The sequence below is a fragment of the Sorghum bicolor genome, chromosome 5 (assembly GCF_000003195.3).
Source record: "Sorghum bicolor cultivar BTx623 chromosome 5, Sorghum_bicolor_NCBIv3, whole genome shotgun sequence".
Lineage (NCBI taxonomy): Eukaryota > Viridiplantae > Streptophyta > Magnoliopsida > Poales > Poaceae > Sorghum > Sorghum bicolor.
This window is the reverse complement of record NC_012874.2, coordinates 17,999,980-18,072,068: the sequence shown is the minus strand read 5'-3', so window position 1 is coordinate 18,072,068 and position 72,089 is coordinate 17,999,980. Positions and strand designations below refer to the sequence as shown.

The following is a 72,089-nucleotide window of genomic DNA, read 5'->3' as shown; positions in this document are numbered from 1 at the left end:
ATCAAGATGCCTCAGATCTTTCATTTCTCCAATTGACTCGGGTATTTTTTCTATATCAGATCCGTGAAGATTGAGGAAAATTAGATGCGAGAGCTTAGTGATACATTCTGGAAACTGTAGATCCCGGGTCCAAGGAGCATTAAGATATCTTAACTCCTTCAGTTGACCAATGGAATCCGGTAACTTGTGGCTGCAGCAGTCGCTTAAATCCAGTACTCTCAGGGACGTAGCAGGTGCAAATGCAGCACCGCGAAGTGCGGTGCCGCTACATTCAAGAAAATGCAATGCTTTTAGCTGAGCTTCCCTTGTCAACCACAGTGGCATCCTGCAATCTCGGAGCACCGCATATTGGTAATCCTTGTTCTTCCTCATAGTATTTTCTTGTTTGCTCTTATCCAAAAGTTTGTTGCCTAGAAGTGAAATTGCCAAGTCATGCACCAGATCATGCATTGTGAAAATTGTAGTTTTTTCGCTATACGCTTCAGCAGACTGCATCAACAAAAGTACATACTAGTGTCAGGTTTCTCAACTATACTTAATTAATTTTGTATAATATCGCTACACATACCAAATTAAAGGCCATGTGTACACGGGACCAATCCACAAAAAAATTCAGATCGAACCATTCTTTGGAAAAATTCATAAAAACACATGTCATCGAACTATCGAAGTCATATTACAAATATATAAGCGTTAAGGTGTTTAATTCAACCAAGAATTTCTGTAGGGAAGCCTCGCCTTCGTTTCTTACAATGCCTCTTAATATTGCTCCCTTCATTATCAAATATATAATATTTAGAACGAGCTATTAGTTAAACTGTAGCTTGTCTTAAACTTAATAAATATTTAGAAAATGATAGAATGTATTTTACTACCAACCGAAGGCTCTCCTATTGAAACGTCCATTTTAACCCACTAGGAGAAGATTAGATAAATTCTAGAAACTCCCAAAAATAAAAGCAAAACATATTGCAATACATTTGATAGAGTATTTTTTTCTATTAACAATAATAGCCATCCTATCTTATCTTTTCTTAATCTTCATATTACAATTTGAGGCTTCCAACAGTGTAATACTGTGTCAAAAATCTACTTACAGCATAACTTTCATGAGGAACGATCCCGCATCTGCATAGCAGTCATCTTATACTTTTATCCTAATTTCTTCTAAAAGAGTTAACTCAGAAGTTTCTATATTTGGAATGGTAATGTTTATATGCTGACATGAACCTATTTAGACAACCAAGATGAGACTGATTTCATCAAAACACAACATATGGGTCTAGGGGGCCAAAAATAGAACAATAATGGGCCAAGGATTACATTTTGTGTTTATGGTTAACACCCTGTATAACTTAGCACATTTATGGCACACAAATATCCAAGATTGCCCATCGGTACCATGCACATACCATGTCCCCTCCATCGACTAACATTATGCACTCGTGCTAGATAGTACTCCCTCCGGTCCATTTTATCTAGCACACATGCATATCAAGTTCAAACTTTAAAAATTTTGACCAATAACTAGGCTAATAATTTTTAACAATTATAATACAAACTTTATATGATTAGATTTGTAAGGAATTATACTATCCGGTGATTATAATTTTACAAGTATAAATAATATAATATAAAGCAAATGAATGGTCAAAGTGTAATCTAGGAGACTGTGTCATTCTAACTTGCGCCAGATAAAATGGACCGGAGGGAGTATTTATTATTAGCTTGCCCCAACTTACTTCGACGACGACAACAAGCCTTTCAGTCCCAAGCAAGTTGGAGTAGACTAGAGTTGAAACCCAACATGAGACCCTAGTCATGAACTTACTTAGACAACAAAGATAGGAATAACTAAACCAAAAACACATGGGCCTCAATTGCTAAAATCGAAAAAATTAATGTCTCAAGGTATTATAAAATGACCTAATCCTCACTACAATATTATTATGATAATGTTAGGTATCTAAGACTGGGGTTACCCAAGTCCCGTACTAAACACCTTTAACACGGAATTAACCCCCTGGCTCATTCTACCAATCAACCAGAGGCTCACGGGCTACACCTAGCATGTATGCTTGCACGTCCCGCCGGATAGCAAGGCCCAAGATGACTGTCGACGGTTCTTAACGCACATTTCTACCACCAACATTTGAACAATATAAAAGAAATATGACCACCAAAACTTAGAATTAGGGTTTATAACTAACATTTCCATAAGTTTTGGCATAAATATGTTTTGCAGGGACAAATACAGAAATCCACTAAAATGCGCTTTCAGAAGGTGTATTTAGGCAAAACAACCATCAAGCCCAACCAAATTCAGAACTGGGCTGAGATACTAACGTGACAAGGGTCCAGGTCCACCAAGGAGCCCACCTGGCCCGCCTCTCGAGCCCACATTCATCTGGCGGTATCATTAATGCAGGGGAGGTGGTTGCATGTGGTGCTTACCTAAAATACATCATCAACCGACCTGTTTCAAGCTATAAAATGAGCCCCCCTCCTCACATTCAACAAATCATCATACACAACACAAGAGAGCAAGAAGAGAAGACGAGCTTCATTCCTATCTAGGCTTAGCTAGAACTAGAATAAGGAGTGAGTGAGCTAAGAGTTAGAGGAGTACCGAAGTGTCGGCTGGACGGAGTGTCGGGGGTGTGACGTGGAGTGCCTAGACTCTGATCTTAATACAAATTAGGAACTAAGGCGAAGACCATAGGAGATCTACCTTTCACATAGTGCAAGATGTGCTTGACCAACATGAGATAAGTTTCACGAGGATCATACATGAAGAGAAAACATATTCTATCATATAAGCCAAGACAAGGCAAATGTGTGGTACTATAAGTGTCGGTGAGACTCTTGCACTTAGTAGGCTCTAGGATGGGGGGTGTCATCTGTAGTATAGGTGCCAACATATTGGAGTAAGACCATGGCATACCATTGTTGTGATTGGAACAAGCCCTTAGAGGAGCAAGTGATTGAGATGCTAAAGAAGTGGTGTAGATCCCCAAGGTTGGTCATGGCGAAGTCAAAGTGGATAAGCAAGGTGGTGCACTATATAGTTGTGTCATCAAGGAGGTGTTGAGGGTAATGTTGTTGGCATATAACAACAAAGAGACAACTTGTCTCCATCTTTGTATACAATCAGAGATTTGTTGGATGTTGACTAGAGTAATCCAAGCTAGAGAAGGAACATAGCAAATTAGTAATACCATGCCTAAGGAGCTTGCTTCAAACCATATAGAGATACCATGCCTAACATTTTTTCAAATTTTAACCATGTGTGCAAGTATGAAACAATTGCCAAAAATACCTAGTATATTCTTTTCTTAAAAAAGGAATTGTGTTCCACACTTAGTATATTCCCGTGAAATTTTATATTTACCATCAACTTATGTAAATATAGGCTATGCATGAATATGTATAAATTCATGTGATGAACCATATGGCAATATAAATTTTATTTTCATTTGGATGGCCAAAATATTGGCTCTTGACCAACACTTCTTTTATTAATCTGGAACATGGTAAGTTTTGACATTGTGTGTTTGTTCTAGTGCACGATTACCATGCTTTGTAATATGTCAATTGCTTTTAAATTGATTGAAGGGGAAGACCGAAAATTCCAAATGTAGTATTGGTATGCAGAAATAACACACCTTGGGCGACTCTTGAAGGAAAGATAGTCCTTGGAGCTGCATAATATACTTCTTGCAGAGATCCATAACTGAGAGTAATTCCGTTGGCTTTATGAAACCTAAAGAAATCCATTGGTAAACTAGGTCATTTTTAACTATCCGGTGACCTTTTGGGAAGATTGCACAATAGGTAAAGCATGGCTTCAAACATGGATCCATATAGCTATAACTTAACATCAAAGATGCAAGAACATGATTTGGCAAAGAGATATCCTTTGAAATATGTTCTTTCCATATATCATTGTGTTTTACTTTCATCCATTGGTCAAAATTCATGCCCCGCAAAGTGAATCCTAGAGATTGAGCTGCTAAAGCCACACCAGCACATTTATTAGCAATCTCCTGTCCTATACCTCTCAACTTTTCTTTGTCCTCTCTAGCTCCAAAACCACTTCTTTGTTTTATTATATCCCAGCACATATCATTCGTCAAGGGCAATATCTTGTATGGTTGAAGGTTTGTACATATTCTCTCTGCAACACTCTCACTTCGTGTTGTTACTAAAATAATTATGTTGCTATCATCATGATATAGCATATCCTTCAAGTCCATCAACTGGAACTGATTATCCTCCCAAAGGTCATCTAAAACAATCATAATCTTCTTACCAGGAAGTAGCTTTGTGAGGGAACTATGTACCACATGTCGTTCATTAGCCTGATTCTGTTTTTCAGATAGCTGTGAAATAATAGACTCACGAATTTTATTCAAGTCAAATCTATGTGACACATGGACCCATGCTTTAGAATAAGATTTGAACTTTGGATCATTATAAATCAATCTTGAAAAAGTTGTCTTGCCAATGCCTCCAATACCATGTATGGGAAGGATGGAAATCTTTTTTGATGAGCTCTCAAGTAAAGAAGTTATTATTTTCCCTTTTTCTTCTTCCCTCCCCACTATGAGTTCTACTACATCGGTTGATGTTTCTCGTGCATCAACAAGTTCTAGCTCAGTGCAACTTGGGCTCGACAATAGATCAGTATTCTGGTGTTGTATTGTGATATCCTTTGATTCCTTTCGCATCCCTATACTGTTATTCTGCACTGTCATTTCAGAAAAACTTATGCCCCAGCCTTTCTCGGGAAGCTGCAAAATTTCAATTAGTTTGTGAAGAAACCAGACAATTCGATTAGTAATAATATTTTTAAATCACTGAAACAATTTTCAAGGTGAACATATCTACTAACAATATATAAAAAATATATATTATGTAAAAGATTTTTTTGTGATTTATGAATCAATATCACTATTTATAGCCCATCTCAATAAACTAGTATGCAAAGTTCAGCTTTTCTGCTTGTGCACACAAAGTAAGTGATAAACCAATTTCAATATAACGGAAACCACTTCGTAAAAGAAATAGTGCAGTGGATTGTTTTTCTCTCAACGTGCAGAAGAGCTTCATATTTAACACATTGTTGATAGTTCAAATTTACACAATAAATCGTTTTATGTTAGTATAGTTTTTTCACCAAATACTTTAGTATCTAAAAATTTGTAGCTTTCAGTTGTAGAGAAAAGATAACATACACAAACAGTTGAGCATTCTCCCTATCTATCAATATGGTTCAAACAATGAATATCAGTTTTAGAAGCTCGAGAAACTGTATTAGGCTGTTGGATCATGGACTGATCAACACTTTTGAGAAGAAATTCTAAATATCCTAGGAGAACATAACAAAGTGAACTGATTACATGATTTCACATATAGTACACCAGTATATGCCTTTACAGATGATATTAATTACCTTTCCAATGCCAACATCAATCCCATTAAGCTTCTCAGTGATCTTCACTATGTCAGGCCTTTTCTGACTATCTTCATCCAAACAGTTCAATGCTATCTCAGTGCATGTCTCAACTTGGCGGCAGTATGCTTCAAGCAAGGAATCACTACTGCATTCTTCCTGCAACTTCTTCCTCCAGTTTTCACGGACCTGATAAATGAAATTGTCAAGTTAGCAGATACTATTTCAATATTAATATGATGTAGAATTAGATAGAAAGAATGGTCATGATATTAAGACGTTCATTTCTCACTTGATCAATAAACGCATCTGAAGACATGCTGTGTGAACATTCAGGGTAGCCCATGGGCCTTGACACTATCCTTTTTATTACAGCACCCAAGCTGAATATATCGAACTTTCCTGAGATTTCACGTCTGTCAATGTATTCTGGCGGCTGGTAACCACTGCACACATGCAATGAATTTGTAATCCACATAGTTTGTTGTGTTATAAAAGGGACTAGATAAGTTTACTAGAGGAATTTGACTTACAGCGTTCCATATGGACCGTGTGTGGTCCGTATTATGTCTTGACCAAAGATCCTGGACAGACCAAAATCCGCAATCTTTGGAACCATATCCTTATCTAGCAATATGTTGTCAGGTTTTAGGTCAAAATGGTAAATAGGTTCTTCTAGGTCCTTGTGCATATACTTTAGACCCTCACAAATCCCCTTAATTATTCTGAACCGCATGTGCCAGTCAAGCTTAACTTCACAATACTCATCTATAGTAGTAAACAAAAAAATCATTAATCAAATGCAATATACAAGACAATATTCTTTGGAGGCATACTGAAAATGGAGCTTGCAGCTGTACCAGAAAGATGTTTTTGAAGACTCCCATTGTGCAAGTATTCAAAGCAGAGCGCTGTATGTATCTCATCAACAAAAACCTTACTTCCATCCGGCATGATAAAAGGTTTTTTCATTGTTTCATAACAATAGCCAAGAATCTGTACAATGTTTTGATGGTTAAGCTTCATGAGGGTATGGAACTCATTTCGAAACTGCTTGTTGTCTAGGTCGGCACAACAAGGCTTCAACTTCTTCACAGCAACATCCTGTCCATTTTTAGTCACTCCCTGCCAAATGTATGTTGTCAGTATCTGGTACAAGTTGACTCCGTTGTATATTTCATAAAGCAGGAAATGCTTGGGTGTTTTGTTTGTTGTCACCACATCCTGAAGATGGTTGCTGTCCACGTTGATATAGTAATACCATTTAATTTCGAAACACTACACAGTTTTTGTTGGCCAGACATGATACTGTAGTTAACGAAAACTGAGCATGCCCTAATCTTACCTTGTAAACAACTCCAAATGCTCCTTCCCCAAGTATGCGCTCCTCTAAGAAGTCATCAGTAATTTCCCTTATGAATTGAAATGATAGATCCTCTGGCACCGTAGTTACATCCTGTAATTTCTGTTAGTACAAAATCATGAGTCATGACCCCTAGCTGAAAAGATTGAAAAGTATGCTATCTTTTATACATAGGGGGAAAAAGAGCAAAAAAAGATTATTTGTCCTAGTAACAAGACCACCTTACTTCATCTCCAACCGGTAAAATTTGTTACCCAAATCTTGTTGTTTGACAACTCCCAAAATAATATGGGGAGAAAAAAAAAGGTCTCATCTCCAACAGTTTGGCAAATTTCGTTTCCAAAAACCCGCTAATGAAACGAAGAGCCCCACAAAGTGAACGAAGAGCCCTGCTAAGCATTAGTAGAAAGACCGATGCCAAGCACGGAGTCCGCGGGCTTATTTGCACGCTAGATAAGGAGATATACCAAGTTAGAAAAGACGGAGAATTAGGATGCCAAATTGTTGGAGAGGGTTTTTTCTTATTTTGCTAAAAAAGTTATGGACAGGAAGTCATTTCCCAAACTGTTATAGATGCTTTATGAATCACATATTACAGGACAAAATATTAAAGCAAAGGCAGTGGGCAGAAGCACTGCAGACGCACGAGAGCAATGACAGATTGCAATGAACTGCTGCGCGGATCTGAGGAGATCCTAGATGGTACTGTAGACAGATCGAGCGCAGTAGCAGAGGCTGTAGATTAGACGAGAGAAATGTGCACTGGCTAGTAAGGCCCTGTTTAGTTCTCTACCAAAAATTTTTCATCCATCCCATCGAATCTTTAGACACATGCATGAAACATTAAATGTAGATAAAAAAATTAACTAATTACACGGTTTGGTTGAAAATCGCGAAATGAATCTTTTAAGCCTAGTTACTTCATTATTACCCTTAAGTGCTACAGTAACCCACATGTGCTAATGGCAGATTAATTATGCTTAATAGATTTGTCTTGTAGTTTCCTGACGAGCTATGTAATTTGTTTTAACCCCTCCCGACATCTTCCCGACACATCCGATGTGACACCCAAAAAATTTTCATCTCCAATCTAAACAGGGCCTAATGAACAAAGAGAGCCAAGAAATGGGGCGAGCTAGGCTCGGCAGAGAATCCGCTTGCTCGTGGGAATGAACAAAGAGAGCACACGTATTAAAGTATACCGTATAGCTGAAAGAAGGATCGGGTCGCCTCCGGCCGGAGAGGGGAGACGACGCGCGCCGCTTGCTCATTGCTTGCCCTGCCCCCTGTATGGGTATGGCCGTGTGCTCCGGAGGGGTCGAGAGCGTGGTTAACTAGAGACCGGCAAGCCTCTTATCTATGCGACGGCTCGCCGGCGTAGTGCTTGCTTTTGGATCTCGTCCTCCATGACCGGCATGGCACACCGGCAGTGCCACAATCAAGAATCGACACCGAACAGCCCGCAGGGGAGGGATGCGGGAGAGAAGTGCTGGGGGAGCGCCGGCTGACGTTGCGGTGGCCGGCGGCGTGGAGATTTTGGGAGTAGAGAGAGGAGTTGGGGAGACAAGACTCGTGGCAAAGTCAATGGTGAATTGGTGATGGCCGACGGGGATGTGGACTATAGTCGTGGAGACACGACATTGGGCCATTGGACCTTTGGGCCATGGTTAGTTTCTGGTATTTAATTTTGTAAAAAGTCCAAATTACTCTCCAAGTTTAGAATACGTCCGAATAAACATTTGCCTTTAACTATTGCTGTTAGGTTAGTTTACCTTAATAGGATTGATTTTTGTTTGATCATAAGTTATCTTAAAAAAATACTCCCTCCATCCCAAATTGTAAGTCATTCCAAAAATTTTAGAGAATTAAAACATCTTAAGTTTGACCAAATTTATATGGTAGGATAATAACATTTATTGTATTAACTAAGTATTATTAGGTTCTTCATTACTTATATTTTTATAGTATATCTATTTGGTGTCACAAAACTTTGTAATTTTTCTATAATTTTAGTTAAATTTGAGATGTTTTGACTCTTCAAGATTCTTAGAATTACAATTTAGGATGGATGGAGTATATCTCAAATCCACCTGATACGCCGAGCAGTAGCAATCCTCGTGGTTTAGATACATACCGACAATCTACAGTAGCTCGTTCGCTTGTCTTATCAGCCGTACTTTTTCTGTCAGGCAGCAGTATTTTCTCTCATAATAAATCAGTCAATAGAAATTTCAGCAATGACTTTTCATAGCAGCGAACAGGCTTGGTTCTCAGTGATGATTGATACACTAACTACCGTGACAAGCTAAAAAAGAATCATAGGTTTGTTTGACAAGCAATGTTTTTTTCTCATGGACATTGCTAAAGCTGTCACGAGGCTCTTGCAACTTTTACCTAATTTCATTAGCTTTAGTATGCGTGTAGACTTTATTGAACACGTCAATGCTCAAAAAATGCAATTTCTACCTATTATATTGAGATGAAATTTTTCTCATCCCTAGTGGTGGGTCGTCCTTTGTTACTCTAATAACACCTAGATCAATAACTTCTAGGTAGCAAGACATACGAGCATTCCAATAGGAGAAGTTCGTGCCGTAAAGCGTGAGCCCTATAGGGTTCCATCGAAATCTCTCTGAACCGTCAAAGCTACACCATTGTGGGCGAACGAAAAGTGGTACAACATGGTGTGGCTACACAAGTGTGGTTGGCTGTTGGCACATGCAAATGCAGTGTGTGGGGGAAGAGGATGGCTCGAGATGCTACAATAATAATATAAGTTCAGTAAGTCAAAAGTAAAGTCTTGTTTAGATCAAAAAGTTTTTAGATTTTGACATTGTGGCACTTTCGTTTTTATTTAACAAACATTGTTTAATCATGGAGGAACTAGACTTAAAAGATTCATCTCACAATTTACAGGCAAACTGTGCAATTAGTTTTTGTTTTCATCTATATTTAATGCTCCATGCATGTGTTGCAAGATTCGATATGACGGGAAATCTTAAAAAGTTTTTTATTTTTGGAGTGAACTAAATAAGGCCTAAAGAAACGACATGAGAACTTTAGACAAGTTTAGAGAGTTGAATGTGCAATTGAAAAGTACCAACTTGGGACAAGTTTAGGAAATCGAATTTTTGTAGTATATAAGTACCAAGATACCTAGGCCTTGTTTAGTTCCGAATTTTTTTTGGTTTTGGGGTGCTATAGCACTTTTGTTTTTATTTGAAAATTATTGTCCAATCATGTACTAACTAGACTGAAAAAAATTCATCTCATGCAATTAGTTTTTATTTTTATCTATATTTAATGCTCCATGCATGTGTCACAAGATTCGATATGACTAAAAAAAATTCATCTCGCGATTTAATGTTGAGTTCACACTAAAAACCAAAAACTTCTCAAGATTCACCGTCCCATCGAATCTTCTGGCACATGCATGAAGCATTAAATATAGATGAAAACAAAAACTAATTACACAGTTTATCTGTAAATCAGATGAATCTTTTAAGCCTAGTTGCTCTATTATTGAGCAATGTTTGTCAAATAAAAACAAAAATGCTACCGTGTCAGAATCTAAAAATTTTTGGATCTAAACAAGGCCTAAGTTTGAGGAGCACTAGTAAAATGTACTCCATTTTTTATTTTGATTGTTAAGTAAGACATTGGTACTGAGAAAAACATTTTTCTTTTGGCAACTTGTATGGTGAATCTGCACAGCGGGTTCACAATGACTAACGGCTCGATGGTTAAGCAAGACATTGGTACTAACAAACTTTTTTTTTTTTGCAAAGGTTCACAGTGATTCACGCTATGTCTTGGGCTTTGTTTAGATGCGATTTTTTTTTTTGAATTCGCTACTGTGGCATTTTCGTTTATTTGTGGTAAATATTGTCCAATCATAGACTAACTAGAGTCAAAAGATTTGACTTGCGATTTATAGGCAAACTGTGTAATTAGTTTTTGTTTTCGTCTATATTTAGTGCTTTGTGTATATGCTGTAAGATTCGATGTGACGAGAAATCTTGAAAACTTTTTAAATTTTGATGGAAGGCCTTGGTCTGGTCTGCATCCTGGATCCTGCGTTCATATTTCCGAGTTAAGATCTTTTAGTGCTGACTTTTATTTGTAATATTTTTAATACATATTTATTCAAAAATATTTGAATAGATTTTTGCAAAATTATTTATACAATATTTTATCTTAACCTCACTAAACTACCGCAAAAGTAACAGTTCTTTTAAAAAATATTTCTACAACTCTTAGTTGACCTGTCATATCAGGTAAGAGCAAGTTTATAATATTGCTGACTGTAAGTTTTTTTTAGCCTTCTCCCAGCCCATTCATACAATAGGTTTTTTTAGACTTCTCCTAGCCCACCCATACAATAGTTAGCTATTCATTATTAATACATGACCCATTTATATCTCTCATGAGTTTCTTGATTCTTGTGTCTAAGCTGGCTGTAAGCTTACAACCTATTTCTCGTCTCTCTCCTAGCCCACTCATACAATAGTTAGCTATTCATTATTAATACATGACCAACTTATATCTCTCACGAGTTTCTTGATTCTTGTATTCACTGGCTGTAAGCTTCTCGTCTCTCTCCTTTCTTCTCTCATCTATCTCTCATCTACCTCAGCATTAAGCCCACTATAGTACCTCAACATTTAGCAGGTTAACCCACTATAGTCTCTAACAGCGGCGATAGTTAAAGGAAATCAAAAACTTTTTCTATCTAATCTAATCTAAAATATAAATTGATTTGGTTTCGGGATCAGATGGTAAACAGTGTGAGTGCCCTGTTGTCGTAACAGGCTTATTTGGGGCAGGCACCCCTCTCGCAATAAAAAAACGCGAGCTTCTACCACTCATCATTTCCCTTTAACTGCCTGAAGGATCATGCTTCTGAACGGTGCCCCCGCTCACTCCTTTATACCACTGCCCTGCTCACCCGCCTCCGTTTCGCAGGCGATGTGGGACTAAAACGACTTTCAGCAGGTGATCAGCCGCTGATTGGGCTTTCAAAGTCTTAAATTTCCAACGATCCAGCTGGGCGGGGCTTTTTCGACTCACCTCGCCAAGGCTCCAGGATTCACACGGACGAGAGATGAATGTACTGGGCCACGCCTAGCCGGCAATATCGAATTGGGCCAAAATTGTTGAGATGTTTCGATTTTTTGGGCCACAACCAAGGCCATGGCCCTAGGCGGCTAGGCCTAAATCCACTCCTGCAGAGTATTATTTCCTCCAAGCATAGAAATGATTTCTTTAGCCAGCAAGCTTGGTAACCTGATTATATATTAAAAATTTACTGATTTAGTTCTAGTTCCTTTTGCATGTTGATGACAGTCCATCGGTGAATTCATGCACGCAATACAAAGAAATCATTTCACACTTTAGCATGTTATTATCATGGTTGTATGCCGTTTTTGTCGAGCGGTGTGATTTGCACAATCAATCGAATAGTCTCTTGATATTTATTTGTAGGGATAGAGATTTAGTGGAAAAAAATATTATCCTCTACTCCGCATTTCTCACTGGCGAATAATGAAGAGCAGGATACTTTAGGGAACGATACAGAGAAACGTAAGAATATGGAAAGATATAGAGAATGATTTATTTATTCAAAAGTGAATTTAAGAAAGGCTCAGATATCCTATCTATGTTATCTAGGTTATTTTTATATTTTTAAAGCAAAAATTAGAGTCCAACAAATATGCTATCTGGTTTGCTAAAATAACAAGTTTGTTATTCCTAAACTTTCGCTTGTCATACATAGCATGTCATCCTCATTAGCCATTCTATACAAAAGCTGTTATGGAACTCTATGCTTTGAGTGTGTTTTTTATTTTACACAGTAGCTAAATCTTGTAGTTTAGAATATAATTTTACCTAAATTCTTGGAGATGATCTAACATGTGTAAATTTTGCTACTTTCAGTAAACATTGTAATACATACCAAAATATCTGTAGATTTATAGTCAAGATCTGAGCATAAATCTAGGGAAAAAGACGTAATTGAATATTTGTTACAAGACACATTCTAATGTTGACACATTTTGTTAATTATTGGCCAGTGCCCTGTGGTACCCTATGGGGTTGCCCAACGGAAGTGCAATGCTCTATATTAAAACTTAAGATTAGGGATCACATACTTTGGATTCGTTCCTGATCCGTATGGTATGACCCAGACAAAACTATTGAAAAGGCGCCAAGCTTTATCAATTGCAAATTGCTTGACCTGGCACCTTGTTGGCACCATCCAACTCTGGCTTTACCCTGATCTCACTTCATGACAACAATTTCGTACTGCCCAAGAGCATCAAAGATTGTTTTTTCATCTTGTTACAGTCAGCTTTTAGCCATCGGGGAGCAAAGAGACATCCAGCTTCCAACTGGGTCAGCTTCCATGCTGTGTGCCCTGTCCGCGTATTAACAACCTACCAGTTCATTGCATTCTTTGTGCCATCCAATGCAGATAAGCCTCTGACTATTTTATTCCTGATGCCGATTCACTTTCTGTGCCATGTGCTGTTGCACACTGGTCGAGCGGAATTTCTTCAGAAATGTCTCTGCCGACAGGAACTGTCAGTTATCGAGCTAAACACAGCATTAAGGTGACATTATTGCAGAGAGAGCTTGCCATGTACAGTAATAGTTTTTGGACTAGTGAAATGCTGTTGAGCTTGGAAGAGTAATCCCTAGTCTATTTTGGCTGTCACTTGCACAAACCCCTCTGTGTTCCAAACTTCGAGGGATGCAGATTGATGATACATATGTAATGACAATAACCATACCATTAAAAGTATTATTTCTGCTCTTCATAAATAATAAAGAACTTATTGACCATCCAACACATTACACATCTTTATGAACAGCAAAACTGAAAAAAAATCTAAGCTACTTTTTTTTTCTATCTCCACCTTCTTTTGTAGATACATTTACTCAATTGGTGGACTGGTTGTGTTTGGTAGTCTTTGCCCGAGTACAATTGACTGAAATAGCCTGAGAGCCCGGTCTGGCTGTGCAAATGGCACCATGTGAGATGCACCTCGCACTGTGGCGAAGGTCAGAAAGTTGCCATACTGCGTCACCCAGCCTCCAACCTAGAATGCAAGTGACCAAAGATATTTCCATGGTCAGAAGAGTTCTCTTTGCATCAGAATCTTGTTTAATACGATTATCAGCAACAAGTTTGTCAAGCTGGACACAAACTGTGGTTATAGAACATGCAAAACTATACCTGGCCTCTGCGGAACCAAGTGCTGTAGGGGACTGTGACTTGTAACCCCATGTTGTGAGCTAGCTCTCGCACAAGGGTTCGGCTGCCCAACAAGGGCACAACAGAGTCTTGATCGCCGCTGTAGTGTCGAGTCATCGTGTCACAAGATATTGACATGAAGCAGAACTGTTTATGTAAAGTAAAGGAGAAGGAGAGTTGTTACATCACCTGAACACCCAGAGTGGTATCTTGTGCTCAACAATTCTTTGAAGTGTAGGCAAGATGTTGATGTTGCCATCGGTGTTGCTGTAGTTCAGGATACTGGCACATTATGCAAATGGCCCGTGTGAGTTTGCATTGAAAAGATGACCAACCTAATAATTTATACTCAATTTCTGATAACTGGGCTTCTCTCTACGTATCAAAAAAAAACCCCTCAACCGGGGCAGTTAAGACTGCCGCCGCAGCCTTCAAATTAAGAAGAAAGTGCCTTCTCACCCGGTGAGAAAACCCCCAAAACCCCAACCCCCATCCATACATTGTGGCCTTTCCGTTGCTCAAGTGAGAACTGGGCCGAGGGCCTAGTGCTTTGGTATGAGGGCGAGTGAGGGGATTTTTTGAACCCAAACTGAAATTCACTCCCACTGGATTAGAACTCAGCACCTGGGAGGTGCCTAGACCAACTGATCTAGCATCCTTTGGCGCTTCTGTCTACGTATCACAACTACTATTTATATGTTGTATGTATTTTCAACATTTTTGAAAGAAACACTCTTTAGAATTATATATACTGGGAGGATACATAGTTAATAACAAGTGCGAAAAAAACTCTTTTCTTGGAACTTTACTGTAAGAACGTACATAGTTGAAAACCAGTTCTTATAAAAGCATCTAAATTCTGAAGTGCTAGGACAAAAATTTAACTGGTAGCAATAGCACTGGCACACTTACTCGCTGCACATGCTCCAGTTATACTTCAAATGCGTCCTATTCGCATGCAGAGCCTGCTGCACCTCTGGTAGATTGAAATAGAAATACCTTTCATAGGACATGCAGACATCCACTCCAATACTGATTTTTGTGGCCTGCAATAAAAAGGAGGCAATCAAACGAGGAAACAAATGATTCTGTACATTACATTTTGCACCATGTGGAGCAAGCATACATATTGTCGCAACCGTAGCTCTTGCATCACAATTGATGGGTAGCAGACATCAAGAATAACATCATAGTTGTTCACATAGTCTCCAACTATACTGTTTGCTTCTGCAATGGCATCGTTGCATGACTTGCTCTCATTGTGGGGGTCGTTGAAGGTGTAGTCCTCAAAATCACAGCTGTGGCTGATCGCTAGAAATATTTCATCAGAGATCATGCCATGAGACCAGAAATACTCGTAGGTTGCAGGGACATCCCTATCAAGCTTGAGAAGCGGATTCCCGATCTGTTCAAGGCAATTTTGAGTTAAAACTTAGTAAGAATAATGAAGTTTAGGACATTGACTAAGTTATTCTCAATTACTTACAGCGACTCCCTTAATATTGAACTTGAAACCCTTTGATTTCTCGTTATGGGTGAGAAGTACATCAGTGAGTTGTGGTATATAATGCCCTGCATTGTTATTTATCAATAACATTCACCATACAAAACAAACAAACTATACTTAAACATGAGAATTCACACTTGAAATACTTTATTACCTGCATAACTCTCTCCAGTAAGAAATAAAGCTCTTGATCTGTACTCAGGAAACTTCACATACCATCCCAACAAAAATTGGTACATGTCATTAGCTGCATAGTTAAACTGACATACAGTGAGATCCAGAATTCCAGCTTAGTTCGCTATGTTTAATAAACTGTCAGCGCAACTAACCTGTCTGCACATCTCCAGTGTTGTAGTCTGATGAAGTGTTTGAATAAGACCATCCAACTCCAGCCGGTGATTCCACAAACAGAAGATTGGATGCTGCAAAATTGAAGGTAAAACAGCATGGATGAACAAACAAAACGTTAAGACCTGCACTTTCCATTCTCATTGAAGAATGGGATGGAAATATAACAACAGCCTAAAGGTCAACCTTTGTTCCATGATTTCTTGTTCAATCTGAGGCCTCGACCATCTCCTCGCGGATAGAATGGCCCTAGCTCTGTGAAAGCACCGCCTCCAATCGAAGAACAGCCAGGACCTGACAAATCAAATGGGCTGAGACTATAAGCAGGGAGAATATCTGCAGCAACTCTAAAATGCATTTCCTAGTCATTCATTAATTTCATGGTCATGTTGTAACCAGTAACAAATGTACTGTTCCTTGAAAGAAGTTCATTATTGTTATTCTTCTTTTCATCCACTGAGATGAAATCGAATTATGCCGGAAGCTTTCTTCCGGTGTGTCTTTTGCTGCATGGGGATCAAATGATTTGTCACTTCTTTTGACATCCATGGGACCACACCACACAGAACTCTAAACGGGCAAGGTCACATGGTGACATCCAAGGATAAAGATACCCTTGTACTTCCTTAGGCCCTGTTTAGTCTACCCAAAATTTTTTCATCCATCCCATCGAATTTTTGGACACATGCATGGAACATTAAATGTAGATAAAAAAATAAACTAATTACACAGTTTAGTTAAGAATCGCGAGACGAATCTTTTAAGCCTAGTTACTCCATGATTAGCCTTAAGTGCTACAGTAACCCACATATGCTAATGACAGATTAATTATGCTTAATAAATTTGTCTTGCAGTTTCCTGACGAGCTATGTAATTTGTTTTTTTATTAGTTTCTAAAAACCTCTCCCGACATCCTTCCGACACATTCGATGTGACACCCAAAAAATTTCCGTTCCCAATCTAAACAGGCTCTTAGTAAACAGGGAATCAAGATGCAAGTTAACAATGATAATTCCATGCTATTTTTTCTTGGTAGGTGTGGAACAGGTAACGAATAGGAGCTAGTCCTTTGTTTCCAGTCCAGGAAACACTACCTGGCACCCACCTGAACAAGGAAACATATGCTGGCGAGGGAATAAAAATATAGATTTTTTTCTTAAAGATGTACTATTATATTTTAAAAAAGACATATTCGCGGAAATTGATGATTAATTTCATTCAATCCCTGGTCCTGGCTACAGCAATCTAATAATTAATACGCCAATAAATTATAATTTTTTAAAAGGAACGTGTTGATGATGTGTCTAATGAAACAGTACAGCTACCAGATTCCAAGTGACAGAACATCAGACATGTTTTGTTTTTCTGCTAAAATTACCAAACGAAACTAGAAGACAGATAACAAGACGGCCGGCCCCAGACCCAGAGGCGAACTGGAATCCAATGGATCTGTTAAAGAAACAAAGTCCATCAAAATTCAAGGCACCGTGACAAAAGGGAGGGATTAAGATCCCTGCAGCATGAGTCAAATCGAGTGAAATTCAACAACAGTCAAACTAAACGATTCATTTCTGAATTTCGTCAAGGAAATTCAGATGCAAACGTGCAGGAGGACCGAGAAAAAAAAAGAGCCGCATTTCCCCGACAAAATCGTCGCTTCAGTTCAGACAGAGTAAAAAACAACAGCACACAAACTTTACTGTGTGTGAGAGAAGGCGAGTGGTAGCAACGAACCTCCGTTGAGCCAGAGCGTGAGCGGCTTGGCGGCGGCGTCCTGCTGCGCCTCGGCGAAGTAGTAGAAGAGGCTCCTGCCGGCCTTGACGTCGACGTCCACGTACCCGGCGAACTGCCTGAACGTGACCGGCGGCTGGCCCGGCAGCCGCGTGACCAAATCCTCGGCCGGGAACGCCCACGCGCCACCGCTACCGCCGCCAACAAGAAGCCAGCCCACCGCGGCCACCGCCAGCACCACGGCTCTCCAAGAAACCGCCGCCATTACCGGCCGCCGCTGCTGCAAGAGCTAACGGAACAGGGAGGGAGGACTGCAGGAGGCGGTGGCGCAGAAGCCAGCGGAGGAAGAAACAGTAGCGGCGTCCGGGGCACCCTATATATCGGGGGCGGCTAGCCTAGCATTTCCCAGGTCTGCTGGCAGGCGAAAAGACTGCGGGATTAGCTCGTGGGTTGTTACCAGTTCAGTTCGAGTTTGTTTTGTTTTGTTTCTCCCGGCAGTTTCTCTGGGCTCCTGATTTTCTGTAACAAAAGTGATTTTTTTACTCGTAGGTTTTTTCAAATTTTCGTCGAAAGGCACTGATGACTTGCCTTCAGTTTCGTCGGGAAATATGTAATGTAATGCAAATCAAAACATTGCGTGGATTAATTTATTTCTTAGTTTTCATTTCGTCGAGAACGTGTATGTGGATTTTTTAGGTAGGACCGTATGATTTACCATGAATTAATTGATATAATATTGTGCCAGTTGTCGCGTTTAAATACTTTCAATAAATAAATACGTAGATTGCTCTACGTAGTGTTTTTCGTTTAAGGAATGATAATAAGAATGTTACCGTCCTGCATCACAAGTTGAAATCGCCATGTTCCAACCATGGCAAGATATAAAATCTGACAAATTATTATTGTCCTTCTAGGTGGAGCATTATTTGCCAAAAAATAAAACCCCTAGGTGGAGCATTGGTTGACTGTTGACTTGGTACAGGATAGTCTCACGTGCACTAATTGGATTACTGCAAGTCACTCTTTGCAGCAGTATAGTTCCCGGACCTTGTTTGGTTGATCCTGAAAACTAAAAAGTTTTCAAGATTCTTCGTCAATCTTGTGGCACATGCATGAAACATTAAATATAGACGAAAACAAAAACTAATTACACAGTTTAGCTGTAAATCACGAGACAAATTTTTTGATCCTAATTAGTCCATAATTAGATAATATTTGTCACAAACAAACGAAAGTGCTAGAAAACTTTTCATTTTTTAGAACTAAACAAGTCCCTGGTCATGGCCTGCAATCTTCGGCATCTCTTTTTTTTTCAGCTCTCATTTCAATTCTGGTTCAAACATTTTACCACTACAGGAGTACTCCCTACTGTCAAGTCTCAGGTGTCACACTTTGGCATAAGAAAATGTTTTTAAGGTAGGCATTAGGGGCTTAGTGGTCTTACAAGTAGGGTTGCTCGTCTCAAAACGGGGCATTATCGCTCCTACTATTCCTACCTGAGACTGTGAATAGGTAGCCGTTGGAGGGAGTACCAGGAAGCGATAAGAAGCCAATTACTGCTGACTGCTGGCAGTGGAGTAGGAGTAGAGTCGGGTCAGAGGTCAGAGGCATTCAAGCCCGTGGTGCGTCAGCCGTCACGAAGGCTGCAATGGCATGGCATATGTGGCCGTCAGGCACAGCTCACCTCATTCAAGCCTCATCATGCCAGATGCGTCCAGTAGACCAATACTCCAGCAGCAGTATAGCTACCAGTCTAATAACTGTCGTTTAAATAACTTGTCAAAAAAAACTGTCGTTTAAATAACTTGTCAAAAAAAACTGTCGTTTAAATACATACAACATTTATATTTCTAAATAAATTCGTTAAAAAACTAGATTAAAAAATCTTTCTAATAATATTAATTATGTACCATAAATATTATTATTTTTTAATATATTTAATCAAAATTATTTCTTAAGAAGTGAGAACGATAATTATTTTAGGACGAAGTAAGTACTTTTTATTTAAAATTTTATAAAAAAAATAAAATAAATAAATCATTATTAAATTATCTCTATTGATAAATAAGTCATAGTAAAATAAACAATATCTCTACTCTAAAAAGAGTCACTAGGACCCATCTACCACTAGCGTGGTGAAGCTGACCACGTCATGCCTCCCTATAAAGTTTTGACGCTTAGCTAAAGTTAACTGCAAGCAAGTTGGGCTTACAAGATGTTTGGCCATTTTCTTTCAATTGCCTATGCCTAAATTTTAATGAAAACCATAATGCGCAGAAGACATTTTTTTCATATCCATCCTAAACTATAAAGATATTTGACTTTTTTGACACTAAGTTTAGCCACTCATCTTATTTAAAACTTTGTGCAAAATATCACTTCTTTTATCGTGGCTTGGTTTATTAATAAAAGTCCTTTAGAAATGGCTTAAATTTGACTATGTTTACATAATTTTTTTGAATAGGCCTTGTTTAGTTTCCAAAAAAATTCAAGATTCTCCGTCACATCGAATCTTGTGGCACATGTATGAAGTATTAAATTTAGATGAAAACAAAAACTAATTACACAGTTTGCCTGTAAATCGCGAGATGAATCTTTTGACCCTAATTAGTCTATGATTGGACAATATTTGCCACAAACAAACGAAAGTGCTACAGTACCCAAAATCCAAAATTTTTGCCAACTAAACAAGGCCTAAGACCTTGTTTAGTTCACCAAAAAAAACTTTTCAACATTCCGCGTCACATCGAATTTTATGGCACATGCATGAAACATTAAATATAGATGAAAACAAAAACTAATTGCACTGTTTGCCTATAAGTCGCGAGACGAATCTTTTAAACCTATTTACCTAATGATTAGATAATGTTTGTCAAATAAAAACGAAAGTGCTCTAGTATCAAAATCGAAAAATCTTTTGGATCTAAACAAGACCTAAGAGGAGTGGTCAAAGATCAAAAAAAGTGAAACATCTTATACTTTTGAATGGATAGAGTATAAAGGATAATTTGGATTTTAACACCCGTAGCAATGCATGAACATGATCCTAATTTATATGAAAAAAATTTAACAGCACTGGCAGCATCTGCTCTCTCCACTTCATCGATATTTTTAGTACTCACTCTGTCGCTTTATACTTCGTCGTAGAAAATATACCGTGTAAACTTTCTCAACTTTAACTACATTTATACAAAATGCTAACAATATTTGTAGCTCCAAATAAGTATTATAAAAATAGATTTAATAATATATCTAATTATACTAATTATATATTATAAATATTAATATTTTTTATATATTTAGTCAAAATTAATTACATTTCACTTTTTGAAAAACAAGAACAACAAATAAAAAGGAAGGAAGGGAGTACGTACTTAGCAATCAATCAATTAGGATGAAAGAGAACTTATTTGACGGAGGATGATATTTTAAAATCAGATAATATTCTCAAGGCAGTAAAAATTTCACCGGAATAGTACAGAAATTTCAAGGAAAAAAAACACAGAAGAAAAAAAGGGTCTAAATTCAATACCAAAAGATATCACATCTATCTAAAATGATGAAAGACTTAAGTTCAAATAAATTTATAAAAAATACTATCAACATTGTACGACTCCAAATAGTATACATGGAAATATATCTTATAATAAATTTAATGATACTTATATTAATAAGATAGTATTAGTCCATAAGATCCAAACGGATGGTCTATCTTTAGCTAAACCTCCAACTAATTGTTAGTCAACTAATTAGTAATAAAGCCCAGCTAATCGGGAATAATAGGGGCACCAATGTCTTTGTATGTAAATAGTACTATCTATTAGTTCTAGGATTCAAACGGCACAGTTCAGTCAGCCAATTATTAGCCAACTCCAACAGTTTGCTAATAGTTTATTTTGGGAGGTAGAGTGAGTCGAGCTAGCCTCGTGTTTTCCAAAATTACTCCCTTTGTCCCGTTTTACTTGTCGTCCTAGCACTGTTGTAAAGTGTCTACATTCACTATCCCATCCATGTATAGAGATACACACGCTGTCCAAGTCTAAAGCATCTTGTTGCAGAGGCGGAGCCACCTATATGGCGAGCTCGGGCGTCCGCCCTACCTCTCCTCCGAGTCCAGCGAATAGAGGGATTGAGGGAGTTCGTCTGGGCCGTCTATTGAACAAGGCCCACGCCCACCCATCGGCCATCGCACAGCCCAGAGGGCAGAGGCAGTGGGGCAAGCACCAAGCAGCATCCTGCATACGGCATCCGCCTCCGTGCGCTGCCTCCACGGCTCCACGCCGCCATCCGCCTCCGTGCGCCGCCTCCACGCCACCATCCGCGCCGCCATCCGCCCCCACCAGCTGCTGCACTGCCTCCGCGCCGCCATCCGCCTCCGTGCGCGCGCGGCGCGCCGCGCGGTCGTGCCTGTGCTCTGTGCCTTTGCCCCACGCGGCCACGCCCCCACCAGCTGCTGCTCGCCTGCTCGTGCTCTGCCCCACCGGCCGCCGCCGGCCGCCCTGCAGGTCTGCACTCGGCACGCGCCGCACGCCGACCGAACTGCGGCCTACGGCGACGGCGACTGCCCTACCTCATTTCTTTGGCTGGCTCCGCCACTGTCTTGTTGTATCAAGTTTAAGGCTACAACGTCCATTAAAATGGGACAGGAGTAGTCTTCAGAAAGTGTAGTATAACTCTCATATCCTTTCTTTTGTAAGATTTTGAGTTATCAATCATATCTTATGTATTTTATTCTAGCACTTCAATCGGCTACAGCTGCAACAGCTGTTGTGGAGAACAAATGTTCATTTATGATAGAATGTACTACATGCAGCAGGGCTGCATCCACAGCCCGAAAAAGAGCAACTGATCAACTAAGAAGAACAAATATTGATTTAGTTGTTAATATAAACTTAGTTGTATGCTAGATGCTAGAATAGTGTAGCACACCTTTGCACTTCACCACTTAGTGAGCTCATAGTGTATAAACATGATGTCAGACTACAGTTTACCTATGGTAGCGGCTTGCCCCATGAATTGATTATGATAGCTAGCAGGTGATGACAGCCAAGTGCTAGGATAGACAACAGAATGCTTGTATTTGGTGGAAAGAACCTACTCCCTCTGTCCCAAAAATTTTGCGATTGTAAGACCTGAGGGACATACCATGCACCATGACAAATTACCTAAATACCCCACAATTGCTCTGAGATATTGAACCAGAGTTCAGTTCCATAATTATTGCACCCGTTATAGTACTAAGAAATGTAGCTAGTGTTACATGTATCACCACACATAGATTGTGATAACTTGGCCAGAAGACTCTAGAGACAAAGAAAAAAACAAAGAAAGCTTCCCTTGACACTAGTATATGGCTTGGAATGATCCACGCGGAGTCCAAAATTTGAACCATCTCCAGGTGATTTCCTGCCTATGCCACCCCACGTCCCCTCATATAAGCTCTCCCTCATATAACAGCAACACCATTCAAAATCACCCATCAACCTCCCCTCCATCAGCCTAAACGCCATTTTCATCATCAGCCATGCCAAAGATCTCAATATTCTTCCTGATCAACATGGAGAGCTCTTACTTGATCTCATTGAAGCACCTGCACATGAGAAAGATGAAATCACTCATCTCTAGGAAGATCAACTTTATGAAGATGAAGCCCAACTTCCACATCAACATGAAGAGCTCTTACCTAATCTCAGTGAAAAATCTGCATATCAACAAGAAGACGATCTGCAGGGATGGAGCTCGATCTGAGCGTGGATTTAGGGTCAGGATGGGGAAGGATGTTTGAGGTGGTGTGGGAGTGCTCGACGGTGGAGGATACGATGGGGGAATCTTGGATGGGGGAGATGAAACGAGTGGGGCATCCGCGTGAGGTTTAGCTATTGGTCCTTTTTTTCCTTTTTCTTTTTGCATTCGAGAGACGTAATCCTTACATGAGAAAGAGAAGATGGTGTACAAGGTCTTATGTGGGTCCCACTCGATGTGACCGCCTATAATTGCAAAATTTGTAGGGTAAATTTGAACTCTATAACTTGAAAATGTAATGGATTTGTTTTTTTCCAAATCAAACTATCCTGACTTGACTGATGTTTCTAGAAAATAAAATTAACATTTACTACATCAAAGAGATAGTTTTTTATAAAAATATATTTCATATTATATGCTTCTATAAAATTAATTAGACTTAAAATAATTTTAAAAAAATCTGGTAGTAGTATTCGTTTCTGTGGACTTTCGGTTCTTGGGACTCATGCAACAAGGTCATTCCAAATCTAGTGAGGACCTTTAATTTATTTTTCTCTCTTTTGTACTGTATAAAGCTAAAGATCATATAAAAGTTCTTTCATACCAATTATGGTACTCTTTCTATCTAGAGGACCAGCTCTGACGTGAAGAATTTTGTGCTTTTAGTTTGTTCTATCTATTTTGTGTGCTTGAGTGCTGTGGACCTTGTGGTCCGGTTATTCTTTGGTAGCCTTCGACAGATCGCCCATCTTTTTTAGCATGGGCCGCATAGAATGGTTAGAACCTAGTCACAAAAAAATTGGTTAGAACCTACTTCCTTTGCTTTAAAATATAATGTATCTTCTAAAATATAAGATATTTTAGCGCTTTGAAATGAATCAGTTTTAATTTCTAAAAAACACCTGTATGTAGTACCAAATTAGCTCAGCTAAATCTACCATTCAATATATTCTATAGAATATTTTTTGGCTTGATCTCTTAAAAATGGCACTAGATATTTTTATGAATTTAGTCAAATTCAAAGACATTTAACTTATAACAAACCTAAAACACCACACATATGGAACAACGGAAGTAGAATACAACATATAATCAGATTTCTCCCTTTGTTTTATACCGTGCATGCTATACCTAATGGACATCCAGATCTGATGTAGGTTTTAGCTTGGATTAGAGTTATTCTCTCCATTTTAAATTATAAGATGGTTTGGCTTTTCTAGACACCTATTGCTATACACTTAGAAATACACTATGTGTAGATTGATAGCAAAAACAATCTTGAAAAGCAAACAAGCTCTTAGAATTTAGAATGGAGGCCATAGAACTTTTTTCTTAGAGTAAAATTTACGAACAACCTAATTGTATAAAAAATAAATAAATAAACAGCGGCCCCTGATCTTGCAAGGTGGTGCCACCTTGATCCCTAACTCTCAATTCTTGATTTATGGGCCCCTAAACTTGTAATAACGTGTAATCTAGGTCCCAAATACTTTTAAGTCCCAGAACTTGTATAGTGAGGTCATTTAGTTCTCTAAACTTACACATCAACACATAATTAGCATGATACATTAGCGTCATGTGCATTGATGTAGTTCAGAGACCTAGACGACACCACCATAACTCAAACATTAGACTCAAGCATTAGGAACCATATGACACTGTCATGTCATATAAGTTTAGGGACTATAAATCAAAATTCGAGGATTAGAAACCCAGATGACACCACCATACAAATTTAAATTTTACTCGTTCTTTTAATATAATATCCATCTCCTAGAGCATGACGTTTTGGATAATGACATCCCTCTTATAATTTCTGTACGTTGATGGAGACGCGATTTTTGAAAAAAAAAGAACATAAGATACATTTCCTAATTGGACGGGGAAGAGCATAAACATTGGAATCGCATCTTCCAAGGTCTTCCGATCGATGTCGACATGTGCGAACTGATAAGATGTGGTAATGTAGCTGGAGCGCAACCAGGGTCTTGTTTAGTTCAGAGGATCCGATAGACCAAAGGGCTCTGGGCTCTGCGTGTTTGGATTTGCTCGGTGGAAGCTCGGCGACAGGCAGATCCTGGTTGAAAAGGAATCAGAAAGAGCGTAAAGAACATGTCCATATGTATATCCAGATACATACGGGCTGTAGCTGTTCATTCCAATGACAAGCTGATGTTCTTCCGAGTTAGCTGACGCCTTACGGACCCTTTTTTTTCTGAAACAAAAAACAGCGCTGGGTTATCCAATTAGCCGTTATTCTCGATGCATGTTTCATAAAAATATCATGCACATTAAATAGGGTACCACATAAGTAAAATTGCTGACTTGACAGAGTTTCGTCAGATAAGAGAGGAGTTTCGTCCCTATAAAACTTATATGGCTTAGTTACCTAGTTTATAGTCTTGGTAACTGTGCCATGAAATTATATATTGAGACTGATTTTACGAAAATAAGATCGGCTACATTCAGTTTTGCTCGCTGCAGCTGCAAAGCACTAGGCTCTGAGCCTCTGAGGGCACTCACAGTGCAGACTCTATCGTAGAGTCTAAAGTTATTTATTACCTCGAACAATGTGGACTTGGAGTCTAAATAAGACTTGGAGTCTTATTTTTTCTACCTCTTTCTTCAATAAATAAGCTGTCACATCAGTAAAATATCATAAAAATATGTAATTAAGTGTCTTGGACTCTGTGATAGAGTCTTGCATTGTGAGGTCAGTCTCAATGCATGTTTCATGAAAGTGTCATGTACATTAAATAGGGTGCCATATAAGCAAAATTGCTGACTTGGCAGGGTCATTAAATGAAAGAGTTTCATCAGATGAGAGAGGAGTTTCATCCCCATGAAACTCCTGTAGCTCGGTTATCTAGTTTATAGTTTTGATAACTGTGTCGTGAAACTATGCATTGAGACCGGTCTGAGTGCCCTGATGCTCAGTCAATGTGTTGTTTGATGGTCACTAGGCTAATTGGGTCTTCCAATGCTGCGCTGAGGTGTTACGAGGCAGACAACGATAGACCTTGTACCTTGGAAACTGCTACTACAGTACAGTACGTACAGCACAGGATGTCGTAGCTATATTTTATCATAGGATGTCGGCACAGACAGCATCGGGCCTTTCCTTGTTCAGCGGAAAAACTTCTTGACAATAATGTAGCACTTTCGTTTTTATTTGACAAACTTTGTCCAATCATAGACTAACTAGGTTCAAAAGATCCATCTCACGGTTTACAGATAAACTGTACAATTAGTTTTTGTTTTCATATATATTTAATACTCCATGCATGTGCCGCAAGATTCGATGTGACGGAAAATTTTAAAAATTTTTATAAACTAAACAAGGCCTGCGTATCATATATGGGCACTCAAGTTGCAGTGCATGACTTATTTTAAGGCCTTGTTTAGTTCACAAAAATTTTCAAGATTTTCCGTCACATCGAATCTTTGGTCGCATGCATAGAGCATTAAATATAGACGAAAATAAAAACTAATTGCACAGTTTACCTGTAATTTGTGAGATGAATCTTTTGAGCCTAGTTACTCCGTGATTGGACAATGTTTATCAAATAAAAACGAAATGCTACAGTACCCAAAAACGAAAAATTTTGCGAACTAAACAAGGCCTAAGTTGATCTGGAGATTCTTTTTTTTTTCATAAACATAGACGACTAGGACTAGCCCAGCTTGAGCCTTGTTTACTTCCAAAATATTTTACAAAATATAAACAGTAACACTTTCCTTTGTATTTAATAAATATTATCCAATTATAGACTAACTAGGTTTAAAAAATTCGTCTCGTAAATTATAGATAAACTATATAATTAGTTATTTCTTTTATTTAATTTAATGCTCCATGCATGTGCTGCAAGATTCGATGTAACGGAGAATATAAAAATTTTTGCAAAATATTTTAGAAACTAAACAAGGCCCTGGAACTTGGAAGCTGAGGTACTTAGCCTTCTTTTCTTTTTTTGGTTGCTGTTAGATTCGGGCCTTTTTTTGCTAAAAGTTCTACCAAGCCCTTGTTTAGATCACCTAGAATTCAAAAACTTTTCAAAATTCTACGTCAAATCTTGTGACACATGTATGAAGCACTAAATATGGACGAAAACAAAAACGAATTGCATAATTTATCTGTAATTTACGAGACATTTTTTGAGCCTACTAAGTCTATAGTTGAATAATAATTCTCAAATACAAATAAAAGTGATACAGTAGCAAAATTCAAAAACTTTTCAGAACTAACCAAAACCAAAATATAGCAGTACACATGAACAGTGTGTATGTGGTGAGTGTGTGTGTGGGGTGGGGGGGTGGGGGTGTGAGGGAGTCTGAGATGAATCTATTCCCGTCAACAGCAACAGCTGAATCTACAGGATATGACACAGGAGGCCACAACACCTTCTGCGAGTTGTTCTTTACTATTACCAACACCATCTCGGCACAACAAATGTGAAACTGTAACGTTGATACCCGGATAAGGGGTATTACGACAGCATCTCTAGAATGAGAATACATGCACTAGTACATCGTATGTACCCCTGCTAAATGCTAACATTATCCAAGAGGGTGATGGTAATCTAGCACTTTCTATATACTAACAAGTTCGATAGTTTAATTACGATAAATGTAATAATATCAAGCCGCCGAACTAGTACTGTCTGCCAGCGAAGCTCTATGTACTCCCTCTTCCATGGATATAACAGCAATACAACATATTGTCAACAACCTTCAAATGTCCTCAGAATGAGCCACAAGGCAAGGTGAAACTCAGCAATCTACATGTTCGTTGATGTTACCTGGATAAGAAAGATTAATACATCAAGTGATACGAGGCAACAGGCATAACAGTAGGTGATGACTTGATAGTTATCCTACCAATTTATATACTTGGCACCATCTTTGATGTATATCCTACTCTGCAATTTTGTTATTCCGATTCCTGCAGAAGTGTACAAAGGCGCAATGAGATTTACAATCACAAATTAGCAAACAGGAAATGAACACAGCAAGGTGACACATACGCTTGGAATGAATGGATATCCTTGCGGAAGTTCTCTAGTTCCTCTGGGTTAAACCAGCTATCATCAAGCTAAGTCATGTCGATAAAACAAATTAGTTAAACATTTGAAAAGGCAGTAGAAGAAGAGGTACACAGGTGGAAACAGATGACACACCAGCTGGGTGAAATCCTCTTCCAATTTTTTGTTTTCAAGAACATCTGCCAGTTTTTTGTTTTTGTAGACAACCAGTGGATGAAATAAAGAACATAGATTCCACATTCATCCCCATTTTGCTGTGGCACCTGCAAAGTTGTTCAAGGGAGTACCATAAGAAATCTAAGATTTAGAAGCAATGATATGATGGGTAAGAAGATGCCAAAGGAATACCTTGGGAAACTCGAGGCGGATTTTGTTTATGAACTGCTTGCTTTCTTCCCGCTCCTCAGTCTTGTAAATGTCAGCAATGAATCTAGGATACCAGTACCAGAAATTAAATGCTAGTAAAATGAACATATTCTAAGCAAAATCTAGGGTGTAAAAAAAATGGCTGAGGTCATCTAAGCGAACACAAAAAAGTCAAAAACTATTTTGTGAAGGGTCAGATAATTGTGATATGATGCAGCAATGTTTGGATTTGATGTGGCTTAATCTGTGAGTTTGTTATCGTACTCAAATTTTATATATACAATTCAACATCGCCATGGAAGGCTCACTAGTTCAGTTTCAGAGGTATATCATTATGGAATAATCTGCATGAGACAACAGACAACAGGAAGACATGATACCTCTTGGTCTGTTTGTAGAAACAAAAGTGGCAAAACAAAAAGGATCCAAAAGAATAGCAAAGCTATTTTCAATATTTGAATCATGCTTCTTGAACAAACATAATGCTGCAGCCAGTAGGCATAACCACACCAAATCAAAATATCTACAATAATCTCAAAGAGATATTGCAATTATTATTTGGAAGTTCAAAAAGGGAGGATTAGAGGAGCATACTTTCTGATTGCTGATTGCAACCTTGTCGGATCTGTCGTATTGAGTGAGTCCAGCACTATCATCCGTGGCCCTTTCTTAAAATCCGAGCAGTTTGCATCATCAAAGTGGCATAAGACAAGGAGGCTCCAGTGTCCACTGCCATAAAAGAGAAGGGTGAAAATATGATACATACAATACCTGACAATTAATTAAGTGAATACACAATGTAATAATGACAGTAACTCACAAACAAACAATAGGAACGAAAACATATTGTCTTGAAAATATTCTCTTTGCCTTTATCCATTTAAGGACATTGGGTATATTACTCCCATGGTAATACATGTTAAACCATAAAGAATCCAAGTATGCATAAGCACTCTTCTTATCTTCATCAATGTGCTTCCAAAGATCCCTGTGCAAGAAGTTATTGCAGCAATGAGGATGCAAATTTCTTCAGAAGACCAACTAACAGGAAAAGTAGAAACAAACAGCACCACATACTCCATGTATAATTCAAAAATATCAGTATTCAGCTTGTCTTGATTTGTCTTGTTCCTCCTGCTAGTTGCATGGCTGGAGACTCTGCTCTGGGGGAGGTTATCATAAAAGGAAGGTAATACATTTTTGGATCTCCCAGATGTCTTCAATGTTGTTGTTCTCCTTGTTCGAGGACGCTTGCTTTGGCACTCTACAAATTGACAGAAATTACATCAGAACTAGAATAAAAGGAAAAAAAACGCGGGGGGGGGGGGGGGGGGGGGGGGGGTTTCCTCCGCGGAACCCCCCACCGTCTTCAACGTCCCTTTTGAGGTCCATGAACTCCTGGCCCTTGGCACGCCCGCGCCGAAGCATGGCTGCCCGCTCCCTGCTGGGGAAATGGCAATTGCCTTATCTAGGGGTTGGCCCCACGGATTTGGTTGGGGGCCCGCCAAGCAAGGCCAGGAGCGGAAGAAGGAGATCCAAAAATTTGGGGAGAAACGGGTTTTGCTTTTGCAGTTTGGTTTCGACTTCCTTCCCCCACCCCACCTGCCTTTTTTTTTTGTGCAAGGACAGGGGGAGAGGTGGTGATTCCACACGTGAACGAACCAGATGGCGGGCGCGTGGAGCAGGCCGTTTGATTTTTATCCGGGACTGTTTTCTTCCTCATTATATTTCTAGCCGCACCCTTCCCCTGGCTCCCTCTCAGCTCCCCTTAAGGCCTTAAGAGCTTTGTCATTTGAGGGAAACCTTAATAAACAATATGGAACCACAAGCAATAAATTTACACCCTTGAACTTCACTGTTACACCAAGTAAGGCCTAAAATTCCAAAAGAAAAGGGAATTGAAAAAGAAAAAAATACAGGGTTGATGACCAAATCTTGTAAGCTATTATACCAGTATAGAAAAGGAAGCGAACTATGAACTCAAACATAATGTTTTAACCCTTCATAGCTGTGAGGTCACGACAGCCTGAGGGTGCTTAGTCCTTGATGGTCTAATTGATTATGTGAATTTGTTGTCTGCGGCAAATTATGTGGTACATGTATAATAAAGCAGGCACATTTTGGAGTGCAAGATGCGTGGCACATGTAAGCAACACATTAAAATAGGAATTTAAATATTTGCTATCCTTCCAGTTGGCTTCTCTTCAGTTGCCAGTTTTAGAATGGCAATTATAAATTTGCCACCTGAACAGTGTCCGGATATATAAATTTACCATTTTTTGCGTCGTGGCAGTCCAGATCAACCTTCCACAGTGGATCGGGCATGGGAAAAGACATCCCTGCCCCTGCCTTGTTTATCCCCTGAACCCGGCCCCTTGAGCTATCTCGGCATGTTCATTCCCCATTGCTCCTCTTCCCTACTCCCCTCTCTCGACCTGGGGAGCTCCGCGGCGACCGCTCCGGCGACGCAATCCGGCAACAACAGTGGCTCCTGCTGGCTCGAACCCGATGGATCTGCAGTTCCCCAGGTGCTCCGACCGCTAGTGAGGTTAGTGAGGACATCCCCCCTTCTTTTGGGTTAGGGTTAGGTTTTGTCCTGCAATGTGCATATTTTGCTTGAACTAGTCCCATTTCTTTGCTGTTCCATCGTAGGTGGGTGATGTAGTTGGCGCTTGTGGCGGTTCTGTGACCATGGATCCCCACCCGGACGAGTGCCCCCTTAGTAAGTCCTCTTTCCATTCCAATTGGGGTACCAGAGCGGGGGTCGGGAAACTGTCTAATTGTGAAATATTTTTTGTCAACATTCATGCCAGGATCGAACCTGGCAATGCGTTTAGATTGTTTCTTAAGATTGCTAAGTAACAACTGATGTTGAATATGCCCTGGTAGAAATGGATGACCAAGACCATGAGCTATGGCTAGATAGGAGTGTTGGATATAGTATAGCTCAATTCCATGAGGACTTAGCTTCAAAGATTATATGGGGACCAAGCCAGACATTGTCAATCTAGGTTTTGGATAGTGAATCTGGCTCTGAATGGAAAATTAGAAGGGATGACCAATGACAGCAAATGATAGTGGACAAATGGGATGAAAGGATGGAACACATTGCTGTGGAGGTTACTACCAAAGCTAGACATGAGAACAGAGAGAGTTCAGTGGCATCCAAGGTTAGCAACACTGCTAATCCTGCTAGGTCTGGTGTTACCATTGCTTGGACTGCTGAAACTAATGCAGAAGGTATTGGTGATACATGCTCCTCTCCATCACAGGATGCAGATGAGCCAGTTCCAGTAGACTGGGCTACACTGACCATCATAGCAGAAGTAGCTGAGGATGGTGAGGCTAATGCAATAGTTGATGAGGAAGCAGTGTATGAGGCAATGGGTTTCAAAGCAGCTGATGAGAGGGCTGAGGAAGCTACTAGAGAAGAAATTCCCATTCCAGCCATGACTAGTAAGCTTCAAGGAGAGATGGATGAGGCTGCAATTCTTGTTGATGACATAGATGGTGCTGAGCCTCTTAATGACTCAGATAGAGATAATCCTAATATGTCAGTTGGCACACATTATCCTTGTATGTATGACTTTAGGTTGGCAGTGAAACAACATGCTATTGTGAATGAATTTGAGCTTGGGACTGAGAAGTCTGACAAAAACAGGTTCAGGGGATTCTGCAAAGCAGTAGGACACCCATGCTTTATCAGTGATCACAACCACAAGGCAGCCAAACATGAGTTCATTTGTGGACAATTATTACTCTGTGGAGAGATTCCAAGCTGCTTATGCAGGAATTGTCCCAAATATTACAGATAGAAATTAGTGGCCTGAAGTTGCATCTTCATCCACCAGTTGCAAAAAAGAGAGGCCCTAGAAGACAGAAGAAGCTAAGAACCAAACCAATAGCAGAAAGAAAGGGCAAGGCCACCAGACAAGCCTTATGTAAAGGCTGTGGTGAATATGGTCATAGGCAAGGTAGTTGGAGGTGCCAACTAACAGGAACTAAGAAAAGGTATAAACTAAGCCTTAATTTTGATTTCTTTCATGGCTACATTATGGCAACTTGACTTTGTTATTTTTACAGAAAACGAACTAACAAGAAAAGTGTGAAGGCTAGAAGGAAGAAGGCAAAGAAAGGGGAAGTAGCAGCTCCTGAACAAACCACTCCAAGGACAAGAGCAGTAGTAGCTAGGGAGGTAGCAATAAAGGCAAGGCTAGAAGCAGAGCAAGCTGAAGCCAAAGCAAGAGCAGCTCTAGAAGCTACTGAAACACCATCAAGGGCAACCAATAGAGAGCTGCCACCTGAACCTGTTCCTCTCTAGATTGAGCTGCCACGTGAACCACTTCCAAGAACTCCAACTGGTCCTAAAACTCAGAGGTATAAAATCATAGCTTTTGTTGTAGTCTATAATGTTGTGGAGACGTGGTGTCCCTAAGTTAGGCAATGTGTTTTCTCTAGGAGACTGACACTTGAAGTAGCTGAGGTACAAGTTTGTGCAGCCTGTTGCCAAGAAGATAACACCCAGGAAGAAGCAACTGGCCTCAAAGATCAGGAAAGACAACTAAATGTTGTGGACATGAAAAGAAGTTCCTTTTGTGTTGTTTTCTGGATGTTTGGCTAAGTTACTGATAAATGCCCCCTATTGTAATTTTGTTGGCCAAAACCTCTTAAATGGCCCTTTGTGTAAATATGTTGGCCGACCAAAACTGTTAAATGGCCCTAGGTGTAATGCTGTTTGGCACAATTGTTAACTTGTCCTAGCTTTGACAGCCAGTAAACCTTTAAATCAGTGGACTATTTAGCTAATGCTTTGCCTTTCGTATGGATGTTTCATATTTATTTGATTTGGCTGATTCAAACTCGATGTGGATGTTTCATCTTGTCAAGGTTTTCAAAATCTATAAACACATCTTGTCAAGGTATGCAATCCTTCCATTGATATTGTTGTTACATCACTACAAAGGGGCAACAAACAATGGTAGGGAATGAACGGGCCGAGATGGCTCAAGGGGCCGGGTTCAGGGAATAAACAAGGCAGGGGCAGGGATGTCTTTTCCCATGCCCAATCCACCGTGAAAGGCTGATCTGGACTGCCACGACGCAAAAATGGTAAATTTATAGGACCAGACATTGTTCAGGTGGCAAATTTATAATTGCCATTCTAAAACTAGCAACTGAAGAGGAGCCAACCGGAAGGATGGCAAATATTTAAATTTTCCCATTAAAACAACAGGAGCACCGATGCTCTACGCACTAAATGATTAACATATACAAGCAACAGATGACAAAACTGAACCATGCAACAAATGATTAGCACAATTTCACAAACTGAACCTCATATCTATGTCCAATCATGACAAGAACAAACACTGCTGAGAGGCACGGTACAGAAATGAACCTTTATAAAAAGATTATGCAAGCTTTATGCGCTTTATGGACTTCCATTTAGATCAAGAGAGGCTGTAAAAGGCAGCAAGCAGCACCACACATGCTTTGCACTAAACCCTCTCCTTCTAGGTCATTTTGGTGCTGTCACTTGACAGTAATGAATTTTAAAATCCAAGGCTAATGTGTTGTTCACCTAAGAGAAAACAAGACTAATGATCACATTTTAAACACGAGAGACATTGATCATCATCACTCTAAATCCACCCCTGTTTTAAAAGAAAGACCGGTAACAAACATATCTAGGGTTACAGGTCATGTATAAAAGAGAGTATGGAGGCACACCTAGGAACCCTGTACATTTCTAGGAGACTGACCGACCCAATAATTTGTTCTAGAAATACAGCAACACCCAGAGATGATGTAGCCCAAAATCTGAGACGAAATACACCTACGAACCCTCTCAATTCCTGCCAATCTAAAGAAAAAAACCAGCATTCAATCTCCTAAACCCGTACAAGGCAATGAATCAAGCACCAGCCAACACAACCACACCTCCACCGCACCCGCAGCACATCAAGCAGAGCACCTCGAGCGTCACAGTCAGAACACATGACCCGAAACATCAGGCGCAACACAACAGAGAGGAAGGTGAGATTTTGGTAGAGCGCCTCACCTTCTTCAGCATCGCTGTCGAGGTCGATGAGCACTGCCTGCCCCTTTTCACGCCCGCGGCGGGACATGGCTGCCCGCTCGCCACCGGGGAAATGTCGATCACCTCCTCTAGGGTTTGGCCCAGCGGATTTGGTAGGGAGGTGGGGGCGGCGGCAAGGCCAGGGAGAGGAGTGGAGGAGGGAGATCAAAAATTTTGGGGGAGAACGGGTTTTGCCTTTCTTGAAGTTTTGCTTTTGTCTTCACCCACCTGCCTTTTCTGTGCAAGCACAGGGGGAGAGGTGGTGACTCAACACGTGGACGCACCAGATGTCACTCGGGTTTGGCGGGGCACGGTGTGGGCCGTTGGATCTTTATCTAGGACGGTTTGGCAGGCCGCACTCAGGCTGCACGCGACTTTCGTTGACATGCTGCACGGGATGAAAGGAGTGAGCACTAGCAGCAGCACATGTCTGGTTGGGCCGGTGTGTGTGTGTGTGTGTGGGGAGGGGGAGTAATGGGCTGCGTGGGCCAACACTTTGACGACTACTTAGCCGAAAGAGGAAAGGAAGCGATTTTGATTTTTTCCCACTAGAAAGAATAGTACTACTGTACTGCTCATCTAAAAATAGTTTTAAAAATACATCCTAAATGATTTAGTTTAAACTGATTCTCCCTTTTTTCAACCACTGTCGTGACCATTGATGAGATTGGGGCCCGAGCACTTAGATTCCTTTTGTACCTTGGGCCGTCACTATTTCCATTTTTCAACTATGCATTGGACTTCCTTGTTCCATGCAGAGCACCACCTGAATTCCAGTCTCCAAAAGGTGGACTCTGATGTAAGCCATCCTAAAATCATAATTGAGGATAATAGGAGTGATAATCAGAACAAACCATCATTTGAAGACAAGAAAGGTGAGCTAGATAATACTGGTGTTGATAAATTGCATGGGAAAACTATGAGAGATGTAATGATATTGTTGAAGGATGGAAGCCTGCAGGCACACACTCAAGCTAGAGAGAATATTACTTCAGTCCAAGAGTTAGTGGAGTTGGATAAGAAGGATATGGAAATAGATAATATGGAGCTTAATTTGAGTAGAATTGATGCAGGTGAAGGTAGAGTGGAAATGGCGTAGGGTGCTGAGCAACTGAATATAATGCACAAAGGATGCTAGGAAGATTTACCAGTTGAGAGAGACCAATAACTAAAATCTGAAAAAAGTACAAAAAAGGAAAGGGTACTTTCAAAAGGATCCCCATGCATGAAATGAAAATACTTGATGAATTCTCAGGTAGCCCAGTCAACCTAAAAAGGCAGGGTACAGATTTGGAAGCAAAGGAGACCAATTTGTGCAAAAAACAAAAGTCACAATGCACAAGGTGGGTGATGAAGATATGGATTCTGATGATGAACACGCGGGATTGCTTGACCAATCCCGCCTACAAAAATGAGGCTCATAATATGGAATTGTCGGGGATCACTATACCACAACCTTTAATCAGCAACTGACTGCAGTTGCTAAAATTCATTAATCAGCAACTAACTGCAGTTGCTAAAGGTTAGAGACGGACGGACGGTTGCTAAAAACCAATACTGCGATGGATGGTCTGTTGCTATATTTTTTTACTTTTGCGTTGAACGGTCCGTTGCTATACATTAGTAACAACATCCGATGGTCCGTGGCTATAGAAATTTTACAATGGCGCGCGATATTTGGGCCCTTCCCGCTGCAACTTTGGCCCAAAATGACCTATACCCTAACTCAATCATCGTGCGCAAAAAAAAGAAAAAAAAACTCGGTCTCCTTCCCGTCCCTTCTTTGCTTCCTCCTTCCTCCCCCGACGCCGCCACCAGGGGCGACCGTGATGGCGACGAGCGCAAGCGGCGCGCCATGGCCGCCCTCCTCAACCCCACCTCCACCTCCACCTCTTCCTCTTCCTCCGCATCCTCCTCCTCCTCCTCCTTCCTCTCCCCTTCCCTTCGGCGGCGGCGGCGGGGCGCCAGGCGACCCCTCGGTGTGCGGCGCGGCTGCCTGGATGGCCCAAGCGGTGGCTGGCTCTTGCACGACGCGGGAGCGGAGGTGCTCGAGAGCCTCGCTACTGCCCCCGACCTACCGGAGCAATCTGCTCCGGGGATCTACTACCCACGACGCGGTAGCTGGCACCATCTTGTCGCCGCGACCGGATCTAGGTGATGCCCTCTCTCCCTTCCTCCTCCTCCTCCTCCTCCTCCTCCTCTCTCCCCTCGTTGGCCATTGCCAGCTCCACGTGTTAGGGGACCTGCGCCTTCTCCACTGCGCCTCCGCCGACGGTGCCCCCGGTCTTTGGCGGCACGACACCCGTGGGCCCTGGTTTCCTCGGATCATGCCTGTTCGTCCTACTAAAGTGCTCTGAGGATTTTTACACTGCTTTCTTTCAGATTGTTGCTTACACTACAAAGTTCAGAACTGGATATATGGACCATTGTCGCAGTGGTTCTTTTATGATTAGCGCAGAGGGAGACCCACCTCCGCAACAAGAGCCCCTGCTACCGAGAGTACTCCGACCCCTACCCCGAGCCCCCACGCTAAACAAGCGACAGAGAGAGAAAAAATCCTTACGTTAAGGTACTGAAATGACTGCTGTCAAACAATATTTGTCCAAGAACAGAGAGGCTAAAGGAATTGACCCCTGCACAAATAGCCCATTGTTTGAGAGGGTGCCAAATGTTAAAGATATGATCAATAGCTATTATTGTATTTTGTAGTTTCTCAAAAGCTAGATATGACCTAATGTTCTTTGCTTGCTTTTTAGATTTCTAAAAATGGACAAGCTAGAGGTGTTGTATAGGCCATTTGTGAAGCTTGTCTCCATCTAAAGATCAAATTTCATTTTCAAAGGTGAATGCATTCTACATTATGAGCGTATGCATGATTTTTCATTGTCAAATTTACAATAGATCTGCATAAGTGTTTAGCTTGCTGCACTTATTCCTCTGTCCTGCCCCTGCTCAGTACTTGTGTTTGCCTGAATCATTGACTGCTATCCTTTAGAAGACAAGCTTCTGAGTATGACTGTAATCCTCCTACCAAAAGTGCCTATCAATAAATCTGAGCACAATGCATATAACTATTTCTATTCTTTGGAAAGGAACTACAGGTTCTGTTGTTGTTTTCTTCACTGAAGTTAGATTATTAGAAATAATGGCAATGTCATGTAATTGGAAGGAAGGATGGATGTTGTCCCTCATGGGTGTGGCCCAGCCTTTTCTTGTGCTTATAAAAATCTCTGTGTGATATACTGATATCTTTTCTACATCCAGTGATGAAAGAATTCTGAAGGTATTGCTCAGAATAGAGGAGGATCGAGGCTATGGGGAGAGGCACAACAATTGCTGGTATGAAATCTGAATATGGTACCCTTATACTTTTGGTTTCTTTTTATCCAAACTTAGGTGTCAGCATTACTTGTGACATTGCAGAAAACTGGAAGTAGTTGACTAGAGACTCACTGAAAGTTTTCTCATGTAGGTGTGCAACCAGCAAATCTACGACTTAGGTTGAAAGATAGTGTGGTGGAGGACCTACCACTTATAGTGACTCGTGTAGTGTGTTATGATGTATGGACTTCATGTAAGGAAATCACTTGTATAATATTCGTAAGGATATTTTACGAGCTATGGACCACAATAAAGTGTTTATTGACTAACATATGTTACAAGTTATCTGTCAGTTCATCAGAGTAAACCTTTAGTATAGTATAGGTTGTGAATGTGGTCCAGTTTTAAATATATGTGGATTATTTTTTTTTCACTTATTTAATTGATCTCGATGGACTGTCAGTTGCTAAAAGTTGTTATTGCGATGAACTGTCCGTTGCTAAAACTACTAATAGACTGTCCGTTGCTAAATGATGGGACGATGGATGGTCCGTTGCTAAAGATAAAGTCCGTTGCTATATACATACAACGACGGCTTCAACAGCAACTGCTGAGGTCCGTCGCTATAACTTTTAGCCACGGACCCTCTATCACTATACACCCCTTACAACAACTTCAAGTCAGTCGCTGATTAAGGGTTGTGGTGTAGTGGATTGGGGAATGGCCCGGCAATTTGTGGGCTTCTAGACATCTAGAAGCAGGAGACCCCGGACATCCTTTTCTTATCAGAAACAAAACATGATGAGAAATGGATGGAATGGCTAAGATGGAAATTAGAATTGCCAAATATGGTGGCTATGGATAGCATTGGTGCAAGTGATGTTTAGCACTGTTCTAGAAAAGGGACATTGATGTTAGTGTTAAGAGTATTTTTCAAAAAATCAATTTGACTGTGTAATTAAGGAGGAAGATGGTTTACAATGGAGGTTTACTGGCATATACAGAGAATAAAGAAGTGAAGAAAAGGATAATACATGGTTACTATTGTGCATATTAAAGAAGAAATACGATCTGCCATGGATTTGTAGTGGAGATTTTAATGAATTCTATTTGCATCTGAGAAGGAGGGTGGACCCTTGTAGCCTGAAGTATGCATGCAAAAAATTCACTCAGCCCTGGAGGATTGTGATATCCATGATTTGGGATTTGTGGGTGATCCTTTCACTTGGCGAAATAATCACCATGAGGCTGCTCGGTTTATAAAGGAAAGACTGGATAGGGCTATTGCAAATAGTGCATGGAGGGATTTATTCCCTTTCGTAAGAGTAACAATGGGAATCCAAGACATTCATACCATAGACCTATAATTACTAATGTGGAAAGTAGGGGAAGAAGGGAGTGGATAGGGCAGGTAGATATCTTACCTAAATTTGAAGCTAGGTGGCTAGAAGAGGAGGATTTTACAACCCAAGTAGAGGGGGCATGGGCAAAGGCAATGGAAGATGGGGTTAGCAATGTGATGGATGTACAGAAGAAAGTGTTAGGTAATTTGTGGGAATGGGTTAGGAACGTTCTTGGTGAATTGGATGAAAGAATATCTAAGTTCAAGAAAGAACTAGAGTTTTGGCGAAGGCAAAATATATCCCAAGATGCAATAAATCGTGAACATTTTTTACGTGACAAGCTGGAGCGATTGCAAGATCAACAAAATACTTATTGAAAGCAACAGGCTCATAATTCTTGGCTGACCAAAGGAGATCAAAATACTAAATTCTTTCATGCGTTCGCCTCAAAATGCAAAAGGAAGAATTACATTAAGAGTCTGAAAGATGAAAATGGGCACATTGTGATGGGGGAACAACTGAAGAACTTTATTACTTTATTGCTAATCATTATCAGCAACTATTTTTATGTCCCATGCTGGCATGCAGTTGGAGGAAGTACTGGAGTGCGTTGATTCTAGAATCACGCATGAGATGAATGAAGTGCTAATTGCACCATTTATAGGTAATGAAGTCCGAGAAGCCCTTCAAGGTATTGGTGATTTGAAGGCGCCTGGAGCTGATGGTATGCCATCTATTTTTTATAAAAAGTTCTGGTCTTTAATTAGGGATAGAATAAAACATGAGGTGCTTAATGTTCTTAATGGTGGACCAATGCCACAGGGATGGAATGATACTATCATTATTTTATGCGTATCAGCTTTGTTACAAAGGGCACAAAATGATGGGAAAGATTGAAGGTATCAGGATATGCCAACATGCACCGAGAGTGAATCACCTTTTCTTTGCAGATGATTCCCTAATTCTAATGATGGCAGGAGTAAGTGGTGCACAAGAATTATTACATATTCTGGAAGTGTATCAACGTGCTTCAGGGCAAGTTATCAACAAGGATAAATCATATATAATGTTTAGTCCAAATATAAGTCAGCGTGTGAAAATACAAATGAAATCTAATCTGTCAATTGATCTTGAAGCTAGAGGTGAAAAGTACTTAGGTCTTCCAGTATCAGTTGGAATATCAAGAAAAAGACCTTTGAGTACATTAAGAAGAAATTATGGAGCAGAATTTAGGGTTGACAAGAGAAGCTCCTTTCCAAGGCTGGGAGAAAGAGATTCTAGCGAAAGCTGTTGCACAATCGATCCATTCCTACTTATGCCATGTCATGTTTCGACCTTACTAAAGGACTTTGTGTTGAGTTGAGCATGATGATTGCAAGGTACTGGTGGAGCCAACAGGACAAAACTAATAAAATCCATTGGCTAAGCTAGAAAAACCTTACCAAATCAAAGAAAAATGGAGGCCTTGGTTTTCGAGACTTACATCTATTCAATATAGCTATGTTATGCAGACAAGCGTGACACGTTGTGTGGGCAAGTTCCCAAGGCAAAATATTTTTCACAAAGTGATATTCTTCAGTGTGTTACAAAGGCAGGAATTTCATATACATGGAGGAGTATCCTAAAAGGAGCGGAGCTGCTAAAGGAAGGACTAATTTGGCGTGTATTGAGAATGGATAAAGAGTGAGGATATGGGAAGATCCTTGGCTGCCCAGGGGCACAACAAGGAAGCCGGCAACACCTAGGCGAACATCTCTTATTACCAAGGTAAATGAGCTTATTAATCTAGTAACTGGTGATTGGGACATACAATTGGTATAAGATACCTTCTGGCCATGGGATGCCGAAGAGATACTTCGTATTCCTATTGATGTTGACATGGATGACTGGCCTGCCTGGCATTTTGATGCAAAAGGTATTTTCTCTATGAAGTCGGCATATAAAATTGCAGTGGCTAGGAGGGAGGATCTTGCCGAAAGGGATGCTTCCACATCAGATGGGAATGGATTTCAGTGGTATAAGATATGGCAACTTAAAGTCCCTAACAAAATTCAAATGTTTCTTTGGAGATTTGCTCATAATAGTCTCCTAGTAAGAAGAAATATTGCTCGTCGAGGGATAAACCTGGATACATTGTGCCCAGTTTGCAAAAGATTTGACGAAGATTATGGACACATTTTCTTTAAATGTAAGAAAGTGAAGCAGTGTTGGCGCCTTATGAATATGGAATGGATCAGATCTCTAAAGGATTGTGCAACAGGAAAGGATACAATAAATAAGATCTAGTCCTTTGAAAAAAAGATCAATTAAAGGTGGTGGTGCTTTTGTGGAGATGATGGTCGGCAAGAAACAAAGCCAATGACTACGGAAAAATTATAAACGTGGCTGAGATACAGAGTTCAATTATGTATTATCTTCAGTTTTTGAGAAATTAAATACAAAAAATAAACTTGTAGCTAAGGATATTAAAAGCTCATGGTAGACACCTCCTGATGATACATTCAAAATTAATATTGATGGCGCTTTTCACTCAGATTCTAGAACAGGAGGATGGGGTTTTGTTATAAGGAATGCAAATGGAGAAGTGCTTGCATCTGGAGCTGGAAATATCTCTTTTGCAGCATCAGTGATTCATACTGAAGCTATCGCCACTTACAAAGGCCTCCAACATGCAGCACAATTGGGTATGGCGAAAATCATTTTGGAGACCAATACAACTGTTCTTGCCGATGCTCTTAACTCTATGCTGATTGATCGAAGCTCTATTGTTTCTATAATTAGACAGATAAGAGACTTCATGCATTTTAAGTTCTGTAAGAAAAAAATATTGTTGAATGACTGACAGATACAGCTGATAAACCTAAACGAACAAAGCTGTTTGTAATAGAAATTGTAATAAACTAGCAGACAGTCTAGCAACCTATGGAGCATTTGTCCTTGAATCTGGCTCTTCTATGCTAATGAGCCAAGTTCTTGAGTTTGTATCTGTACTGGTATCCGGCGATTTGCCGTAATGTAATGTGTAAATTAGAGTTTCAAAAAAAAAAAACCAACATTTATCGGAAAACATTGAAACACAAGGGAGATTTCACATGTCGGGGTGTATGTCTTCCTGCTTTATCATTTCCCTTGTGAAATTACACGTGCCCCTTTTTGTCACTTTGAAGGCGTGTTTGTTGACATCCATGTAGGGGATTTGATAAGTTACATACTCCGTCCCAAAATAAGTGTCATTTGCGCTTCTTAAAAAATAACTTTAACTAAATATATAGTAAAAAATATTAATATTTATAGTACATAATTAGTATCATTGGAAAGATATTTAAGTCTAGTTTTTTAACAAATTTATTTAGAGACACAAATATTGCATGTATTTTCTACAAATCGAGTCAAACTTATGGCACGAAAACCTAAAACGACACTCTTTTTGGGACGGAGAGAGTACGTACAAGAAGTTGATAGCAGTGCCGTTAGATAAAAAATATATGAATAATAATATCTTAATCCCTCTGTTCTAAATTATAGAGATATTTACACGTATAGTCATGAAAAAAATACATCTTTCTTATATGGCCCAATTTTTATGAACCTACTTGTATGACCCAAAACAAAATTTTCTTCCTTTTATGGCCTTCCATCAGGTTCTAGAACTTAACAGTGTTAAGTCAAGGGTACAAAGATCATTTTACCTCTGCTGAAAAAATCACAGAATTTAGTTTCTCTGTTTTAGGTTTTGCATAAATATAATATTCCAGATTTAAAACAGAGAAACTAAATTATTATGTCAAATCTAAAACAGAGGAACTAAATTCACCAAAAAAAAATTCAGCAGGGATAAAATAGTCTTTTTACCTTGACTTAACATTGTTAAGTGCTGTCACACCCATATTTTAAGAACAAAATAGGATGCATAAAAGACTCATATGTGCCCCAGGAATAGTCGCACACATAAGTAGACAAATCTCAAATGTACCATTGCAGTGTTTATTACATAGCGGAACATATTAAATCACATAGTCTCATACAAAGATGATAATGATATTAAACAACGCTCTCGACGGATGCTCCACACAGGGACACTGTTGACTGGTTGACTCCAAACCTAGTACTCATAACGATAATCCTCATTCCAGTCATCTTCATTATCATATCCTGAGGTGTTGGGAAATTGCAAGAGTGAGCACATATCGTACTCAACAAGTATAACCAGGGGTTCATGAGGCTCAAATAGCTGACACTGGTTTGACTGCATTTAGCTTTTAATAGTGGATAACATGTTTAATCATTGGATAGCAAATATCAAGGTAGCATAAATAATCCCATAACCACATGATCAATTGTATACAGGAATTATGAATAACACATATAAACAACATAATAAACCATCATTTATTATCATTATTCACGTTCATCAGTGTCCATCTATTCCGTCAGTTTTCCGGGCCGCCCGTATCCGTGGGCACGGCTAGTATACCAGATTTAACAATCTGCAGAGGTTGTACATCTTTACCCATGAGTCATGATTTACCCTTTCGCCCGAGGTAGCTAGTCTCTTAACCCCCTTCCTAGGGAGGTCGGCAGGGATCACTATGAAGCCTTTCAAAAGTTCGTCTAACAAGTTAGGGCCGCAAGGTTTCCTTCGCGAGCAGATATAGATACCCCCCTTCCGAATGGCACAATGACGCGCAGCCTATACACATAGGGACAGGGGCTCGCACTATACCTGTGTCGGTTCAGGCCCTCTAGCGCCCTTTCGGGTAACCGCTAACAAGCTAGAAAAGGTCTTCATACTGAGCTAAAGCCAGAGCCATATAGCCCTCATGGTTGTACGAGTTGTCCCAGCTTTTGCCAAGGGATAAGTCCTTATGGAGGGTCAAGATCAATCCAGCAAAAGCCAGAGTTCTTTTCACCCTTTATATTCAAGTTGCTAGAAAGCTTACTTTATTGTTTATTGTATATTCAAATATTCATGTCACAAGATCATGGATTAATAATCAAGCACTAGCAGGAACTACCCAAATGCATATCCAAATAGGTAACAAGGAATTCAGGATAACAACCATCTATGATTTTGCTAAGGTCGACAAGGTGATAGCATGCATATGATCAATATTGTATTAATTGTGTATAGGTAACAAGGATAATCTCAAGTTATACTTGCCTTGATCAAAGCTCCCCTGAGCCTGCTGGTCTTCAAATGCTTGATCTTGAGCACCAACGTACGGCTCACCGTCTAATCCCAATCATCAATCAACAACACGCAATCCAATGTAGACAATCATACACGAAGCAAACAAGATATAATTAGAACAATACACCAAACAGTGGTAAAACAAATATAAAAGTTTACAAAAATATTCTACGCAGCGCTACGATCACACAAACGTAAAGTTCACGAAAATCGGAATTAAAACGTGAAAGATATGAATTTTCTAAGATTTCCTATAGAGAAATAATTAATTAAATGCTACTGCAGAATTAAAAAGTTTCAAAACAGTAAACTAATAATTCTAACTTGTAGAGCTCGGAAATACGAATCTAACGAAATTTGAATGGACAAAATCGGAGTTATAATGAATATTTTATGAGCAAAACAAAATCAGTGGCAATCTTGTAAATAGGCAGAAAGCGCATTTTTCAACCGGTGCGTCGCCGGCGAAGACAGGCTTCTCGATTCCGAGCACCGTTCCGCGAAAGGAAAATACCACGGAGTAGAGGAGCTCACCGCGAGTTCAAGGAGGTGCTCGGTTGGGACCGAAGGGCAAGGAGCGGGGCTCGCGGCGCGCGGCAGTCGTCTCCGACCTCGGCGAGATCCAACCCGCGCAGACACGGTAACTAGGGCTCGGTTTCGGCGACTTGGATGCGAAAGGAGAGCTTCGGGGTTGGTTTGAGAGCTTTATAGGGGCATGACCCGCGGATTGGGCAGGAATACCGAGGAAACCGGGATTTCCCTGTTCCTTCGGTCTCCGTTCTGTTACCGTGGAGAAGAAGAACAGGGCGCCGACAGGTGGGCCCGGGGTGTCAGCGGCAGAAGAGAAAAGGAGGGGAGGCGCGCCTGCGCACTTGGGCCTCGGCCTGCTGCTGGCTGCGGCTTGGATTCCAGGAGTTTTTTCCTTTTTTTTTTCAAATCTTTTCTAAAAAGAAATTTTGAACATAACCAAATGAGGTAAAACAGAAACAGCAACACGGCAAAATAAATGCTATCCTCAGCATAAATGCAAGAAATCATGTTGCTATCCTTATGATGAATTTTATTCTTCACAAAATAATTTATTTGCTAAATTCAATGCTCATAAAAATACTTAAACAAATCCAATTAAATCCTATTAATTGAAATTCGAATTTTGGGTGTTACAAGTGCTAGAACCTGACATAGGCCATAGAAGGAAGATAATTTCATTTTAGAGTCATACAAGTAAGTTCAAAAAAGATCAGACCATACAAGAAAGATGCATTTCAGAGTCATAAAGGTAAATATCTCTAAATTATAAAGTCATTTAAATTTTCTTGAAAAGTCAAAACATGTTTGGTTCTAATTTTTGTCAAAGTTGATGCCCCAAGCTCTTGCGACAGTGACAAGTTTTTCTGGGCTGAAGTCTGCTCAGTGGCAGAGCCGGGGGGCGGGCAGGGGCCATGGCCCCCCAACATGTGTCAACAAATTTATAAATTTATAATTTTTATTTATATTAAGCGAGAAATATAATTATTTTGTCATATATACTTGTTATAATATCATCTAGATAATAAAATTATATTCCCGCAATTCTAAACTATAAGTCATTCTGTTGATGCAAAAGTAGATCTGCAAACACAAAGGGCTAATACCTGATTCAATATTAAGGCGTGCCAGCCGATTTGACCTTACAACCGACAAAGGTGATAACTTGAATACTTTGGACCCGACAACAGCGATACGCACAGATGCCACGGCCAAGAGGTATTCACGCGGAACTTGAGAACTCACCGAGTTGACTCGATGAATTCCTAAGAACTCGTAAGTAAAAAGAAAATATGCGAGTTGACGAAGTCGTCGAAAAGTAGATGCTGGAATAGATGTAAAAACTTGTGTTTGATTGATTGGATTGTCCCTTACATTGCTACTAGGTCTACATTTATACCATATCTAAAAGAGTTACTATCAGACACAACTAGGATTCTAATTCTAAACCAAACGGAATCCGTATACAAAACAAACTCTAATAATTATAGAAAACATTAATTTATCTACCCTAAGCGATCGGCGCACCGTCATCATCTTCTCGACAATTCCTACGCCTTCCTCCACTATCATCGGCAAATCACCCTCCATCGGCATCAGTAACCATCAATATCGGCCATCGGCATAAATCAATCATCATTCCTGGCCTTGGTCACATTCTGCTACTTTATCATCGGCATCATAACCTAGTCATTACTTTTTCGTCTGCCGATCCACGTTTCATTAACTTCCCAGATACGTGTCTAAAAACGGTGTAAACACATGCCCCCCAATTTCGGAGTATAAAATAATTAATGCTCCAAAATTGTCTCCTAATAATGACGCCCTTTTCGCAATTATTTCTTTCTGACAGCAATTAATTGCCAAATCCAAACAACCTTAACCCGGATCTCCAGCATACTCCTCGAATTTCTCAACTCCTCGAATGAAATCTCCTAAACACCCGTTCATCGGCAACTTTTCCGTTAGAGTGGACTGCCGATGAGCCGACCAGGAGATCCTGCACAGTAAAATATCTCCCAAAATCATGACCGCTTGCTGTCAAATCACCTGCACAATCCCTTGATTACAGTGCAAATAGTTACCATATCCACCTGAACACCCTCGAATTTCACGGATACGGCAAAGAGATAAGTCAGAATTGCCCCTGCTCATTTTACCCTATAAATACTTCCTTCCTTGGCACTCTTTCTCTATCTTGCCATCCTTCATTCCCCAAACTCATCTTCCTGGCGGCGGCATTGTTGAAGAGCCCAAGAACTCCAGCAAAAATCTTCCCCAACGGTTCTTCAAGTCTCCGATCCTCTTCTTCTCCGAGAAGAAATGGCCGTCAACTTCATCATCCCTGAGGTTAATCTATTCCCATCTTTCCTTTCTTTGCCGTACTTTTTACCTTTTGCAAATCTACTTACTTAGCATTTTGTTTCTTCTTCCTTTTTCTCTATTCTTCCAATCTTCAAATCTTTAGGAATTGACCGAGAAAATTGTTATTCCTACCGAGCAACCTCACCTTCAATGCCTCGGTCCGTTGGGTAATCCAGATCCTACGGATCTGATCAGTGCAGAAACAAATAGGATCCCCTTTAGAGCCGAGAACTTTTCTTTAGATCTGTGGAAAGATACCTTCCGATCCTGGCCAAGTTCCACTAAGGGATGGAAGGATTGGTTCTTGAGAATTAGCAACACGAATGAAGTACACTGGGGTGAACGCAAACTAGATCAGTGCATCAGGCTATCAATTGCCGATATGGATAGAAATGAGTCACTACTGATAGCTGCTTCATACTTCTGGTCAGATACTCTCAATGCTCTCCTATTCGGTCATGGCCCTGCTTCTCCCACTCTTGCCGATGTACTCATGCTCACCGGCTTAGACATCGCAACTGCTGATGATGGTCATTTGTTCGACCGCAAGGCCGAACGCAAAGTAGAAACCCGCAACATCGGCGGCTGGTCAAGGTATATCTAGAAGTACCAGAGAACAGGACCAGTTGGGCAAAGGGAACACGCCATTTTTCTGAACATGTGGCTAGACAAATTCATCTTTTGTGGCCGATCGGTAGGACCAACCTCCGTCTACTTATCGGCAACGGAGAGGTTAGCCGATGGTGGCCGATTTCCTCTTGGCCGATACCTGCTAGATTCTGCCTATCACCTCCTCCACCAAGTGACTGAGAAGCTCCTGTTAGGTGAACCCATTGGCAACCTAGGAGGCCCCTAGTGGTTTATCAACATGTGGCTTAATGTTCATATGCACAAACGCCTTCGGTTCGATTTCTTTGCATAGCAATTCCCTAGAGATATTGCCGAAGATTATGAACTGGCCGACGATGAATCGAAAACTCGCCCGCCCCTCAATTATGGTGAGGCTGCTACAGTTCTGCCCGGCACCGGCAGCAGATCGGCCGATTCTTCCAAACCCTGTATGATGGTCTTTCCAAAGATCAGCGGGCATGGATGCCTTATGATGATCCAAAAACCAATTTCCCGCTCACCTTCCACCCTTTTGACAATGCTCTCAACAAGGATAATGATTTGATGATGGCAATCATCACTCCGAGAGCAATCCCAGTGAATACCTTTGGTAGCGGGAAAAACACCAATCCCACTTATGAATTCTACAACCCGTCGGCACTAGCTCGCCAACTCGCCTTTGGTCAGTTACCGATCAAACTCTGTTATGCCGATATGGTGAAGCCAAGAGAGACAATAACCAGTGGCCTTGAATGGATCAAGATAGCCCAACTCCAACCAGATGCCGATACGTCAGATATCAATCTATCGGCTTGGGTCCTAGCTCTCTTTATTACTCAACTATACAAACATTGGTGGGAGGAATGGAAGGAACACCTATTCAGGATATCGGCCCATACGTATCACGGCATGATCGACCCCAACTATGAAGTCCCCGATAATATTGTAAGTTCCTTTACCGATACTTCAGTTCTTTGCTACCTTTTAACCTCATCAGCAACTTACTATTTCTTATTTCAACAGGTCGATGAACTAGTGCCGACAATCAGCAGGAGTGGAAAGCCGATCGATCTTCATCAATCAGGCCCAATTTCTTTGATTGGCCACCACGCGCCAAGTCTAGCGGCTCTGATGCACCGCAACGTGCGCTTCAAGAAGATGACCACAAAACGGTCAAAAGTATCCCCACCGGTAGCTGCTGCCACCCTAGCACAGGCTTTCAAGGTAAAACTCTTTAATTTCCTTTGCTTACACCGATTTCATCCCATACTCATACCATCCTTTCAGGGTACATCGGCCGCAAGAGGAACTTCATCGGTATTTTTTATCCTTCAGCAAAATTTCATCAGTATTCTTTTATACTTTTACTCATGAAATTTTGGTTGTTGTAACAGCAAACTAGCAAATCAGCTAAGACCAGAAGTGCTCAAACGTCAAGTGTCGATGCCCCCAGCCCAGCCAAGCTCCGACCAAAAGAAAGGCTCCTAAAAGTACCAAGACCCAGCTAAAGTGTCAGAAGACAGCACCATCCTCTCCTCCTCGTCTAGTGTCTCCGACCCAGGTAGCATCGTCCCCTTCTCCACTGGAAACTCAGATACAAGAAGCAACTTCTCCTCCTCGACCAGCACCTCAGCCACAAGAAGCACCAGCCGATGTTTCTAAACAGATTGACGATCAGGCTGATCTAGGCATATCATCGGCAGCTCCCTCAGAGCAGATCACTACCATACCCCCTTAAGGTAAAGTACTAATCACAGAATTATTACCGATGAATTTGTTTTATAGACCATAATCATCTTTGTAACTTTTCAGTTGAAGTCATTCCATCGACAACTCCAGCCGATCAACCCATAGTACCAGCTGCATCTCCACGCTAGATACAGGAAATCACCCTGAAGCAAGTAAGTCATTCATTTTTTCAAACTTTTCATTATTAATACTTGACGCCGAGTGACTTATCTCCTTCCTTTTCTAGGAGCAAGACTCCCCAGACAGTCTATTCTCATTTGCCATCAAAATTTCTGATGACGAAGGCGAAGAAGCAAGTTCTTCTCAAGCAGTTGGGATCTCATCGGCAGAAATCAAGGCTAAATTGGAAGACTTATTGGCTCTGCTGCACCAAGATACTGCCCAGATGGTGGATGATTCCGATCCGGCCAAGGCTTTATTTAAGACTCTTCGTGGTCAGATTCCAGCCGATGCAGAAGAAGTCCTTTTCCAAGCTGCACACTTAGAAAGCCGTCAGCTCCAATATCAGAAGGCCACTCAGCGTCTTGCCGATAAAGATGCTCACATCCGGCTCGTAGAGGAAATGATGCAAGTAAAGCGTGCCGCTGATGAAAACCACAAGAGCATCGGCGTTCTGTAGTCCTCAAGGGATGAGCTAAAACAAAAGATTTCCGATCTATTGGCAAGATGAGAAGCCCTGCTAGCTGAACTCAAACAAGTAGAAGAGGCCCTGACTCAAGCTCAGCAAGAAGAAAGCTAGCTACCTGAAGTGCTCAAAACTCTTCAGCAAGAAAGAGATGTCCAAGCCCGCAAAGCACTGCAGATGAAGAAGAAGCTGAAGCTGATAAAGGGCTCCGCCGATGAAGATACTCGAGAAATAGAAGAGGCCAACCAGATTCGTCTGCGCGCCATATCAGCCATATAGGCTCTACTGAATCTGTGAATTCTTCATCAGCAACTTGCTTAGTTCTGCTTATGAGAATCTCAGTCATTTTGGTCCAGCCGATAGGATTGTTATCGGCATTAAAACTCTATGCATGGCTCCAAATACACTTAACATTGTGTCCAGCCGATAGGACTGTTATCGGCATTTAAACTTTCATGCATCAATCCAGATACTTGGGTAGTACTTCTTTAAATATTTTCCATTTAATGCTCTGTGAAATTCAACTCCTTCGAGAGTTTCTAAAATATAAGCATTGCCAGAAGCAGATCGATTTATCCGATAAGGGCCTTCCCAATTAGGAGACCATTTTCCAAACTTTGAACTTTTAGTCCCAATCGGTAGAATCAATTTCCATACCAAATCCCCATCAGCAAACTCCTTGGCTTTCACTTTTTTATCATACCATTTAGCAACTCTTTTTTTATTTTCTTCTATACTTATCAAAGCCCTCAACCGATGCTCTACCAAATCATCCAACTCATCTTTCATCAAAGTGGCATAGTCATCGGCAGTTAGCTGATCCTGAGAAAACAACCGTGTGGAACCAGTTTTAATTTCCCATGGCAATACCGCATCATGCCCATACACCAACTGATAAGGTGATACTTTGGTTGAACCATGACACGCAATCTGATATGACCATAAAGCTTCATTCAACAATGTATGCCATCTTCTAGGATTTTCTTCAACTTTTCGCTTAATAAGCTTAATAATTCCTTTGTTAAAAGCTTCGGCATGTCCGTTAGCTTGAGCATAATAAGGAGAAGAATTCAACACTTTAATCCCCATATCGATTGCAAACTCATCAAATTCCCCCGATGTAAACATAGTACCCTGATCGGTAGTAATTGTTTGGGGAATACCAAATCGGTAAACAATATGCTCTTTTACAAAATCGATCATATTGGCCGATGTCACTTTCTTCAAAGGAATAACGTCAACCCATTTAGTAAAATAATCAGTGGAAACTAAGATAAACTTATGCCCCTTGCTTGATGGTAGATAAATCTGGCCGATGAGATCAATAGCCCATCCTCGGAACAGCCAAGGTTTAATAATGGGATTCATGGCCGATGCAGGTGCCCTTTGAATATTGCCAAACTTCTGACATCCTTGACATCCTTTAAAGTATTTAAAGCAATCTTCAAGTATAGTTGGCCAATAATATCTATTTCTCCTAATCATCCATTTCATCTTGAAAGCCGATTGATGTGTTCCACACACTCCTTCATGAATTTCATCCATCAAGCTCCTAGCTTCATCATCACCCAAACACTTGAGCAAGACTCCATCTATCGTCCGATAATACAACTCTTCTTCAAGGAGTACAAACTTTGTGGCTTGAAACCTAACACGCCTCTCAACTTTCTTGGATGGATCCTTTAAATGGCCAATAATCTCCTTTCTCCAATCATCGACACTGACTGCCGATATTATATCTAAGATGGGTTGATACCCCAAGGCATGTTGAGCCAATCGGTTGGCTTCTTCATTATGTAACCATAGAATATGCTCTAATCGGAAATCCTTGAATTCCCTTAACAGTTGCACGCATCTTTCATAATAAGCCATCAAAACCTCACTCCGACATTCATAAATTCCAGTCAGCTGATTTATAACAAGCATAGAATCACCAAAAATTTCAACAGCATCGTGAACCTCCTTTAATAATTCCAATCCTTTGATCAAAGCTTGGTACTCAGCTTGATTATTTGTTGACGTGGCAACAATCGGCAAAGAAAATTCATACTTCTTTCCCCGAGGAGAAATTATTACTATACTGATTCCTGCCCCTCAGTCACATGTAGATCCATCAAAGAAGAGCATCCAAGGAACAATTTCCAAAGCATCCATAATGCCGCAATGGTGAGTTACAAAATCAACCATAATCTGCCCTTTAACCGCTTTAGCCGATTTGTAGCGTAGATCAAATTCCGACAATGCTAACATCCACTTGCCGATTCTACCACTCATAATCGACATTGATAACATGTATCGGACTACATCATCTTTGCATATAACAGTACATTCGGCCGATAGTAAGTAATGTCTCAATTTAACACAAGAAAAATATAAGCATAAGCACAACTTTTCAATTGCCGAATACCTCGTTTCAGCATCCACCAATCTTCTGCTTAGATAATAAATCACACGCTCCTTCCCCTCAAATTCCTGAATAAGAGCCGAACCGATGACCATACCATCGATAGACAAATATAATCTGAAGGGTTTTCCTTGTTGCGGTAGAACCAAAACTGGAGGATTTATCAAATAATTCTTGATTTCACCAAAGCTAGCTGTTGCTCTTTTCTCCATACAAATTCTTGATCGGCTTTTAACTTAAGCAAGGGACTAAAATCACAAATTTTACCTGACAAATTAGATATAAATCGTCTGATAAAATTAATCTTGCTGATCAACGATTGAAGTTCAGTTTTATTGGTGCGATCAATTATTTTGTTGATGGCATCAATAGATCTCCTACTTATTTCAATCCATCTTTGATGCACCATAAAACCAAGAAATTGTCCTGCCGATACACCCAATGCACATTTATTAGGATTCATTTTTAAACCATACTTCCTTGTGCACTCCAACACCTTTCGCAGATCGGCTAGATGCCTTGTGAAATCTCCAGACTTAACCACCACATCATCAATATAGATTTCCACCAGCTTGCCGATGAACTCTTGAAAGATGAAATTCATAGCCCTTTGATAAGTAGCACTAGCATTCTTCAAGCCGAAGGACATGACTATCCATTCAAACAGTCCAACATGACCAGGACATCTAAATGCAGTCTTGGGAATATCCTCCTCAGCCATGAATATTTGATTGTATCCTGCAATGCCATCCATAAAGCTAATGATCCGATGTCCAGCTGCAGCGTCAACCAACAAATCGGCAACTGGCATTGGATAACCATCCATCAGCGTAGCCTTATTGAGGTTCTTGAAGTCAATGCAGACATGAAGTTTCCCATTCTTCTTGTAAATGGGGACAACATTGGAAATCCATTCGGCATACCGACACTGCCGAATAAATTTAACTTCAATAAGTTTAGTTATTTCGGCCTTAATATCAGGAAGAATATTAGGATTGCATCGGCGTGCTGGCTGCTCATGCGGCCGAAACCCAGACTTGATAGGCAACCGATGTTCAACAATAGATTGGTCGAAACCAGGCATATCGGTATAATCCCAAGCAAAGAAATCTTTATATTCTTGTAACAAACCGGTTAATTGTTGCTTACACTTAGAATTTAATTTAGCACTAATAAAAGTAGGTCTTGGTCTATCACCACTACCTATATCTACTTCTACTAGGTCATCAGCCGATGTAAACCCCTGTCCTAACTTTCCATCATCGGCGAACCTATCCATTAAAACTCTTCATCAGAACCGACTGCTTGGATTAGTGGAATTTCATAATCGGCAACTTTGAGAAAATCCTTCTCCCAAACTTCCCCTGAAATGCATCTGGTCCTCTCATAGGTATCTGTCTCTGCCGATGCGATGGCGTATGAAGAATCTCCTAGGACGATTTCAATCTTGTCACCTAACCACTGAACCAAACATTGGTGCATCGTAGAAGGAATGCAACAATTGGCATGAATCCAGTCTCTTCCCAATAGCAAATTGTATGCACCTTTTCCACTGATGACAAAGAAAGTCGTTGGCAAGGTCTTGCTGCTGTTGGTGCAAAAGCTGATCTACAAACACAAAGGGCTAATACCCAATTCAAATGTTAAGGCGTGCTAGCCGATTTAACCTTACAATCAACAAAGGTGGTAACTTGAACACTTTGGTCCCGACAACAGCGATGCGCCCGGATGTCACGGCCAAGAGGTGATCACGCGGAACTTGAGAATACGCCAAGCTTAAGTCGATGAATTCCTAAGAACTCGTAGTAAAAAGGAAAATATGACGAAGTCGTCGAAAAGTAGATGCTGAAATATGAGTAAAAACTTGTGTTTGATTGATGGATAGATGTCTCATTACATTGCCCTAGGGTCTACATTTATACCCTGTCCAAAGAGCTACAACCAGACACGACTAGGACTCAAATTCCAAATTAAACGGAAACCGTATACAAAACGAATTCTAATAACCAAGAAAAACATTAAACTACCCCCGTAACCGACCGAGATACTGCCACGAATCAATCGGTAACTTCCATGCTTTCCTCCAGATTCATCGGCAGACTACCTGTTACGGCCATCGACAAATACTGGCAATGGTCATCGGCACGAATATACCATCACTTATGGACTTGGTCATATTCGGTTATCTCCCCATCGGCAACCACCTTCATCGGCAACCTCCCTGCAGACTGGCCACCACTGCTCCATCTGCCGATCTACATCTCATTAACTCCAGATGCGCATCAAAAGATACGTGTCCAAAAACGGTGTCAACACCTGCCCCCCAATTTCGGAGTATAAATCATTAATGCTCCAAAATTCTCTGCAGTAATGACGCCTTTCCGCAATTATTTCTCCCAACCTGGTAATGAATCGCCAAATCTAAACAACCTCGGTCTGACTCTCCTGCAGATTCCTCGAATCTCTCAACTTCTCAATTAAATCTCTCCACTTTATGCGCTCATCGGCAATATTACCGTTAGAGAGAACTGCTGATGGGCCGACCAGGCGATCTTGCCCAGTAAAATATCTCCAAAATCATAACCGCTTGCTGTCAAATCACCTGCGCAATCCCTTGATTACCGTGCAAACAGTTACCATATCCACCTGAACACCCTCAGATTTCACAGATGCGGCAAAGAGATAAGTCAGATTTGCCCCTTCCCGTTTTGTCCTATAAATACTTCCTTCTCCAGTACTCCTTCTCTATCTTGTCATTCTACAACCCAAAATCCACCTTCCTGGCGGCGGCATTGCCTAAGAACTCCAAGAACTTCAGGAAGAACCTCCTTCACCAATCCTCCAAGTCCTCGATCCTCTTCCTCGCGAAGAAATGGCCATCAACTTCGTCGTTCCTGAGGTCAGTCTATCATCCTTTTTCTTTTCGCACTTTTGTTGTACTTCTGTTCATCTGCAATTCCTTTTACTGAGTACTCTTTTTTCTTCTTTTTGTTCTGTCATTCAAAACTTTTAGGATTTGGCCGATAGGAAATCCAGATGTCTCGGCCCACTAGGAAATCCAGATCCCACCGATCTAATAAACGCAGAGACAAATAGAATCCCCTTCAGAGCCGAAAACTTTTCCTTAGATCTGTGGAAAGATGCCTTTCATTCCTGGCCCAGTCCCACCAAGGGATGGAAAGACTGGTTCTTGAGAGTCAGCCATTCAAATGAGGTCCAGTGGGGTGAGCGGAAATTAGATCAGTGCATCAGATTATCTCTTGCCGATATGGAGAGAAATGAGTCACTGCTGATAGCTACCTCGTATTTTTGGTCAGACACGCTCAATGCCTTTGTATTCGGCCATGGCCCTGCTTCACCCACTCTTGCCGATGTACTCATGCTCACCGGCTTAGACATATCTACTGCCGATAGCAATCACCTGTTTGATACCAAGTCCAGTGCTAAAGTAGAAACTTGCGCTATCGGCGGTTGATGTGGATATATCCAGAAGTACCGAAAGACAGGACCTGTCGGGGAGAGGGAGCAGACAATTTTCCTGAATATGTGGTTGGATAAATTTGTGTTCTGTGGCCGATCGGCAGGACCAACCTCTGTTTATTTATCGGCAGCCGAGAAACTAGCCAAAGGTGGCCGATTTCCTCTTGGCCGATATTTGCTCGGTGCTGTTTATCACCTCCTTCATCAGGTAGCCAAGAAACTCCTGCTAGGCCAATCCATCGGCAATCTACGGGGACCCTGGTGGTTTATCAACATGTGGCTCAGTGTCCATATGCACAAGCGTCTTGAATTCAACCTCTTTGCAAAGAGCTTCCCTAGAGACATAGCCGAAGATCACGATTTGGATGAAGAAGAATCAGCAACTCGTCCCCCTCTGAACTACGGTGAAGCTGCCATAGTTTTGCCTGGTACCGGTGGCAATCAAGACCACGTTAGCCGATTCTTTCACACTCTTTATGAGGGGCTAACCAAAGAACAACGGGCATGGATGCCTTATGAAGATCCAGATACCAAATTTCCCCTGACTTTTCATCCTTTTGATAATGCTCTGAACAAAGACCATGATCTGATGATGGCAATCATCACTCCGAGAGCTATACCGGTGAATTTCTTTGGCAGTGGGAAAGCTTCCAATCTTACCTATGAGTTCTACAATCCATCCGCATTGGCCCGTCAATTGGCTTTTGGACAGCTGCCGATTGCACTCTGTTATGCCGATGTGGTGAAACCAAGGGAAACCATCACCAGTGGTCTTGAGTGGACCAGAATTGCCCAACTCCCACCAAATGCCGATACGTCAGATATCGATCTATCGGCCTGGATTCCAGCCCTCTTCATCACCCAGGCGTACAAACAATGGTGGGCAGAATAGAAGGAGCATTTGTTTTGCAGATCGGCTCTCACATACAAGGTCCCTGATAACACTGTATGTCTTCAACCGATGCTTCAATCTTATTATTTTTGCTTTTATCGGCAACTTACTTCCTCCATTTTACACAGGTCGATGACACACCACCGTCAGTCAGCAGAAGTGGTAGGCCGATCGAACTCCTTCCATCAGGCCTGATTTCTTTGATCGGCAATAACGCTCTAAGTGTGGCGGCCCTAATGCACCGGGGCGCGTGTTTCAAGAAAATCACCACCAAGCGGACCAAGACATCTCCATCGGTCGGTGCTGCTGCTCTAGCGCAAGTTTTCAAGGTAGAAAGTTTTTACCTCTTCAATTTACATCGATCCCATCCATACTTACACAGCTTTTTCAGGATACATCGGCAGGCATGGGCACCTCATCGGTAACTTTCTCAACCATCATTCCATTAATACTCTGTTACACTCGTACTCATGAAACCTTTATTGTTGTATCAGCAAACTGGCAAATCGGCAAAGACCAGAAGTGCCAAGGCAAGTGCAGATGCCCCCCAAGCCAGTCAAGCTAAGAGAAAGGGTCCCAAGAGCACCAAGTTACAGGCAAAACGCCAAAAAACGGCGCCACCTTATTCTCCTCCCCCAGTGCCAACGATTTACGTAGAATCGTCCCCTTCTTCACCACAGTTCAGACTCAGCAAGCACCATCTCCAACTCAACCACAAGAAGAACTTCAGCCACAGCCAGAAGAAATATCAGCTGATGTACACGAGCAGACCGCCGATCCAGTGGGCTCAATCATAGCATCAGTAGTCTCCTCGATCTAGACAAGCACTGCACCCCCTCAAGGTAAAGTACTGTCCATGAAATTATTATCGATGGACCTATTCTCCCACTTTATAATTATCCCTGTTAATCTTTCAGCTGACATAGTCCCATCGGCAACTCCGGCCGACCAACCTGTAGTACCATCGGCCTCAACTAGCCAGAGGCGAGAGATAGCTCTGAAACAAGTAAGCTATTTGATTACCTTGTTGACACTTGCTAACACCACTTGAATACTAGGTTGTCATCCCTAGCATGGCACTAGAGTGTACTATGGTATTTATACGCACACAGATAATCCGCAAGCGCACGGATACTGTTGAAGCTTTTACCCGATTAAAGGTTTTATCGTATCCACAGGGAAACGGGAGAACTGATCTACGCTCTAACTTAACCAAGATAAGTAAATAAGTGTAAATAGGAAAGATGGTAGAATTGAATAAGAACAATATTAAAGGTAAGATAATAGTGAGTGATAATAAGGGAAAAGGGAATGTAGAAAGGATAAATATGGATAACTACTGATCTTACCTTTCGGCGAGGGTTCAATGTTTTATGTCTTCTTAAGAAGACTTCTCACCGTGTTCATTCTTCAGGTGCGTCATTTGATTCAGGTGCGGACCTTGACGTCTGCACCTCTTCTTTTGCCCAGTAGTTCGAAGTGCGGCGTTGGCAGTATCCTGCTCAGTGTGTTTGTGCTCGTAGATCCAGGTTCTTTACTTGGTAGAGTCTGAGAGTTATAAAACTCCTCCGTGTTTTGCTCAAAGTGTACCTACTCATAGAGACAAGGCAGAGATCAAGTGCATGGGCCCTGTTGGTGGAAAACACCAACAGAACCAAAAGTGTATTTGTTCTTCTCTAAACTTAAGCATAGTGAGCAAGACAAAGTTGATGGATGATAAGTTCATGAGTGTAGCACTTATAACATTTGTCAGATCAGATCGCTCAACCTTATGGAAAGATAATCTATCTATGTATATGTCTTTTTCTTTATATCTCTCAATGATTGAATGTGTAACATTTTAGCTCATATGATTAGGAGTGTGTGATCATGGAGGTAGTACTAAGAACAAGGATTAAAGGACTAAACATGTTGAATCAGTTGGGTTGGTTAATCTAGAGTTGTAAATCATACACGTTTGTCTCTTTTATTTATATGAACGCCAGAACCAAGGAGAAGCTTATAAAAGTGATAGTCAAGTACCTTAAGATGTTACCTTGCTCGAAGAGTGATGGTACAGTATCATCTTGTGGAAGCTTTCCTTTCTTAGCGGTTGTGCATCGTGTTTGTGGCACCCTCCATGGATCATCTCTCTATGATGAATGAGCTATGTCCTTCTTGTGCAAATTGTTAAACTTTATGTGTCACTCTCTTCGTCTCTGATGTGAGTTTATCTCAGGACTTCCCAAATCGATATTGAAAGTTTTTCTGCAGGGGTTAGTCCGACAAAATATACCAATATCTACTCAAGCAGTTTTTTTAGTTCAATAACCAAACTAGACTCCATGTCTAATTAGATTAAGGAAGGCTATTTAACCTAAGCACCATGCTTAATTTAAATGCCAATGGAAGTATGGCGAGTACTTCCAAACCAACACTTGCTAGTAAATAGACAAAGGTAGCATGACAGCATTTATAGAGATTTACTCAAGTGGATATGAAGTAGTGTGATTAGTATTTAACAAATTGAGCATGTCTCAAAGGTAAGGACAACCAGCATAGCAACATGGCAAAGGATGTTTTTATGTAAAGTACTCCCCCAAGCTTGAATTTTGCAAAATTCAAGTTTGGATGAATTTAATTCAATGTTGTATGATGATTGGTTGGACATACCTTGTGCTTGTTATTCATCCGATCTTCTTGCTCCAATCCTAGAAAGGTTAGTGACAAGAATACCCGAAGGAATTTTTTTACAATTATCCTTATATACTCAATACACAAGGTAATGTTGCAAATAATTAAAAGCTCATGTTACGATCTGATAAATGCTTATTTTAAGACACTAAGTTTGTCCTTGGGAAACCATCAGTTTATGTTGGCGAAGTGGTTTCCCCTCCAATGCCAACCTATATCTAGATCAACTCAACGAGATCTGCAATATTTATTATAGACATATGCATCGACAACCACCCTTTTAAAGTTTTTATAAATAGAAAGGAAGAGGGGATTGGAGATCTCAAGTGTGGTAATGTCGGAGAGACCAATAGATTGGGAAGATGTTGCATATGAGCATGGAGTAAACGAAGTGGCTATGAAATAAATTCCGTGCTCATTAATGTTATCTTCGTCTCCAATCTGAATGTTCGGAGTTTCTCCTGGATTGGTCTCACCTATGTCCTCTTCTGTAGTTGGATGAATCTCATCTTCAAAGGGAGTCAAGAACTCACCATTTGAAATTGAGCCAAAGTCAGAACCCATTAAGGCTTCTTCCTTATCCATCCATTCTACACATTCTAGCCATTTAGAACTTGTGATCAAAATAGGGGAGGTGTTAGAATTTTCTATATGGCTTAGCTCTCCTTCACTTGATATGTCATCCTCGACTTCTTCATGATAGGAACTAGGACATTCTCTAAGAGAAACATTATTGCAAGGATTTGAATTATCCCTGCTTGAAGGTCTCTTATAGAACCAGAAGTCTAAACCATCAGCATCTAAAAGATTTAAGGTCGGAATTCCTTCCTCCCTTGGAGAATTTTGGGGTATTGATGGTTTAGGATCGATAGCTAAAGTTTGGGATTGAAGTGGTTCTGATCTGGCTATCGAAACTTCTTCTTCTTGTCTAGGAACTGGTTCTGTCTCTTTCTCAGGGATATAAAAGCTAGGAGACTTTCCACTAAATAAATCAATCAAATTCCAAGCTTCACTAGCAGGTAGGTGATAGAAGGATCCTCTAGAGGCTGTATTCAAGGTTTGCTTATTTTCCCCACTAAGGCCCTCAAAAAAGTGAATTAGAAGAACTTCTTCTGGGATAGAAAGCTTTGGGCCAGTGAGAGTAAGGTTAATAAAGCGGTCCCATGATTTCCTAAGAGATTCTTCTTCCAGTTGTCTAAAAGAAATAATCTCACGTCGAAGTTCCGCCACTTTGGAGATTGGAAAATATTTAGAAAGAAAACTACTATATAACTCCTTCCAATCTCCATGAACACTCCCTACTTTGAGTTTGTACCAATGTCTAGCTTTTCTCGTTAAAGAGAACGGAAAGAGCTTCCATTTGAGGGTCTCATCGGACATTCCTTCTATGCGAAGGAGGTCACAGACTCGATAAAACTCTCTTAGGTGTGTGTATGGGTTTTCCTCACCTTCTCCTGAGAAAGGTTGTTTTTGAACAAATTCTATGTATTCGGGGTCTATCTCAAAACTAGATGCTATGATAGGCTTTGAAGATTTTGGTGGTTCGAGATGTGTGCCCGTAGGTCTATGAAATTCATAGATAGACATGTTTGAATTCATGATAGACCAGAGATCAAGGATTAGATAAGAAGAAAAATTAGCAGAGATGAGGCAAAGGATAAAAGGAAAATAATTTTTTTATTTTTTTTAGAAAATGATTAAGCTAGTTCGTAGTCAACTCAGCAACCGTTTCCCCGGCAACGGCGCCAAAAATGCTTGTTGACACTTGCTAACACCACATGAATACTAGGTTGTCATCCCCAGCATGGCACTAGAGTGTACTATGGTATTTATACGCACACAGATAATTCGCAAGCGCACGGATACCGTTGAAGCTTTTACCCGGTTAATGGTTTTATCGTATCCACAGGGAAACGGGAGAACTGATCTACGCTCTAACTTAACCAAGATAAGTAAATAAGTGTAAATAGGAAAGATGGTAGAATTGAATAAGAACAATATTAAAGGTAAGGTAACAGTGAGTGATAATATGGGAATAGAGATTAGAGCAATTCTAGTATATGGGCGATGGTAGCAGAATAGAGAGTATAACTATGGTTTCTCTACTTCAAAGGGGTATGTCTATGTCTGGGACGAACCACGTGATAAGAATACACCACAAAGGATGCTTATCCTTAGGCCGATAAACCCTACCCGTCCTGCTAATGAGAGGTGGACTACAGAGGACCAACGTAACTGTCACCTACGCGGCCTACCACACGATCCAGCTAGACAGGGGATATCCACAAGTAATCTAGGTCTAAGCACCACGCTTACACCTATACTACAACTCTCACCTATAGCGTCCTATAGATTAAAGTACTCAAAAGAGTTGTGAACCAGAACATACTTGATTAGTAATTGCATAATGAATTAGAAGTAGATTACCAGAGTCATCCCATGAGCAAGCTTGATTAGAGCTTGATCATGACGAAGTACAACCGGAGGAAGAACCGACAGGCCGGCCTCTCCTCTAATCCTCCTTCGCTCTCCATCTTGCTACTATCTAGATCTACTCTAGTTTAGAGAAGAGAGGAGAGCTCTCATCTCTAAACCCTAGCTTTTGCTGTGTCTATGAATAATGAATAATGATCAAGGGGTGCCTCCTCCAGGGGCCAGGGGGTCTGGTTATATAGTCCCCTCAAGTGAACCTGGGCCGTCGGATCAAACCGACATTGATTGAACGGTTATTCTTGATCCTTTAGGTCGGTGGAGCTTGGTCCGCAAAGTTGGACGTGTTTGACTACAACTCCTGGGCGGGCGCCCTGCCCCTAGGCCCGTTCGCCTTCCCGTTCGTTCCCGTGGCTTCTGGAGTCTTCTAGATGACGTAAAATTGCGCGGCATGTTAATATCTCTATGTAATCCCGACGTGTGGGCCTTTCTTCCATATTTCCTGATAACCCCCTGCAGAAATAGACAAGCACCAAAACTCATGGAATTCTGTCAGATAAAACCCTAAGTCTAGATGTTGATTTCATTTGGATCTTTTTCTTTGTTTATTTGATAATTAAATTTGATACTTAAGGACCGTCAACATACCTTTCTTTATTTACTAATATTTCATCATCAAATAACCCATCTCCTTTTCTTTTTTAGGAACAAGATTCTCCCGACAGCCTGTTCTCCTTTGCCATCGAAATCTCCGAAGATGAAGGCGAGGAAGCAAGTTCTTCTCAAGCAATCGGGATATCATCGGCAGAAATCAGAGCAAAGCTGGAAAATTTGCTGGTCCTGCTTCATCAGGATACAACCCAACTGGTCGATGACTCCGATCCAGCCAAGGCTCTGTTCAAAGCTCTCAGAGGCCAAATTCCTACCTATGCTGAGGAAATCCTCTTCAAGGCTGCACATTTGGAAAGCCGACAGCTCCAATACCAAAAGGCCACTCAGCGTCTTGCTGATAGAGCCGCTCACGCCCAGCTCTCAGAGGAGGTAATGAAGGTAAAGCACCTTGCCGATGAAAGACACAAAAGCATCGGCATTCTGAAATCTTCAGGAGATGTGCTGAAACAAAAGATCTCTGATCTATCGGTAAAAAGGGAAGCCCTGTTGGCAGAGCTCAAACAAGTAGAAGAAGCTCTGTCCCAAGCTCAACAGGAAGAAAGTCAGCTGCCCGAGATGATCAAGACTCTCGAACAAGAATGAAACGCCCAAGATCGCAAGGCGCTGCAGATGAAGAAGAAGCTGAAACCGGTGGAAGGCTCTGCCGATGAAGATATCAAGGAGATAGAAGAAGCCGATCAAATTCGTCTACGTGCCATATTGGCCATCCAAGCCTTGCTGAACGTATGAACTTTTCATCGGTGACATGCTCTGCTTTTTCTTCAAAATTGCTAATTATTTTGGTCTAGCCGATAGGACTGTTATCGGCATTTCTTGAAACATCGTATTCAGTCCGAAACTCACTTTAATCCAGCCGATAGGAGTGTTGTCGGCACTTAAACTTTTTATGCATCGACCCATATGCTTGGGTAATATTTCTTCAAATATTTGCCATTCAACGCTCTAGGAAATTCAACTCCTTCGAGAGTTTCCAAAATATAGGCATTACCAGGACCAGATTGATTTATCTGATAAGGACCTTCCCAATTGGGAGACCACTTGCCAAACTTTGAATTTCTAGTCCCAATCGGTAATATTAGTTTCCACACCAAATCTCCATCGGCAAATTCCTTAGCCTTTACCTTTTTATCATACAATCTGGCAACTCTCTTTTTATTTTCTTCTATATTTATCAAAGCTTTCAACCGATGTCCTGCTAAATCATCCAATTCATCTTTCATCAAAGTAGCATAATCATCGGCAGGCAGCTGATCTTGAAAAGATAGTCGCCTAGATCTTGTCTTAATTTCCCATGGCAGCACTGCATCGTGTCCATACACTAGTTGATAAGGTGAAACTTTAGTCGAGCCATGACATGCCATCGTATATGACCATAAAGCCTCACTTAACAAATGTATGCCACCTCCTAGGATTTTCTTCAATCTTCTGTTTGATGAGTTTAATAACTCCTTTGTTAGACGCCTCGGCCTACCCATTGGCTTGAGCATAATAAGGAGAAGAATTCAATACTTTAATTCCCATACTGATTGCAAATTCATCAAACTCTCCCGATGTAAACATAATACCCTGATCGGTAGTAATTGTGTGAGGAATACCAAATCGGTAAATAATATGCTCTTTCACAAAATCAATCATATTGGCCGATGTAACTTTTCTTCAAAGGAATAGCTTCAATCCACTTAGTGAAATAATCAGTGGCAACCAAGATGAACTTATGCCCTTTGCTCGAGGGTGGGTAAATCTGGCCGATTAAATCAATAGCCCATCCCCAGAGCGGCCAAGGCTTAATAATGGGATTCATGGACGATGCGGGCGCCCTTTGAACATTACCGAACTTCTGACATCGTTGACACCCTTTGAAATATTTAAAGCAATCCTCGAGTATAGTTGGCCAATAATACCCATTTCTCCTAATCATCCACTTCATCTTAAAAGCCGACTGATGTGCTCCACACACTCCTTCATGGATTTCTCCCATCAAACTTTTAGCTTCATCATCACCTAAGCATCTGAGAAGAACCCCATCTATTGTTCGATAATAAAGCTCATCCTCGAGGAGCACATACTTAGTAGCTTGAAACCGGACACGTCTCTCAACCTTCTTAGATGGATCTCTTAAATAACCAATGATTTCTTTTCTCCAATCATCGGCATTGATCACCGATAACGTATTCAATATGGGTTGATATCCCGAGGCATGCTGAGCCAACCGATTAGCCTTCTCATTATGTAACCGAGGAACATGCTCTAATCGGAAATCTTTGAATTCCCTTAATAATTGTATACTTTTTTCATAATAAGTTATCAGGACTTCGCTTCGGCATTCATAACTTCCAGCCAATTGATTTATATCCAGCATAGAATCCCCGAAGATTTCAACAGCATCAGCATGAACTTCCTTCAACAACTCCAACCCCTTGATCAAAGCCTGATACTCAGCTTGATTATTCGTTGATGTGACAACAATCGGCAAAGAGAACTCATACTTCCTTCCCCGAGGGGAAATTAGCACTATGCCGATTCCTGCCCCCCGGTCACACGTGGATCCATCAAAGAAGAGCGTCCAAGGCACAATTTCCAAAGTTTCTACCACACCGCGATGATGAGTCACGAAATCGGCCATAATCTGCCCTTTAACTGCTTTAGCCGATTCGTAACGTAGATTGAATTCCGACAGCGCCAAAATCCACTTACCGATTCTTCCACTCATAATCGGCATAGATAGCATATATCGGACAACATCATCCTTGCATATAACGGTGCATTCGGCCAATAGCAAATAGTGCCTTAACTTAATGCAAGAAAAATATAAGCATAAACATAATTTTTCAACGGCCGAATACCTGGTCTCAGCATTAACCAATCTTCTATGTAAATAATAAATTACACGCTCCTTCCCTTCAAATTCCTGAATCAAAGCCGAACCGATGACCATCCCATCGGTAGACAAATACAATCTGAAGGGCTTTTCTTGCTGAGGTGGAATCAAGACTGGAGGATTTGTCAAATAATTCATAATTTCATCTAAGGCCAACTGCTGCTCTGTCCCCCATATAAATTCTTGATCGGCTTTGAATTTAAGTAAAGGACTAAAAGCACAAATTTTACCAGACAAATTGGAAATAAATCGTCTGATAAAATTTATTTTGCCGATCAGAGATTGGAGCTCAATTTTGTTGGTAGGAGCAACTATTTTGTTAATAGCATCTATAGATCTTCTGCTAATTTCAATTCCTCTTTGATGCACCATGAAACCAAGAAACTGCCCTGCCGATATGCCAAACGCACATTTGTTAGGGTTCATCTTTAAACCATGTTTTCTTGTGCATTCCAACACTTTTCACAGATCGACAAGATGCTTTGTGAAATCCCCAAACTTAACCACCACATCATCAATATAAATCTCCACCAGCTTGCCAATGAACTCATGAAAGATAAAATTCATAGCTCTTTGATAGGTAGCACCAGCATTTTTCAAGCCAAAGGTCATGACTACCCACTCAAACAACCCAACATGACCAGGACATCTAAATGCAGTCTTTGGAATATCTTCCTCATCCATGAATATCTGGTTATATCCTGCATTGCCATCCATGAAGCTAATAACTCGATGTCCAGCTGCAGCATCAACTAGCAAATCGGCAACTGGCATTGGGTAACCATCCATCGGTGTAGCCTTGTTAAGATTTCTAAAATCAATGCAAACTCGAAGCTTCCCATTTTTCTTGTAAACTGGAACAACATTGGAAATCCACTCGGCATACCGACACTGCCGAATAAATTTAGCTTCGATAAGTTTGGTTATTTCGGCCTTAATATCAGGAAGAATATTAGGATTACATCGGCGAGCTAGCTGCTGATGTGGCCGAAACCTAGACTTGATAGGCAACCGATGTTCAACAATAGATCGGTCTAAACCAGGCATCTCAGTATAATCCCAAGCAAAGCAATCTTTATATTCCTTTAACAAATCGGTTAACTGTTGCTTACACTAAGAGTCTAACTTAGCACTAATAAAAGTATGTCTAGGCTTATCACCGTTACCTATGTCCACTTCTACTAAATCATCAGCCGATGTAAACCCCTGGCCTAATTTTCCATCATCGGCGAACCTATCCATTAAAACTCATCGTCAGAACCGACTGCTTGGATCGGTGGAATTTCATAATCGGCAACTTTGAGGAAATCCTTCTCCCAAATCTCTCCTGAGATGCACCTGGTCCTTTCATAGGTATCTGCTTCTGCCGACGCAATGACATAAGAAGAATCTCCCGGTACAATCTCGATCTTGTCACCTACCCACTGAACCAAGCATTGGTGCATTGTTGATGGGATGCAACAATTGGAATGGATCCAGTCTCTCCCTAGTAGCAGATTGTAAGCACCTTTTCCACTGATCACGAAGAACGTTGTTGGTAAGTTTTGCTGCCGATGGTCAACTCAACGCATATTGCCCCCTTAACCGGAGACACATTTCCTTCAAAGTCCTTTAGCATCATATCGGTCTTGGTCAAATCTTGATCTCCTTTCCCAAGTTTCTGATAGACTGCATATGGCATGATGTTAATAGCAGCCCCACCATCAACTAATATCTTGGTCATCGGCTGCCCATCAACTCTTCCTTTGACGAACAGAGCTTTAAGATGCTGCCTTTCATTGTCAGCAGACTTTTCAAAGATAGCCGTCATTGGATCCAAAGCCAACTAAGCTATCTGGTTAGAAAAATCCAGCTCCTCATCATCACTAGATGGTGCAAGAAACTCCATCGGCAACATAAATACCATGTTAACATCTGCTGATGGTCCTTTCCCTTTAGGGTCCGGCTATTGATCCCCAGATTTGCCAGAATTCTCCCCTTTGCTCAGATCTTCTCGTCTTTCGCGCTACAACCTTTTTTTCTGTGTTCTAGTCAACCCCTCTGGACACCACGGAGGAAGTTGTGGCTGCCTCACCGATGGACGACGACTTTCCCTTGACTCCACTCGATAGGTGTTAGTATCCCTGCAAAAAATGAACTCATCGGGAACTCGAGCATTTGCCATTTCCTCAAGCTCCTCTTGGTTCCTGGGAAAGTATTCAACACGGTCACCAAGTCTATCATGCACACTGAGCCTGCCCTCCAGCCGGTCATGAACTGAGGCTCTTCCCCTAATCGGCTCATTAAATCGCCGATCATCGTTCCGATACTGCCGATTAGGTCTATCATACCGATCATAACCATTGCATTCAGGGTAGTCCCTAACAGTGGGCAACTTGATGTTCTGTTCCCAATAGTGGATAAAGAACGGGCAATTCCAGTGATCCTTATGCCGATTCTACTCCTGTCGGTGTCTTTCTTCTTCCCGACGGTGATCCTCCTGTTGGCGCCGATACCAATCTTCACGTTGTTGCCAAGTCTCCCGGTGCCTTCTATGAGTTATCACAATGCCAGATCGGGGGGGCCTTCCCGAGCTAGTTCCTTCCTGGGTTAAACCCTTTCCTTTAGCATCGGCAGCAGTAATCTGATGCTGAGGATCCACCGATGCACTTTTTTCAGCTGCTTCTGACGTCAAGACCTTGGTCTTTCCCTTAGCATCCAACATATTTGTTGGAAAAGGATGCTGATCGATCTTCATTGGCTTCTGAGCTTTAGAATTATCAAACTTGATCCTCCCGGATTCTATAGCCGATTGCAGCTGTTGCCTGAAGACCTTGCATTCATTTGTGCCGTGAGACGTTGCATTGTGCCACTTGCAATATTTCATCTTCTTTAATTCTTCAGCCGATGGAATTACAGATTGGGTGATAGCTTAATCGGGCCTTCCTGAAGTAGAAAGTCAAATATCCTATTGGCCTTGGTGATGTCAAATGCAAATTTTTCTAGCTCCTTATGCCCAAAAGGGCAAGACATCGGCTTCTTATTTTTCACCCATTCTGCCAAGCCGATGACTGGTTCCCCATCAGAGTCTGAGCTTGCTGCTTCATCAACAAATGACACCTTTTTATTCCATGCCCTCTTGGGTTCAAAAGGCTTAATGTCTTGGTCAGAAATCCTCTGCACCAAGTGATTTAGACTTTCGAATTCTTGAGAAGCATATTTATCTCTGATTGTGGCAACAACCCCTGGAAAGCCAAATCGGCTAGCTGTCGATCATCTAGAACGAGACTATAGCACTTATTCTTAACTTCTCGCAGCCTCTGCACAAAACTTTCAACCGATTCATCATTGCGTTGCTTCAACCTGACTAAATCGGTGATTTTCTTCTCATGAACCCTAGAGAAGAAGTATTTGTGGAATTGCTTCTCTAGATTGGCCCAAGTGATTACTGAGTTGGGAGGTAACGAAATAAACCAAGTGAAGGCCGATCCAGACAAAGATGATGAGAACAGATGAACCCTCAATTCATCTCTGTTAGCAGCTTCCCCACACTGGATGATGAACCTGTTGAAATGCTCTATAGTTGATGTATAATCCTGTCCTTAAAACTTAGTAAAATCTAGTAGCTTGTACCGATTTGGAAGTGGAATCAAATCATATGCAGGAGGATACGGTGTCTGATAAGAGTAAGTGTTGACTTTGGGTTTTATCCCAAATTGGTCTCTCATTACTTTAGCTATCTTATCGGCCCAATAAGCATCGGCGTCTTGCCGATGAGGCGGTTGTGGATCTGGCTCCTGCTGATATGCTTCCACGTGTCTCTGAGGTGCACGATCTGCATAGAACATGAGGTTAATCATCTGACCACCAATTTGCTAACCAAGATTCATCGGCTGGTTGACCAACCCTGGATTCTGAAACCCAGGTTGGATTTGGCATTGTTGAAACCCTGGAGTCTGATGATTCTACTGAGCCATCTGTGGAATGACTAACTGCCCCGTCCACCCACTGTTAGCATTCATCGGCATAAGCCCTACCGATGACTGGTAATTGGGCATCATCATTGAATTGACACACCCTAGCTGTGTCATAAACCTCTGCTGCGTCGGCATTGAATCTGCCGATGCGTTAGGCATCTGGAACGTTGGAACTTGAGAATTCCCAGTGTAAGGTCTTGCAGTAGTAGTTGTAGTATACTGGGGACTCTGATTCATCGGCGGATTTGGAGGTGCCGATGCCATAGGAGCCTTGCCTGTCAAGTCAGCCACTTGAGATGTTCCAGGAGTCTTTGCCATCAAATCTGGGGGCATACCATAACCCCACCAGTTGGGAGGAACAGAACCTGACATTGTCGATGCCAATAGATCTGTAGCAAGCTTGATTGACTCGTCTGATGTTGATGGATTGGTCATCATTGGTGTAGATTGCGCATTAGTGATCCCTAATGTGCTTGGAGGAGAAGTAACTTCTGTACCCGCAACGGCTGTAGTAGCCGATGGAGCCGTGACCAATGATGATCATGGCTGATGATAGGCAGGACCCACATAATTCAGTGGTAACTGTCCTTCTTTGAAAGTTCTAGCCACAACATTGAAAACCGTGTTAGACAGCACACCAGCTTGATTGATCAAGGCACGGTTAATAGCATTGTCAACCATGTCTTGAAGTTTACTAGGATTGGCTTCAAAAGTAATCTACCGTGGTGCCGACAATGCTTCCTTTTGGATCACCTCGCCACTCTTGTTGATACTAAAGGATTTCAAGCATTGCTGCTTGTACTCCTCCATGGCTTTTGCCATAGCTTGCTTCTGCTCATCTCTGAGATTGGCCTCCGTCACTGGGATAACGTTCTCCAAGTCGAAATCGGTGTTCGACATGTTGATCTTGATCTTGAATATGTCCCACTGGGCGTGCCAAAAGATGTGTTGGTGCAAAAGCTGATCTGCAAACACAAAGGGCTAATACCCAATTCAAACGTTAAGGTGTGCCAGCCGATTTGACCTTACAATCGACAAAGGTGGTAACTTGAACACTTTGGTCCCGACAACAGCGATGCGCCCGGATGTCACGGCCAAGAGGTGATCACGCAGAACTTGAGAATACGCCGAGCTTAAGTCGACGAATTCCTAAGAACTCGTAGTAAAAAGGAAAATATGACGAAGTCGTCGAAAAGTAGATGCTGAAATATGAGTAAAAACTTGTGTTTGATTGATGGATAGATGTCTCATTACATTGCGCTAGGGTCTACATTTATACCCTGTCCAAAGAGCTACAACCAGACACGACTAGGACTCAAATTCCAAATTAAATAGAAACCGTATACAAAACGAATTCTAATAACCAAGGAAAACATTAAACTACCCCTGTAACCGATCGGGATACTGCCGCGAATCAATCGGCAACTTCCATGCTTTCCTCCAGATTCATCGGCAGACTACCTGTTACGGCCATTGGCAAATACTCGCAATGGTCATCGGCACGAATATACCATCACTTCTGGACTTGGTCATATTCTGTTATCTCCACATCGGCAACCACCTTCATTGGCAACCTCCCTGCAGACTGGCCATCACTGCTCCATCTGCCGATCTACATCTCATTAACTCCAGATGCGCATCAAAAGATACGTGTCCAAAAATGGTGTCAACAGCTGCCGATGGTCAATTCAACACATATGGCCCTTTTGACTGGAGACACATTCCCTTCAAAATCTTTCAACATCATATCAGTCTTGATCAAATCCTGATCCCCTTTCCCATGATTTCGATAGACTGTGTATGGCATAATGTTGATAGCGGCTCCACCTTCAATAAGTATCTTGGCCATCGGCTGTCCATCAACTCTGCCTTTGACAAACAATGCTCTGAGATGTTGCCTTTCATCATCAGAAGATTTTTCAAACATAGATGTCATCGGATCAAGAGCCAACTGAGCTATTTGATTAGGAAATTCTACCTCCTCATCATCACTAAAGGGTGCAAGAAACTCCATCGGCAACATAAATACCATATTAACATCTGCCGATGGCCCCTTTCCCTTGCGATCTGACTGCTGTCGATT

General features: G+C 41.0%; 5 protein-coding genes across 8 annotated transcripts in view; 2 read left to right on the top strand and 3 right to left on the bottom strand.

The window, feature by feature from the left end:
* The window catches only part of LOC8071713 (disease resistance protein RGA2), an 11,360-nt gene extending 2,939 nt beyond the window's left edge, over positions 1–8,421 (bottom strand). Inside the window, exons 1-8 of one of the 4 annotated variants that reach the window (XM_021461669.1) lie at positions 8,021–8,421; positions 6,801–6,920; positions 6,316–6,580; positions 5,989–6,223; positions 5,748–5,901; positions 5,456–5,644; positions 3,666–4,793; positions 1–489 (exon numbers count right to left, since the gene is read on the bottom strand). The exon at positions 1–489 is cut by the window's left edge and continues 1,926 nt beyond it. In XM_021461669.1, coding sequence (XP_021317344.1) covers positions 1–489; positions 3,666–4,793; positions 5,456–5,644; positions 5,748–5,901; positions 5,989–6,223; positions 6,316–6,580; positions 6,801–6,920; positions 8,021–8,089 — 2,649 coding nt within the window. In that variant the 5' untranslated portion in view covers positions 8,090–8,421. The remainder of the gene's footprint in view (positions 490–3,665; positions 4,794–5,455; positions 5,645–5,747; positions 5,902–5,988; positions 6,224–6,315; positions 6,581–6,800; positions 6,921–8,020) is intronic. The other 3 variants (XR_002453565.1, XM_021461670.1, XM_021461671.1) reach the window with 3 other exon arrangements.
* LOC8071712 (serine carboxypeptidase-like 42) lies at positions 13,593–18,243 on the bottom strand. Its single transcript, XM_002449343.2, has 10 exons — positions 17,666–18,243; positions 16,118–16,225; positions 15,913–16,005; positions 15,738–15,830; positions 15,563–15,648; positions 15,203–15,481; positions 14,989–15,122; positions 14,266–14,358; positions 14,059–14,176; positions 13,593–13,921 (listed from the first exon to the last, which is right to left on the bottom strand). The coding sequence occupies exons 1-10, from the start codon at positions 17,925–17,927 to the stop codon at positions 13,757–13,759; spliced, it is 1,431 nt and encodes a 476-aa protein (XP_002449388.1). The 5' UTR covers positions 17,928–18,243; the 3' UTR covers positions 13,593–13,756.
* On the bottom strand, positions 27,727–34,971 carry LOC8064370 (probable ubiquitin-like-specific protease 2B). The gene is given in 10 exon segments (XM_021460936.1): positions 27,727–28,203; positions 28,283–28,346; positions 28,429–28,496; positions 28,582–28,653; positions 28,656–28,709; positions 28,795–28,876; positions 29,407–29,541; positions 29,633–29,800; positions 29,890–30,076; positions 34,874–34,971. Coding segments are annotated over 9 exon segments (861 nt in total). The 5' UTR covers positions 34,941–34,971; the 3' UTR covers positions 27,727–28,203; positions 28,283–28,318.
* LOC110435419 lies at positions 31,606–33,183 on the top strand. The gene is made up of 2 exons (XM_021460937.1): positions 31,606–32,823; positions 32,896–33,183. The coding sequence occupies exon 1, from the start codon at positions 31,884–31,886 to the stop codon at positions 32,625–32,627; it is 744 nt and encodes a 247-aa protein (XP_021316612.1). The 5' UTR covers positions 31,606–31,883; the 3' UTR covers positions 32,628–32,823; positions 32,896–33,183.
* On the top strand, positions 36,641–37,450 carry LOC110435461. Its single transcript, XM_021461010.1, has 2 exons — positions 36,641–37,045; positions 37,274–37,450. The coding sequence occupies exons 1-2, from the start codon at positions 36,747–36,749 to the stop codon at positions 37,338–37,340; spliced, it is 366 nt and encodes a 121-aa protein (XP_021316685.1). The 5' UTR covers positions 36,641–36,746; the 3' UTR covers positions 37,341–37,450.

Bases quoted from the DNA above. Each gene is read 5' to 3' on its own strand.
- LOC8071712 (XM_002449343.2), bottom strand. From the start codon at position 17,927: ATGGCGGCGGTTTCTTGGAGAGCCGTGGTGCTGGCGGTGGCCGCGGTG. The intron at 15,649-15,737 runs GTAATAAAGTAT...ATAACAATGCAG, and splicing joins TACTGGAGAGAGTTATGCAG to GGCATTATATACCACAACTC. The intron at 15,482-15,562 runs GTAAGTAATTGA...TGCCTTGAACAG, and splicing joins TCAATATTAAGGGAGTCGCT to ATCGGGAATCCGCTTCTCAA.
- LOC110435419 (XM_021460937.1), top strand. From the start codon at position 31,884: ATGATAGTGGACAAATGGGATGAAAGGATGGAACACATTGCTGTGGAG.
- LOC110435461 (XM_021461010.1), top strand. From the start codon at position 36,747: ATGGCCGCCCTCCTCAACCCCACCTCCACCTCCACCTCTTCCTCTTCC. The intron at 37,046-37,273 runs GTGATGCCCTCT...GCTTTCTTTCAG, and splicing joins GTCGCCGCGACCGGATCTAG to ATTGTTGCTTACACTACAAA.